We start from the raw sequence: 72,089 nt of genomic DNA, 5'->3' as shown, positions 1-72,089 counted from the left end.
TTTACATAAAGATGTCTTTGGTGTAGACTCTAGCAGCAGGAGATGGTAGCCAGGTCCCTTCTGAGCTGGAAATCATTGTTTTTGTCCTCAAAGCATGCGACCAGAGAGCTAATTTGTTTGTTGATTTTCTGTGCGTATACAAAGTTTTTGCATTTGAGCAGCACTGCACATTACACAGCTGTAGTTAATGTTTTGTACAGCCACAGGTGTTTAGAAATGCAAATTCCCTACAAAACAAAACTACCCTTAAAGGTTCCTAAGCATATAGCTTCTTGACAAACACCAGATTTGCATGAATAAGGGCACTACTCCATGAAATTAGGCTATGTTTGTACTTTGTTAACAACTAACACCCTAAGAAATCTGTTCTCTCTTACAGTGGTCACACAAAGAAGTGCATAAATCTTTTGCTACTACATGTCTTGATACCCCCCCGTATTTATACCTTAAACCATGGATCAGCACCATTCTACTATCACTGGATTCAGCCATGTAGAAATGGAGTCTTGAGTTAATGTATTAATTACCTCATGTTTTCTGACAGCCAATAAGTCTTAAACAATATGATGTTGTATTTGACAGATGTACTTATACCCTGTATCCGAAAGCAAAACCCTTACACACAGCCACTAGAAATATCAAACATGTCATCAGAAACTTCCTAAACTACACAATACCTGTCACACACTTTACAAGAAAAAGAACATAGGCATACACGTGCTGAGGCTCATAAAAGTAATCTACCAAATCCAAAGACCATCAAGAAACAGTATTTGCAATAAATAGCATCAGCCACCTCAAAATGACACTATCAAAGCAACACCAAGCATGGCACTTTCAGCCTCAACTCACAGTGTCTACAAGGCTAAGCTCATAAGGCAAAACCACCACACAGTGCAATGTTTTGGTCAAAGGAGACTCCAATATGAGGCAGACTGAAGCCCCACTCACCAGGCTGAGCAAGGAGAAGGTTACAGTCAGTTGCCTCCATCAGAACACACACACTCAGGTCAATGAACCACAAGTTGCAGCACAATTCATTCATCATCTCTGTGGGAGTAAATGATCTAAGAAATATGTCCCTGGACTATATGAAGATAGAAATTATAGAACGTTTGCACAATGTGTCCTAGTTTGGTATGATCAAGCACTGTGCAACATTCTATCTCCTCCAAAGTTGATGCCACAATTCTTCTACTTCTTCTTCTTCTTCTGGCTTTTTCCCAGTCAGGGGTTGCCACAGCAGATCATCTGTCCGCTCCTGAGTGGCAGTGGAGTTTTTACAGTGTCGAGTTGCCAGCCCGGCACCCAACTTTCCACAGAAGGCACACACACGCACACACACACACACCTAGGGCCAATTTAGAGTGTCCAATCCACCTACTGCATGTCTTTGGGATGTGGGAGGAAACCGGAGCACCCAGAGAAAACCCACGCAACAACAGGGAGGACATGCAGACTCCGCACAGAAGGCATCCAAGCTGAGAATCGAACCAGAGAACCTCTTGCTGTGAGGCGGCAACGCTAACTGCTGCACCACCGTGGCCGCCCTTGATGCCACAAGTATACAGAAGATAATTGACTTTAATAATTGGCTTAGTTTTTTCTGTCATTCAATGAGGGTATAGTATATGTCAACCTAGGAGCATATGGTTGACAGACCATGCTGTTTTGCCAGAGATGGTCTCCACCTCTCCCATTTAGGCTTGCAAATATTGTCTAAAACCTTGTCTACCCAAATAGAGCCTTTTGTAAGCATTACCAGTCTGTTAAACCTTCCAGCATAGCAAAAACAACCCAAGCAATTCTACTTGTGTTACTGCTCAATGCCATGATCCTAAAGAAGAAATTCTACTGACAGTAGGTTTTCCTCACCTTAGAGAATGTAAGCATCTATGCAGTTAATGAGACATGGTTTAAAGCTCCAGAGAGCACCGCAGCAATGCAAGGCTACAATGTGTTCCACACATTTGGACCAGTTTTTGCATTGGAAGAGAAACAAAAGTGGTTGTGTCTCAACATGTATCAAAAACAAACATACTTCAAGACTGCTAAAACAGTATTATATTGAGATTTTCCATATCCAAATTACCATAGACAAAGTCCCAGACCATAGCCTTGCAAGCTATAGGTCCCCCATATATAACCCAGGAAACCCATAGCACATACTTAAATATATTGCAGACACTCCTTATTCAACCTGACACCATACTCATGGGTGACTTTAACTACCCCACTATAAACTGGGAACCATACATGATTTCTGACATGCAATGCATGCTCAGAGAGTCCTGGACTTTGTAAACACAAATACCCTGGACCAGATAGTCCGTGCACCCACTAGGGGTGCTAACACTGTAGACCTAGTTTTCTCCAACATGGGGAAACAGTACACCCTCCAAGTGTACTGTCCTTACTAAACTAGTGAGACAACAAAGCTGCCTCCTTTAAAATAAAAAGAAAGTCTAAGACACCAGGTAACATTAGAACTTTTAGACATTATTCCAAGGCAAACTTCCTAATTATAAGTAACACGCTGGTAAAATCCCCCCCCCCCCAAACTCAGGGAACACAGCTGCCTACACTGAGTCATCCTCAAGAACCCTTTACTATAACATCTACAGCTGTATAGAGATTGTGGTACCTAATTGAAAAAAATCATGGCAAACTCAAAAAACAACCCACTATAGAAGAATCACAAGATCCATGGATATACCTGGTTCCATGGTGTAATGGTTAGCACTCTGGACTTTGAATCCAGTGATCTGAGTTTAAATCGCAGTAGAACCTAGTGTATTATTAATTATGTAAAATTGTATGTATTATGCATTATGTTCTATGTGGAGCTTTTCTCCCCAGACGTCCGCTGAAAAAGGACATGTGTCCAGCGAGACTTTCTCCGTAAATAAATGTAAAATAAATAAATATATAACAAAAAGGAAATAAATCCTGGCCAAAAATAGGAAGTGCAATACTCAGCTTGGTAAGAGCTCCCTCAACAAACTAAATAAACAATGCAGGGGACTAATTAAGTCAACCAAAGCCAAATATAAGGTAAAAGTAGCCTCCCGGGCTAAGGACAACCACAAGACATTCTTCAGCTATATACTAAACCTCTAAGGCAATGCACAAAAATGTGCCAAACTAATTGTAAATGGAGCCAACTATAGAGAGCAAACCTACTGGCCAATAAAGTCTTCTCTAATTTTACTCAACTTTCAGCCCCAGACACATTTCTGGAAGACCCCTCATCCATATCTTCCTTAACTATCTCCGCCAAACAGGTCTTCCATGCATGCTACAAAGCAAAAAAAAAAAAAAACACTGCATTGATGGGACCTGATAATATTCCAGTACACTTCCTTAATACCATGAAACATGACTTTCAAGGCCTCTAAATGCATTGTTCATTCATAGCCTCCAAATAGGCTACATGCCAAGTGTAGCTGTTATCACACAACCAGAGAGCAGGCCATCCATCCATGGCCCCAGGAAACTTCTGACCTATAAACCTGACTAGTCTCATATGGACGGCCATAGAAGAAAATGATCATGGACATGATAAATAACAGCATAGGAAATCCTCAGACACTGGATCCAACTCAGTTTAGTTTTGTGAAGGGAAGGTCATGCCTACTCAGCCTGGTAGACATTTACGAGAAGGTTGCCATAGTAATGGATGAGGGTAAAATGGTGCATTCTGCCTCTCAACCTGGCCAAAACATTCTACACAATTGTCCACTTAGGCATTGTAAACTAGCTCACTAAATTAGATAGCAACCCTTACATTACCCACTGGATAGCCAACTGGCTCACAGAAAGGACTGAAGAAGTAAAGATTGGGAAATCTATCTCCAAAAAAAGACCAGTCATTAGTGAATTCCCTAAGGGCTTGATGCTGGATCCACTCCCGTTTGGCAATTACTTCTCTGAGGTCAATGTTAATGTCAAAGGTTTCCGGCTGACCAAATTCACAGGGGATTGTAAATTAGGTACAGTGACTGAATCCCCCTAAGACAGTAATATCCTCCAAGAGGGCCTGACACAGACAAATAACTGGTGCTAGATTTACTGTATTAAACTTAATGCTAAGAAGTACATAATAGTATCCTTTGGTAAGATGGCCAGCCCTGCAAATTACTGCACTGATGATTCACCCTTAAGATTAGACTCAGTAGTCCAGCCTTAATGGACCTCTTCCATGTCTGCAAAACAAATAGCACCTATAAGACGTGAGTCAGCGACCTAAACCTTGCCTACAACATAAATAAGACAAGCTGCAAGGACAGGTATGTGTTTTAGGGGCTGCCCCTTCTCTGCAGCAGACTTCCCATCCATGTGGAGCAAATTTCTTCCCCGCACTTACTCAAGTGAAACTTGGATGAATGGATAGGGAATCACAAATTTCACCTTGGTCTGGCACTTATTTTTCTATTAAAGAGAACACGAAGACACTGGAAAACAGATGTGATGTAATACCTTTAATTAGCTCAACATAGTTTTTGCAGTTACTCAAGCTTTCAAGATAGCATGAGCCCTTCATCAGGAATTATTAAGTTACTAATGTTAAATATAGTGCTTAAATATCCACTTGTGCCTGGAAAGCTAAGTAAATTATTAATTTGCCTTAATAATTCCTGATGAAGGGCTCATGCCAGTTCAAAACATCAAGTAATTGCACAACCTATATTGGTCCAATAAAGGGTATTGCATTGCATCTGTGTCCCAGTGTCTTCCTGTTTTCTGTTAGTAGACCAACATGGAATTTCTTTCATTGTTCTCTATTGGAGAGAAGAGGTTTGTTAATGCTTGATCATTCATGCCCAATTTTATATATCCTCCTCATAGTATAAGGGAATAATACCTTTCTAATGCTTCTGGCAGTGTGGCTAGAGTTTAAAAGGCTCCTTAGGGATGTTAGCCACATATTCTCATATGATCCTATAAGAGCAGTCATTTTAGCCACATGGATTGTACTTTTCTTCACTTGAACTGGATTTTCTTTGTCAACTAATTCACAATGTTTTCACTGTGGAATGGCAGGCCACAGGTCAAAGTACCATACATACCACACTGTGGTATCCTCTTGTAACTATTGTGTCAGTAAGGGGACTTCTCCATTCGTTTATGATATAACATCAACAAGAGTTCATTTCAGTAATTCTTAATCTTATTCTCCTATATAAAATTAAAACTGCATAGCTGTTTATGTATACCTCAAAAAGCAAATGAAAACATAGCCAATAAATGATAGCATTCCCAAACAGTGGCTAGACACAATTTTTTTTGAAACACTTGATCTGTCGGCTGAATTTCAGCACCATAAACAAATCTGCCATGAGAATAAACATGTCCTGGAAAAGTGCTATTTTTAATATAAATCTTATAAAAGTGCACATACATTTCTCAAATGCAATATAATTGCTTCTAAACCTCTGCAAGACACCTATTAATCACTAACACAGTGAAATTACACGCATGACTGGTTAGCTGTAAGGTATGACATTGACGGAACAAGTACTGCTCTGTGTCACTAAGAAGTTCATTTGAATACCCTGTCATAATGTATTTAATGCTAACATTATTTTCCAATACTTTCTCAAAAGAAAAATGTAACCCCTAATGCTTTTCAGATCTTATTCATGAATTGTCTCAAACTGCTATGTGTATCATATTTAATAACTTTGCTGTAGTGTTAGTTCGCCTCCATTGATAACCAGGAAATTAATTGCCATGTCCACTATATTAAGTGTTAAAATGCAAAATAGAGATATAAAATAGATTTATTAGATGTTCATCCTGTAACAGCCTAAATGATGCATAACAATGTAGATGGCTAAACTGTCTTCAGTGTTCCCTTTTAAAAAGAAATTTCACAGGAGGTATCATATTCCTTCATTCCCACACATGCACACACACAAACATACACAACTCATATACACCTCATACACATAAAACACACACTCTGACATATGCACAAAGTCAGAAAAAAGAATATGCATAAAAGAACATGCAACTTGATTACCTAAACAATACAAAGGAGGTTGGATGGTTTAAAAATGGGAAAGCTGCTGTAATGTTAATAACTGTATATATATTTATTTTGATGACCAGGGTAGGCCAACTGGGCAAGTGCCACTTTTCAGCTGAGCACAGAAGAGAAAAGCCCCAGAGAATAACAGTAATGTCTAGTACAAATTTGAAACCATAGATAGAAGCGTTGTTATCTACTGCAAATCCTAAACATGTCAATATCTAATACAAAGCTTAAAACAGTATAGGAAGTCAATTAGATATAGTAAAAATTTAAGAATGCAGGGAGGAGTTCAAGTGGATAGATACACAAATTACGTATCAAAGTATTGGTTCACCTTTCGTACGCATACACAAATTACATATAAAAGGACTGATTCAGTTTTATTACATATCACCTATGAGACTAAACCTAAGTAGGTTTTGTCAGAAAAAAAATATTATTAAAATTTGTAAAGTAGACAAGGATGGTAGGTTAGGAAAGAGAACCAGAGGAATATGGCAGTACATAATTTATTCATTCAGTCATTAGTGTTATGTGATACAGACAGAATTTATTGAGGCAGCCACTGTTGGGTGAAAATATATAGTGTCTGGCAGTTACTAGAGCGGTGTGACTGTGCAGTATTATCCTGGTATTAAGCAAAAACATACCCAGGAGTTGATTAGATGTTGTTAAAGTTTAAATGGTTTCAGTTAGTCCATCAGTTTTAGCATCGAATGGTGTTCCAAATTCTTGAGACGTAGAATAGATTGTGTACCCTGCTGTATTGTTAGATTTCATAGCTACTAGTATGGATATTTCACTTGAGAATAAAACCCTCTTTGTTAAGCAATGTTATAAGGTATAAAAGAAGGACAGTTTGCAGGTTTATGGATTAGGTTGTGATCTTACCAGTGTTTTGTATGCCTTACTTTCCAACTTTTTTGGCATTCTTCTGTCACACACAACTTTTTAACACTATGCCAGTTGGCTGCAGTACCTCTGATTCTAGCCTTAACCTCCTCATTCAGACATCACTTCTCCTCAGCTAACCATCGCAGATATTTTAAGGTATTAACCCGGTTTCCCATCTATCTCAGTTTTCATCTTTTTTTTTTTTATTTCCTCCATTTACTGACATGACAACTGTCTTGTCTCTACTCAGTTTCATCCTAGGTGCCTTCAGTTTTGAGTTCAATTCCCTTATCATTTGCTGATGTTCAGAGTCTGTTTGTAATGTCACATTGTCTGCATTTTGTCCCTTTTTGCTAATGTAGTCCATCACCAGTATGAATAAAAGGGGATTCAGACCTGTACACCAATGAGCACCCATTCCCACTTAAATTCTTATGTGAGCCCAAACACTATTTGCACTTGTGCATTAGGTCCTTGTGCATAGCCTGCACTAATTCTTCTAATGTTTCTGGTCTTCACACCATTGTAGGACTACCCAAATCATATTTCTTCCAACCTTGTCATATGGTATCTCCAAGTCTAGTCATGGCCAGTTGAGCTCCTTCCTCATCTCAGCCTCTTCTCTACTATCTGTCTCAGCTTAAACATTAGGTTTATTGTGCTGTATATATCTCAGTTTGAATTTGAATTCCCTTCTTCAGCATTTTCATGCTGTGTGAAGGTGTTTGATACCACTGTGCTACTCACAGTTGTGAACATTCCCTTAGTTCTTGTACAGTGGTACTAAAATGCTTATTCTCCACCTATCTTGGATATGCCTAACTCTTTATACTGCTATGACTACTCTTAAAAGCAGTTTTTTTTACCCTAACTCATCCAATCTCATGATGGTATGTGCTGTAACATCATTTGAGCCTGCTGCTTTCCCTTACTTTATTCTCCTTTGTGCTATTCCTTCCTCTAGGATAGGTTATTTTTTACTCAAGCATTATAGACAGTGTATGGGGCAGTAAAGCTTTTGTGGGATTTTCTTCATCCAGATGCTACTGGAACTACTCCTTCCATCTTATAGGTTCATAGGTAGGTACTAGACTATTGGCCCTAAGGCCTATATAAGCCTAGCCAAAAAGGTACCCTGACTTTCGCCACCCAAGAAAATTATTTTCCTGTGCCTCTTGTCGAGCAGAGCCACAGAGCTGATCCACGGGGTGAATTTCCTATTTCCCATCCAATCATCAAGATTTTTTTTGAAGAATGCTAATGAGGAGCTTTGCTTGACTTAGATATGTAGTCTGTTCCAGAGTATGGAAAGTCTCTGGGACAGGAATCTATCCCTCCAGCATGTTCTGTTTATTGTGGTGACAAGGTTTAGGTCCCTAGAGCGTGTAGCTTGGAGGGATTGGAATTTCTTTAAGTGGAGCATCTGTCTTTAAAGTCCTGAGGACTGGTGAGCAGGTTGTTGCTAGCATCCCTTATGACTGTTGTCTGATGACTGTCATTATTTTCTTACCGGCCTTACCTTACGACTAGATATAATTTCTTTGTGTTATCTGCTTAGTCACTTTCCAGAAGCTGGTAGAGTGGCTTTAATCCTGTTTGCCATTGCAACTGCTCACTTAGCTTTGTTGTCAGTCTGCCATTTCTGTCTCCCACTTTTTCCTCCACTCTTTTCTTTTTTTCATAACTTCCTGGAATTCTGAATTTCACCACCAGATTTCCCAAAGTATCTTTATTTGAATACCTGGCTTGGAGGCATATCTTTTTTATAATTCTCACACATGCTGTTTTTAGATCATGACATTCTTATTCAGCACTTCATTTTTCCTCTTCTTACTGAGATGATAACATTCCTAATTATTTCCTTGACATTTTTGTGCTTTCATTCCAGTCAATAAACAGGTTACCAGCCTAGCCTCTGTTGACCTTTGAGTCTTCTCTAACCACGGATTGCTGTTGATTGTGGTCACCAGTGGTTTATGTTTGTAGGCTGTCAGTTTCACTGGGGATGACTTTCAATCTCTGATTCTAACCAATGTCCTATCCTTACTACAAGGAGATCTACTAGAGCTGCATGCTGGGCACTGTTATATGTGATACTGTGAACACCTGTTTCAGTGAGCCAACCATTTTCCAGACAAAAGTTTAGGATGGCATCTACTTTTTCATTCCAGCTGCCTGACTGATGTGACCAGGCAGACCTCAGATCTAGACTGGTCTCTCCTTTTCATTCTTCTTGCCCCACTGATGTGAACCCTGGCAGGCATCAAGTCTAGGGTAGCCTCTGCTTTTTTATTCCTGTTGCTCCACTGATGTCAACCCAGTCAGGATTTGTATCCCATGCTGTCTGCAGTGATATGAGCAAACTTGTCCCCCATTATCAATACCAGCTCATGTATCCTGCTTTATCTAGTAGGTCCCCAAAATGCTGCCTGAATATACTCTTTTTCTCACAATAACAGTCCTGTTGTGGGGAGTAGGCTGAAATTATAAATACTGCCCTAGCTTTATACTGGAGTCCGAGTGCCACTAATTTTGATTACATCCCTCACTATCATCAGAAGACTCACACTTACCACAAGTTCCATACCATTTCTAGCCTTACCCTAAGTAGTGGACTCTGAATCCCAATCCAAATGGCATTGCACATGTGCAGTTTCATCCATATCATCATGTTATCTACTTCCAAGTTGTCTCCTGTCAGCGGACATAAATTTGGTGTAACAATCTTTAATTCATTTTTGACAGTTTTACACCAACTTTCACTCAACAGACCTAATCCCAGATAAAACAGTCTGTGTACCTAGACACTGGCCAGCCAGTAGCTTATTGATCCAGCACTGGTGGACTTTATACACATACTAGCCAACAGGGACACATAGATTCCTACCCCATTTAGCATGGGCCAGTGGTATAGGTCAGAGAAGGCCTGAACCTTAACCCACATATCACCAACAAGTATCCATGCCCATTCACATGCAGTTCTCTTGCATGGTGTACCATATCTCACAAGTGGTTGGTTGCTTCATTTCCTATCATATCCATCTACTCCTCCCACTCTGGCTTCTTTTTGGGGTTTGTCCTCTCCTTCTACTAGGTATGAGTTTTCATTCTTGTGGAGGTCTTTTAGCTTATTTCATTGTTTTTTTCATTTATCTTCCTTTGCTTTCCTCATTCAAATCCATTTCTTCCATCCTCTTTCTTTGCCCAGAAGCCTTTTGTGGGTTTCATTCTCCTGTATTTTTTGTCCACTTCCAGTTTTGAGTGAGGATGGTTTTAACTTCAGTACTCACCAGTCTAATAATGTATTTTTCTCTTTCTTTCTGCACCATATTCAACATTCTGAGGTATTTTCTGCTTCTGTTAGAAATATGTCTCACCAAATCATCTTTACCTGCTTCCAGTCTTCTTGTACCCTCCTACAGTGCTATAATGTGTGCATCATTCCTACCTCTTTCTCATGACACCTCCAACATCTTTCTGCCTTCCTTTACCAATCTTGTGGCAGTCAGATACCATCTATACAGTATAGTAGGGTTTGAACCCCCGCTCTTTGTACTTTATACATGTGCCTTTCTACCTTAAATGTCCTCTGCCAGTATCCTGCACCTTCCTTCTAGCTTTCCTCAGTTTCTCACTTCTTTTTCATTCTCTAGTCATTGGCCATGTACCATTTTTCCCTTAGTGCTTCATAAATATGTTTGGTTCTTTCCTCTGTAATGTCTTTCATATTCTTCAGGGTGTTATCCTTTTACCTTTTGCCCTCCATTCCTGCCTATTCCTGTTTCCCATTACCCTCTCTGTATTCTTTTTTCCAGTTCTCCCCGAGTACCAAGTAGTCCCACTACTGGGCCTCTGGTATTTAGCATCTCTGGTAAACTACTCCATTGTTTTAAAACCGACTCCACCATCCCTTTCTCTGCATATCAAATATTCCTCTTGAGCTGATCCACTTCTTCTCCTCGAGATTTCTTCATTTTCCTTCTCTATTTTCTCCACACCCATCTGGTCCTCATAGTTTTTTTGAGACTCCATTTACAAGTCCTCATTCTTTACAGTTCTTTAATGCTGCTTTAATCATGTCCTTCAGAAAGCTTCTCCACATCTCTTTCACTCCTATACCCTCTTTTGTTTAACCTCCTTCTCTTGAATGATTTTAAATGTTGGTACATATCTAGGGATATGTGGGAGCTGCTAGCTCCCCTTTTCTTATTTATTGTCATTTTGCCTTGTTCATGTTTTCCCTCTTGCCTTTATTAACCCAATCTTCTATGATGTTTTGCATTGCATTTGTTGCAGCTATTTCTCCCTTGTATGTTGCAGAGTAGGCAGATGATAACTGGTAGAATTATACTCCTTGTTGCATTAATTCTTCCCAGCAATGAATGTATAAATCCTACCCCCTACACAGAAACAGTCTTTTACCTTTTCTCCCACTTCCTCAACATTTTCTCTTTTGTCTCCTTCATCTTGTTCCCAGGCTAGAGTTTCCAGTTACTTGGAAAACTCACTTAATTTATCTCATCTATTCCTCTTTCCCATTCCCTTTTCCTAATCTCATAATTTTTTTGTGAATGACATCATTTTCCTTAACCTCTTGAATGCCTCTTTTATAGTTTTCATTTCTGCAGCCTCAGCCTCTGACATTAAGATGCAGTCATCTGCATTTAAAAGAAACTGGGATTTGTTGCCTCTTTTTCCTGAAACTTTGGTAAATTTTGTCTGACTTTCACTGCCAGCTCCCTAAACACAAGCACAAATAGACTTGGGGATAGTGTGCACCCCTGTCTGATCCCTTTGTCTGTCCTTGTCTCCTCAGACCTGCCTTCAGTCATTAATTTTTCAGTTTCTGAATGTTGGTATATGGCCTGTATCCAATATATGAACGTTTCCCCTACCTGTCTTTGCTGCAGTGACATCCATAGAAATTCCTCTCTCACCTTTCAAAGGGCTTCTGCAGCTCAAAGAGCATGATCCTACCTTTCCCTTCCTGCTTCTGTTCCTTCCAGTGCATAAATTTCAGCAGGTCCCACCATTTTTGTTTCTGCCTTTCCTCCCTTCATACATTCATTTTGGCCTGCTTCTACTATTTTTGGCAATACTTCATTAAGCCTTCCTGCCAATATCTTTGCCAAAATATTGATGTCTTCTTTAATCAAATCAAAGAGATAGAGTTATACACCTCCCATCCTCCCTTTCTCCTCTCCCTTTAGGTATCATGGTTATCTTGGCCTTCCTCATACACTTAAATATTTTGTCCTAGTCATATATACTCTTGTTGTCCTCTCCTAGGACCTTCTTTATTCCCTTCCCATTTGTAGAATTCTAGGGAGAATTGTCTGACCCTCTAGCTTTCCTCTCCTTCATTTTGTATATGGCTTTCCTTATGTCATCCCTTGTTACATCTACATTAAGCATGCAAATTTGTTTGTTCCAGTTTACATACTTTCCCCAGTTTCCTTCTGTGAGACTGTTTTCTTTCCTGTTGTTTTTAAATCCTTCCATCCATTCCTCCATCCATGATTAATCCCATTCGCCCCATTTCTGCACATAGGGTAGCAGTGCCACATCAACAGGGACTATCACCTAGAGCCTGTGGTTCTAGAAGATGATGGTCTTGTTTTAAAATGTCCCTGTAGTATTGTATAAATGTTTTTCTTATTATTGCATCCTCTTGTAAATATTCTTCTTCTACTCCCCTTATCCTTTAAACTACAGTTTGTGTTTATTCTTCTTGTATCTCTTGACTACCTATTTCCCTCATGCCTACTCCACTGCCCACCAATAGTTCCTCCAGACTAGTATCATCACTGAATTCCTTGCACTGCAGTAATTATACTAGTTCCATTATTGCTTTTTCTCTGACCTGTAGTACTTCCCTACTACTTTAATCTCTTCTGAGTTCCTTCTGTACCACCTCTAACTCCTTAATCATCATTCGTCCTTTCCTTCTGCATTCACTGTTGCCTACTCTCTCTCGTGATTTAGATTTTCTTGATTTACTCCATCTTAAGTGATTTTCTGGATAATCCATCTTTTCCCACTGTCATTTTTATTATGTTTGTTAGCTCTTGTCTACTGTGAATTTTTTCCTGCAACTCAGATTTCATTTTTGCATTAGATATGCAGTCTTTCCATCTGTGTGGGTTCTAAATTTGGGCGTAGGCGACTGTTATGGCTGTGGTCTCTAGTACCCTCTACCAGAGCCATAGCTTCTCCAGTGTCAGGTGCCAATACCTGAAGTATTTCCCCTCTGCTCAGCTCTTCCAATGAAAAGCAACATAAAAAATTAATAATAAAATAATAAAAAAAAGAACTTCAGACTGTAGGAAGATAGTTTTCTACCAGACTGGGCTCTTACAGATACACACCCTCAGCGTGTAAAAAAAAAAAAAAAACTGTAGTAAGTCTAAATGCACCCCAAAGCAATCTGTGCCATGGGCAGCTGCCTCCTTTGCCCCATCCTTGCTATGCCACTGCCCTCTGCTCATTCACAGCCCAACCCAGTTCGGCTTTGTTAAGGGCAGATCTTGCCTCTTAAACCTGGTTGATTTCTTTGAAACAGTCACCAAGGCCATTGACGAGGGGAAGGTGGTCCACACAGCCTACCTGGACCTCGCAAAAGCCTTCGATACAATACCCCACTCGGGCATTATAGATAAGCTCACCAGCTTAAATATAAACCCCTATGTCACTAGATGGATTGCAAACTGGCTCAAGGACAGAACCCACATGGTTAGAATTGCTGGAGCCATGTCAGACTCCAAACCAGTTACAAGTGGTGTCCCACAAGGCTCAGTCCTGGGACCTCTTGTTCGGTATATATTTCTCGGAGGTACAGGCCAACACGGAAGGACTGTGGCTGACCAAGTTCGCAGATGACTGCAAACTGGGTGCCATAATCGACTCTCCAGCCGACACAAGCATCCTCCAAAAGGGCCTCATAGAAACAGACAACTGGTGCCAGAGCCATGGCCTTAAGCTAAATGCCAAAAGTGTATAGTCATCCCTTTGGCAAAACAAAGTGCCCACAAATTACCACATATTTGGAAATCCATTAAGTACAGAAGAAGTAATTAGGGACCTGGGGACCCAAGTTGATAGCAATCTCTCATTTGACAACCACGTGGCCAAAGTGGTTAGAAAAACATTTTATATAGCCCACCTAATCATGAAGGGATTCACATCTAGATCAGGGGAGGTCATCGTGCCTCTTTACTCATCCCTCATCAGGCCCATAATTGAGTACAATGCCCCTTTTGGGATGTACCTTACCAGACACCTGCAGCAACTGGAAAGACCCCAAAAGTACCTCACCAAGAGGATCAAAGGGCTCAAACAGATGCCATATGCTGCCCGGTTAAAGAAACTCCAGCTCTACTCAGTGGCATACCGCCTGTTCAGAGGAGATCTGTGCCTGACGTATAAAGCCATGTCCAACCCGGAATTAATGGACATGCTGCACCTCAGAAAATCCAAATCCCATCGAGCTACGCGCTCGAGAGACTTGAACCTCAGCACTGAAATAAATAGGACATGCTGGAGGGACAGATTCATAACCCAGAGGCTCCCTTCACTCTGGAATAAAATCCCAGTCCAGGTTAGGCAGAGTCCCTCATTGACTCTCTTCAAGAGGAATCTTGATGAGTGGATGGGAGATCGTAGGTTTACCCCGGGTATCACTTCTGTGTCACTGTTAGATAGAGGCATAGTATACTAACCTCGAAAAAGGGCATAGCAAAATAAATTTAAAATGGGTGGCGAAAGCCAAACACATTCTGGCTAGGCTTATAAATGCCCTAGGGCAGATAGCCTAGTATGAACCTATGAACCTATGAACCTATTCCTGATTTAGGTGACAGTAGTCAAATCAGAGCCAAATTTTATACTACCTGGTGACTAATCATGACACTCCTGCCTAGGGGATATCACATACAACAGACACTGCTTAAAACAGTTGGCCTACACAACTCTTCCCCAAATAGACATCTCCTGGAGTCTGTGCTGCTCCCCATGCTCCATTCACTTTTGTATGCACACTTGGTATAAATCGCAGAACTGAGGTGAAAACACCCAGAACATTTTTTTGGAGAAACCCCTCACAGACACAGGGGAAATATGCAGACTCAATACAAGCACTGAACAGAGAAGTCAGGCTTGAATCCTTGGGAGGTAAAGACCTCAGCCATTATGATATCCATTTCATTTTTATAGTGTCACAGTATGGATTTTTGTTTCTCACTAAGCTTTGTTAAACTTATGCAGTTCCAAACTGATCATGTAAGACATGCTGTACATGTAGTACTTCTACATATATATCTGCAATTAGATTGCAAAGCCTGTATATCAAAACTACCAGATTCCTATCCCAGATTTCCCTCTGCACCCGCAAGTGGACACCCCATTTAAATCTAATAACGTACTATTTTCCTCTCTGCTAAGATGTATTGCTACAAAGTCAAAAATCCTCCTAAAACCCTAAACATTAATTTCTTTGTAGAACATTTCCACAGCAAAATGTAAAAAAAAAAATAGCTGCTTATATTTCTATGCCTGTCACCCTGATATACAAAATTACTACAGCTAATGGCATTATCATAACTGTATATACAGATGGAGGAAGGAAGTTAAGATTTTGGTTCAAGAAGTAAATAAATAGAAGAATAAGGATTTGTTGCAGGACCAGAAAGGTCATCATGAGGTAGGCAGCTGGAAAAGGAAAGGAATGGTTGAGGAAATACTCTACACTGTTTTATAGTTCTAATGAGAATGGAAAAGAATTGATAGACGGATGCATACACAGAGGTTGGGGGAAGAATCATGATGGAAAGATTTTAATATGGTCATAGAACTGAAGAAGTAATGATTATTTGTTAAGACTGTGTTTCATAAGCGATGTCTGGCCACACTGAAAGGAGGCATGAAGAGAAGGAAGCTAGTGTATAAATGGTGGGTTTGAGGAAGGAGGAACATTTTACATTTTAAAGGAATTAGAGAAAGAAGATTATCAGAATGGCTAGAATACTGGCTGAATAATTGCAAGATAGGCTTTTACTGGAAAGGCTCACCCAGACTCTGCTACACTTTGCTGTGAAGAAAAGGTTAGTTTGCTTTTTATTTGTTGTATTTTGTTTTACTTTACTCCCTTTTTATATTTTGAATACTGTGATTTCTTTTCTTTACCTTGTGTTTTACTTGTATTCTGCTTTTAACTGCATATTAAAACTTCAAAAGAGATCACCGCTCTGTCTCTTGTGAGTCAGATAGAAGTTAGAACTGATCAATTAAGGACTCATACATAAGATAGAAGAGGTCACTTAAGGTTTATCATTTGTGAACTAAGGGGGTGGAGCTAGGAACTAAACCTTCTATTTAAGGGGTAAAATAAAACATTTCAGAGTTTTGCTGGAAAGGCTCACCCAGACTCTGCTGCACTTTGATGTGAAGGAAAGGTTGGTTTGCTTTTTATTTGCTGCATTTTGTATTGCTTTATTGCCTTTTTATATTTTGAGTGCTGTGATTTGTTTTCTTTGCCTTGTGTTTGTGTTCTGCTTTTAGCTGCATGTTGAAGCTTCAAGGGAGACCACAGCTCTGTCTCTTGTGAGTCAGGCAGAAATTAGAACTGATCAATTAAGGACTCATACATAAGATAGAAGAGGTCACTTAAGGTTAATCACTTGTGTACTGAGGGGGTGGAGCTAGGAACTAAACCTTCTATTTAAGGGGTAAAATAAAACATTTCAGAGCTTTACTAGAAAGGCTCACCAGACTCTGCTACACTTTGCTGTGAAGGAAAGGTTGGTTTTCTTTTTATTTGTTGTATTTTGTATTGCTTTATTCCCTTTTTGTATTTTGGATACTGTGATTTGTTTTCTTTACCTTGTGTTTTACTTGTGTTCTGCTTTTAACTGCATATTGAGACTTCGGGGGAGACCGCAGCTCTGTCTCTTGTGAGTCAGGCAGAGATTTTTTCCCCCAACCTCCCACCAGCTTGCTGTCATGTTCCTGAATACTGCTGTCTTTCTGGTTGCCTGCCTCTTGTGTTGGTGTGACCACGTATCTCATTTCCTCTCTGCTTTCACTGGCTTGTGTGAGTAAGTACAAAATTATCATTTTGTGAAATCACTCCCCTTCGGCTATTTGAATTTGTTGGCTGTCCTGCTGTGTTTCGTGGCACCGGAGTGCAGAGTTGGCTGCCCCCTTTCGGTCTATCTTGCTGTTGTAAAAGTGGTGACTCTCCACTAAAACTTAACTTTTTAGACAGGTAAAACTTAAGTTACCTACTTTCACATCTAACATATCTAGTGCACATTGCAATGTTTAGGATAAACCACGTTTTTTCATCTTACCTTTAAGCATCCCTGTGACTAGCACTTGCTCTAATACCTGCTGGAAAGCAATAGGAAGCCTTAAACTGATACAAGTACTCAACTCTCCTTGTTAATAAGGAGAAATTATAAGTAGGCACTAAACAGCTTATAATTGCAAAGTACCTTGCTAAGACAAGCGAAAAGAGCTCCTGTACTTTACAAAAAAGGCACAAAACCAGGCATGTCTAAGGGTCAGCTTCCGGTGATTTCTCCTGTCCACCTGGTGAATCTGGGCATACTGGGGCAATGCAGCAATTGCCTCATGTACACCAACAATTCTCTCCTGCTACCACCCAACACTACAACCTGTGAGAGATGCACTTACATAACAAAACTGGAAGCAAAGCTCTCTCCACCCAAGATTGTGCTAGACAGTCAAGAGGAGAAGGTTAACACCTGCACTACACCTCAAGCAACACATAGCCCTTCTAAACCGACACCACCAACACCCACACATAGCAACATTAAATCCACATATGCAGAGGCCCTTAACTGTAAACTGCCTAAGCAACAAGGACCTCCGCAGCTGAAAGGCAAACACCAATCACAACCAAAGTGTCATATAGCTCACAACACCAGTGTGCCACCCAGCAACAGCCCCTAAGGCAAGACAGCGTACCTAACACTTTAATGATAAGTGACTCTAAAGTCAGGCACACTGATGCCCTACTCACCAGGCTGAACAAGGAGAAAATTACAGTCAGCTGCTTGTCAGATGCTAGTATCCACCGCATAACACATGCACTCAAGTCACTCCACAACAAGTGCAAATACGACTCTTTCATTGTCCGTGTTGGAGTGAATGACTTGAGATGTACCTCCCTGGACTACATGAAAAGAGACATGGAAGAGCTCTCGGATCATGTGACCCAGGCAGGTATGACCCTAGCCCTGAGTAGCATCCTACCTTCATCCAGAATGATATCAAAATTTAAGGACAAAACAATTGACTTCAACAATTGGCTAAGCTTCTGGTTTCATTCAAAGGGGATCCAGTATATGTGTGCCTGGGATGACATGATCGACAGACCACAATGATTTGCCAGAGATGCTCTGCACTTCTCGCCCCTGGGATTCAGGTTACTGGCTAAGGCTCTTGCCACACCTATAGTGCCTTTTTTAGGCAAAGTTCAAATGACAAAACCACCACCATAACACGTACAAGCATGCAAATTCTGAAGGTGATGCTACTCAATGCTAGAAGTCTAAACCTCAAAATGCACTCTCTCGAGGCACTCCTACAAATGGAGAAAATCAATATCTGTGCAGTAACTGAGACATGGTTCAGGGCTCCACAGAGCACTCCTGCAATACCAGGCTACAAGTCTTACCACACTTTTCGGCCACCAAACCAGGACCAAAACACTAAAGGTGGAGAAGTGTCCATATCCACCAAGGATATTCACACCACCAGGCTAGTTGCCCAACACAATGTGCCTGAAATTCTCCAGGTGCAACTAACACTAGGTAAGACTGTAATCCAAATTGTAGCTTGCTACTGATCCCCCACCACGCCCCAAGATTCTCACTACACCTTTCTAAACATACTGGAAAATATTAAGATACAACCAAATGCCCTAGTACTGGGTAATTTCAACTACTCTGCCATTAACTGGGAAAACTACTTGTGTACCAACACCTTTGCCCAACGGTTCTTGGAATTCATAAATTCCAACACCATGTATCAACTAATCCATAGTCCTACCAGGGGCTCCAATATCCTAGACCTGGTCATTACCAATATGAGAAATTGATGCTCCACACCTATGGTCATCCCCTCGTTGGTCAGGTCTGACCATAAGCTGATCACCCTTAACATACACATCCCACCCCCACCCCCCACCCCCAGTAAGGAAACCTCCATAAAAAACTTCTCCAAAGCCAACTTCATGCTACTCAAGTCAGAAGTGACAAACTTCATGACACCCATGCAGAAGGGAACTGAAAGTTCGACTGCTGAATCCTACACTAAGGCACTGTATCAGCACATCCACTCATGCATGAATCATGTCATCCCAAACAGAACCAAGATGCTCTCCTCCAAAAAAGGGAAGCCAATCTGGTGGTCCCCTATCATAAACAAACTTTACAACAAAAGGAAGAAACTGTTGCAGAAAAGAGGAAAATCCCAGGATGCAAAAAACTCCCTTACCAGCCTCAGTAAGAAGCTGAGATCCCTCACAAAATCCTTGAAAGCTAGTTACAAAAATAAAATTGCCAAAGATTTCAAAAGACAACCACAAGGCATTCTATAACTATGCCAAGAATCTAAATGGCAATACTCAGATATGCTCTGTGCTACAACAGAATGGCATTAAATATACTGATCCCAAGGATATTCACAATATCCTGGCAGATCAATTCAGTGCCGACTTCACCTCCCTCTCACTCCTTAAACGGCCCATCTCAATACTGCAAGATTGCCAAATTCTGGTAATAATGGCCACACAGGTAAAAAATGCACTCTCCAAAGCTAAGAATACAGTATCCATGGGACCAGATGACATACCGGGCTGTGTACTACATGAACTACAAAATGAATTGACACCTCACCTAAGTGTCATCTTTAATAATAGCCTCACCTCAGGCTTCATGCCCACTGAGTGGCACACAGCTACAGATATCCCACTCCATAACGGGGATCCACCTTGGATCCCAGGAACTACCACCCCATAAGTCTGACGAACCTGATCTGCAAGGCCATGGAACGTATTATCATGAAACTTATAAACAAAGACATTGGCGACCTTCAAACACTGGACTCCACTCAGTTTGGGTTCATGAAAGGCCAATCTTGTCTCCTGAACCTAATTGACTTCTTCAAATCTGTCTCCAGAGCCATGGATGAGGGTAAGTCAATCCACACAGCCTATCTGGACCTCGCCAAGGCCTTTGACACCATCTCCCACTCTGGAATCATAGATAGACTTACTAAGCTGGGCATTAATCCCTACGCCACTCGATGGGTTGCCAACTGGCTTACTGATAGAACCCACACTGTAAAAGTAGCCGACTCCAAATCCAGCTCCAGACAAGTGACAAGTGGAGTACCTCAGGGTTCAGTCCTGGGACCGCTGTTTTTTGGCATCTACTTCTCTGAAGTACAGGCCAACACTAAGGGACTCTGGCTAAAACAAAGTTTGCAGATGACTGCAAACTGGGAGCCATTACTGAATCCCCAAATGATGCAGATAGTCTACAAAAGGGCCTTACAGAAACAGATGCTTGGTGCCAGAGCCATGGGCTCAAGATCAATGCCAAGAAATGTATAGTTATCCCCTTTGGTAAAAAACATGTACCCGTGAATTACCACATAGGTGGCAGTACACTAAACACTGAAAGTTTGATAAGAGACTTAGGGACACAGGTGGACAGTGATCTCACCTTCGATAACCACATTGCTACAACAGTCAGGAAATCCTTCTATGTGGCACACCTCATCACTAAGGGCTTTTCATCCAGAAAAAAGGAGGTCATTGTCCCATTGTACTCATCCCTCATTAGACCCATTATAGAATACAATGCCCCGTTTGATATGTACCTCTCAAGACATCTGCAACAACTGGAAAGGCCGCAGAAATACCTCACTAAAAGAATCACAGACCTAAAGCAGATGCCCTACACTGACCACCTTAAAAAACTCCAGCTATACTCTGTCACATATTGTCTACTCAGGCAATCTCTGCTTAACATACAAGGTCATGCCAAACCCAGAGCTGTTGGATATGCTACACTTAAAGAAATCCCAATCCCTCAGAGCCACATGCTCCAGGGATCTAAACCTTGTTATTACAATAAACAAAACATGTTGGAGGGATAGGTTCCTGACCCAGAGACTCCTCAGACTCTGGAATAGACTGTCCATACATGTCAAGCAGAGCGCCTCTTTGGCCCTCTTCAAAAGGAACCTTGACGATTGGATGGGAGAAAGAAAATTTACCCTGGGGATCATGTCAGTCACCCTGCTAGACAGGGGTCCAGGGAAGTAAATAGTTTGGGAAGAAATAGCCAGGGAATTGTTATGGCTATGCTTGTATAGGCCCTAGGGCCAATAGCCTAGTACCACCCTATGAACCTATGAACAATTTTAACAACTTCAGTTTATTAACTGTAACAAGCAGTCCTGAAAAATATCACTTGTAGGGAAAAATATACATTGAGCTGCAACAACTTTAAAAGCCCCCCCCCCCGCAAGAGAGGATTCTATTAGCCAGACACTTCTTATGCTAAACGTTTACATCCTATTATGATTTTAGTTTTACAGCTACACTTCTGCTTCATAATGCATTTCTTTGTCTTTCATCTTGCAAATTACATATGGTCATAGCATGGTTTTCTTTGACAGAATATAATCCCTTGTCATCTTGATGATCTGTGGTTGTCTGCTTTTACTGATTATTGCTTGTTGGTATGTTGCAATCTTCCCAAGATCTTTTGCCCTTACTAGCTTCCACTCCACTTATTTACTAGCAATGATGTGTTCTAACCATCCTAATTTAAATACCATGCTTTAAATTTGGACGCAAATGTTTGTATTTGTCCCTCATACCTAACCTCAGTGACTGTTGATAGTCTATGTTCACCACATAGCTATGGAAATTAAAGTGCCTCCTTAGTGGATCCAACTATTTCCTGCATTTGTATAAAGCAGATAGGTAGTTGTTCACAAATGTTAGAGTAAACCTATTTCGTGCATAAGCCACTTTTTTATATAAAGGACTGCATCACTGTTTCAGCATGTCTTGAATGAGAAGGATTATGTGGCATCTTGCCCACTTAATGCATTTTGATGATTTTTGTTGGCGAGTACAATGGAAAATGCATGATTTCTCTGATTACTTTCAGTACAGTATTTCATATCCCAGTTATCAGGACTAATTCCAGTATATTGCTTATGTGGGCATTACAGTACCTTGACTTTTTTGCATGCTTTCTGTTTTGATTACATCTGTTAAAGTTGTTTTTCCATTTTTTTCTAAACACCTTTATTGAATTATTACTTGTGACATAGGCAAATTTACATTCATACAAACGTAATAATACTATAATTAACATAACTAACATTTTGCTTCTTATATACTACTACATATATACTATAACCTAAGCAATGTTACATAGATTATTCAATTTGTCTTTTTTAACAAGCAACATCTTTATTAAACCATCACTTACTACATAGACAATCATACATTTATACATATGAAAACAAACCATACCCACACAATCCTAGTTGCAAACATTTTTCATCACAAACCATACTAACACACTCCCAGCTGCAAACATTAGACATCACGTATAATCTACCCAATCTTTTTTCAGTTAAACATTACATAGCTCATTTAAGTCCTACCGCATTTAAATCTTATTCCTCCTTTGTATGTATTGTTCTCATAATTACCATTTTTTCCTATGTAGTTTGCTCCTACCCCTTTCTAAAGACTTCATTTCCAGTTGTTTTTTTCTCTGTTACAATATTCACTGCTTCTAGTACAGTTAATACCTCTCAGCAACCTTTTAGAGTAAGAAATCTGGTCAAAGCCATTAATAAAAGTGGGACAAAGGTCCCAACATAGGGACAATTTTTAAATATTGCTTTTACAAACTTAGAAAGTTGATAGAATAATAGATTTTGCCTTAGCGTGAATTTTCTGAAGGGTATGAAGTCTGAAACTCAAATGTCTGCCATTATTTTCTTAATTCACTCTTCAATGATTTGCCACTAAATTGCTAGAAAACCACACTTTTCTGAAAAATTGACCTAAAATATGAGGCAAAAATCTGGGCATTCTGCAAAAAATCTGTACAGTTGAGAGATTGGTGTAGATTTATATTTCATTTTTCTAGTAATTGCTTTTTGGCAGCCACCATTACTTGTCACAGAAAGGCCTTACTATGCCTAGGCAATTCTGATTCTGTATCATGACTCAGAAAAATCCTCTTCCTCATCAGAACAATATGCCCACCCAGCATCTCCAGCAGTGCATCCCACAGGAAATCCTTAAAGTCTGCCAATCCACCACACTCCCACAAAATACGTTCCCAATTATCTCTTTCTTCCTTGTCACACCTCTAACATTTGCTGTCTGCCTGAGGAAAAATTATCTGGAGTCTACTTGGGGTATATAAATATCTATTCAAAACATTTCCAGACAAAAATCCTAATTTTGTTGCATATTTGGAAGTGGGAGGCATGCATATATCCTGTTTCTTTGTGAATTGCTTATCCAATCTCTCTTCCCAATCCTTTCTAACCTCCTCTGATTGATTCTTATAGTTGTTATGCAATATTTTATATGCTCTACTGGTTATTCCTTTTCAATGGCAGCTTCTGTTCTAGATTCTACTAAAAACTCTACCAGTGTCGGTCTCTCATTTAGGACCCCCCCTATATTTTTCTCTTTGCCTATACTCTGATATCAATCCCCGATAGGGAAGGTAATCCCTAACCTGCAGTCCAAATAAAGTCTTGGTGTCTTCCCATTCTATTACATTTCCCTCTCTAGTTATTTTCTCCCAATACCTTAGTTCCTTTGCCAGTTTTCTCCAATAAATTCCAGTCCCCTCTTGCCTTTTGTCTATACCCCTAATTGACTCATCCCTATCAGAAGAATTTCCTTTCTCTAATCCCGTGTTGGCTTAGTTCTTATAATACTTTCTGCTACTTTATGGATATAATATTCTGTGTGATTATTGTTAATCTCCTTAAAGGCCTGCATCCAAAATCCCAGTCTCTCTTTGTTTTATGAGCTTCACCCCCCTCATTCCATCATCCCTTTCCACTTTGAAATATAGTTTTCTGCTTGTGCTATGTATAGGAGTCTTAACTGTGTAACTCTAAAATACCTCTTCAAATTGGGTAAAATCAATCCGCTCTGTTCTACTGGAAGAATCAGCTTATCCCACTTTACTCTTGCAGTCTTCCCCTCCCAGACGAAGTCCTTCAGCTATTTATTAATTGCTGTCCACAACTTCTCCACTGTTTGATAAAAATATCCCTGACCTGTGTATAAGACTAAAGGGACTAACAACATTTTAACTGCTTGTATCTTATTATCCATATCCATGCAATGAAACTTCCATTTTCTCAGTTTTTGTATGATCTTTTGTTTAGTCTCTTCCCACATATCCTTAGCTGCCACACTAGAATAATTTTAATCCATAATCCCAAATACTTCATTTTATCATGTCCCCATAAATTTGGATATTCCTGAACCAATTTGTGTGTGGGCACATAATTTACTGCTACTGCCTTTGTTTTAGTGTCATTAATTTTGAATCCCAAAAAGATCTGAAACTGTCGCAAAATGTTCCACAACACTGTGATGTCTCTTTCTGGTTTTGATTGTTTCTCCAGTTTTATCACTAGATCCAATTCCTTATGTACTAAATAGCAGAGGTCCCAAGACAGATCCCCGTGGGAGCTCCACTGTTCACTTTCATGCTCTTAGAGGATGCACCTGTATTCTTACTGTGTAGTCTTGTCCCTAAGCCAGGTAGCTATCCACCTAAACACATGCAGATCAATATGAAACTTCTTCAGCTTGTTTATCATATTTGCATGTGGTATGGTATCAAATGCCTTGGCATGGTCAAGGTACACTGTGTTGGCAGCTTGCCTATAGCAATGGCTTGAGTAACCCTCTCAAATAAGTTCATAAGATTCATTAGACAGGATTGTCAGGGCTATTGTTTTTGTTTATTTTTTGGAGTTCTACTTAAACTTCATCACTTTGTAATGTCTTTTGATTGTGAATAACTGTTGATTCATGACATAAAGGCGCACCATGCAATAAACAGAGGCTCTCAAATATAATTAACATCTCTTCAGCTTTTCATGCTTTAAACATCTTTAAAAGAAATTTGTCTGACTTCTCAATCATTTTAGCAAAAAATCTTTCCATTTCAGCAAAACATTTCTGCTCCAAAAATTTAAACAAATAACTTTATAACAGATCAGTGGCTCCCAGGACAATATTAAGTATGCATCTTCTTTTTGATATGAAGATACATTTTGATGACATAAACAGGTTAATAATACATTTTCCCCAACATTCAGAAACTTTCATAGAGCAACTCTGCTGAGGAGGCCATGGGAAACTGACATAGAACAAACAATGCAGCTTGAAGCCAATTTTCAGTTAACTAACTGGAATTTTGTTGTCCTAGCCATCACTATTTAGAAAACCTACCTGTGAAAATGGCAGGTCTAGTGCACCAGTGTAAAAGGAGAGAGATCCCCACAACTGTGGCTAAGATGGATGCAAGGAAAACTACTAATCAAATATCATGCAGACATCTATGCATTTTTGCATACTCTACTAAGCGGTACTGCAAGAACGTTTCCAAGCACATTAAAGGGCCTAGGATACAGGACAAGGGATGTAGCAAGCAGAGCAACATGTACAAGGAAATATAAGAGGTAATAATGGGACTGGGGAGGAGGAGAAAGGGTGTAACTTTTTTTTCAGGGAGAAGTGCCCTTTTTGAGAATGAAGGGAGGTAATGTATGAGTAAGACAAGGAATGGAAAGAGGGTGAGCTTAAGAAGCAGAGGCACTCAAACAAACATAAAACAGAGACAAAGACTGAAAGAGGAGTTGCTGAAAGTCTTGCAGAGTAAATGTGAAATTATAGTTATGCAGAAAAAAGGGAACATTGGTGATAAGGAGGACTGGCACCACTCATGCTATACCGGAGATTGTCAACCTGCTATTTGACAGATTTAGCAAAAGGTTTACCCCCCTGTCCCCACCAGCTATACCCCAAAGCATACCTGACACCAGTCCTCTGCCAAATATCTCTAGAGATCAAGTAATATCTGCACTGTCCAAGGCCAAAAACATGGCCTCAATGGGACCAGATAACATCCCAGTTTGCTTATTAAAAAATCTAAAACAGGACCTAGTGGACTCACTTGGCATTTTCTTTGATCATAGCCTGAGCACTGGCTTTATTCCAGCAGAGTGGAGAACAGCAACAGTAATCTCCTTGCATTAAAGAGGGGTCATCAGCCAACCCTGGGAACTATAGACCTATAGGTCAGACCAGCCACATTTACAAGGCCATGGAAAGAATCATCATGGACCTTCTCAGCAAGGACATAGGCAGCCTTCAAACTCTAGACCCAACCATGCGTATTAAACCTAGCAGACTTCTTCAAGAAAGTCACGAAAGCCCTGGATGAAGGTAGGAGAGTGCATACCACCTATCTTGACTTAACCAAGGCTTTTGACACAATCCACTACTCGGGTATCATTGAGAAACTCTCTCAGCTGGGGATCAACCTTTATGTTATTAGATGGGTAGCCAATTTTTTTCACGATCAAAAACATACTGTCAGAGTTGGTGACTCCACCTCTACCAGTAGACCCATCACCAGTGGCATACCACAAAGATCTTCACTGGGCCCTTTACTATTTTTAATATATTTCTTGAAAGCCCAGGCTAAAGTAGACAACCTTTGGCTTACCAAGTTCATTGTTGATTGCAAATTGGGTGCAATCATTAAGTCCCGCAATGACGTTAACATTTTGCAGGAGGGGCTAACACTGTCTAAATAAAACTAAATGCAAAAGAGTGCATTATTATCTCCTTTGGCAAAGCGGAATTCCCTGCTAATTAAATACTGACAGCACCAAGTTTAACACCAGTGGTATGAGATCTGGGAACAAAGGGTAATACCAATCTGAACTTCAACCACCAAATTTCCATGATAGTAAGGAAAGCCTTCTATGTTGTGCATCTCATAAGTAAGGGCATCGCATCCAGGTCTAAGGATATTATAACTCCACTGCACTTGATCCTCATCAGAGAATTAATAGAGTACAATGCTCTTTTTTGCATGTACCTCATCAGACTCCTACAGCAGCTGGATAGACCACATAGGTTTCTCACCAAGAAAATACAGGGCCTCCAAACCATGACCTTCATGAATAGACTGAAAGCTGAGTCACTGTACTCTGTATCTTATGGGCTGCTGATAGGTGACTTGTGTATGGCCTACAAGGCAAACGTTGACACTGCCCTGAAAGAAATGCTGCACATCTTCAAGTCAAATGGCACACGAGTCACTCACTCTAGTGATCTTAACCCAGCCTGTGATGTAAACAGAACATGTTGGAGAGACAAGCTATATCTCCCAGAAATTGCAACTCCTCTGGAATAAACTTCTAATTTAAGTGATGCAGAGCTCCTCACTGACCCTATGCAAGTGCAACCTAGACGAATGGATGGGAAACAGCAAATTTATCCTGGGGAGTGGCACCCATATCCCTCCCGGACAGGTGTAGTGGGTATTGATCATAGACTCACTATGCAAATTATGTCCATCAAATAAAGGAAAATTGGGGCAACTCAGATTAACATGGCTAGGCTTGTAAGGGCTCTAGGGCCTCTAGCCTAGTAACCTCCTATGAACCTCTGAACAGAAGAGAGAGGCAACACACAAGAAAGTGGAAAAACAGGATTGTAGAAAGGGATGATAATACCCTTACTTAACTGCATTGCTTGGGCTAAACCCTGGGACAGGTCAGTTAACACCAATACTATCCTTCCCATTGGACCCCACCTGATGTGGTGAAGGCAGAGGCAGGCTGTGGTGTGGCTGTGTAAGCCATGCAATGACCTTTTCCAGGTGGTGGATGCAGACTTCCAGCTGTTAGTCAACCAACAGCGCCACCATATCCAGCAATTCCCTTGCATCACAAACTATACACTCCTGGCAGTAGCATCAAATAGGGCAATGGTTTCACCCAATGACCAACTGGCAGTGGATACAAACAAGGCAACCTGCTTGTTTCCCATGGCAACCAATATGCTGGCAAATTTGGGGCCAGGTGAAGTAGCTAGAGGAGAAAGCTAGAAGCGGTGGTGGGGTGATGGCCTGAGGCAGAGGACTGGTGTCAGGTATGCTTTGGGGTATGACTTGTGGGGACAGAGGGTAAAGTTTGCACTAAATCTGTCAACTAACAGGTTGGCAATCTCCTCCGGTATAGCATGAGTGGTGCCAGTCCTACTTATCACCAATATTATCCTTTTTTCTGCATAACTGTAATTTCACATTTACTCTCCAAGACTTTCAGCAACTCCAGTTTCAGTCCTTGTCTCTGTTTTATGTTTGGTTGAGTGCCTCTGCTTCTTACTCTCACCTACTTTCCATTCCTTGTCTTACTCTTACATTATACCCCTTCATTCTCAAAAAAAGGCACCTCTCCCTGAAAAAAAATGCCATTTTCACAGGTAGGTTTTCTAAATAGTGGTGGCTAGGACCACAAAATTCCAGGTAGTTAACTGAAAAGTGGCTTCAGGCTGCATTGTTTTCTGTGAGTTTCCCATGGCATCTTCAGCATAATTGCTCTATGAATGTTTCTGAATATTGGGGAAATGTATTATTAACCTGTTTGTCATCAAAATGTATCTTCATATCAAAAATAACAGATTAAAAAAAGGATAGTGACAAAGAAAAAGAGAGAAAACAATGATTACTACTACTTATACAACATATAACATATTAAAGCTGAACTAAGCAAGCAATAAATAAGCCTGTATGACAGATCACAAACTCCTGCCTACTTTCCTTATAACCTAGCCCTGCAGTATGATGTACAGACATGTGTACAGGATCATAGTCCCCACTATCTGGAGTTTGTGGTTTGTGTGCAGGTGCATAGGATGATGTATATGCAATATAGCCTTCTGCAGAGTGGTTGTGTCCTCTGAGTGCACTACCATGCATAGGGTATATGCAATATAGCCTTCTGCAGAGTGATTGTAGTCTCTGAGTGCACTACCAGGCCTGTAGCCCCTCTACAAGCAACAGAGAAGCAAGCAGTACTTAACACCACACACTACATTGCAAGATATCAGTGCAATCATGTGTACGTTTGGAGAAACAGTTACAAACAGTTACATCTGCAGAACTGAAGCATTTGAAACTTGTTGCCCATGAGATTACATCCAATAATTAAAATGGGGCCATAAAATAGCAAAAAGGAAAAACTGCAAACCTTCCTAGCTGCAAAACACATAGGGTTGCCAGGTTTCTTTGCGGCTAAAACTGGACTAAAGTCACGCCCCTCGCATCACACATAACTCCACCCATTCCCACCCCCTCTCCCGCCCATGCCCCACCTATTGTGTGACATCACAATGACATCAGCTGATGGGACCACCCACTTTGATGACTTAAGCCGTATAAAGGGGAGAAAAGAACACAGGTGGCACTAATTGCACTGCTAGGCTGCTGCAGATGTAAGTACCAGTATTGATGAAAAGTGTCAATATAGTGCATTTTTCTCCAGTTATTTATTTTCTATGTTCCTAAACCTAATTATGGATGATCCATGGAGATAAAAGGTCAAGAGCTAGCAGCCTGTGCACATGGTGGTAAATCTGATTAAAAAAATCCAAAAAAAATGTAAGCAGTTATCTTTGCTATTAAAAAATTGTAAGTTTTGATTTACCCCATAAGATCATTTAAGTCAATAACATCACTTTACTGCTCATTCAGAAATGATGATCTTAACATTCCCTTGCATTTTGAAAGTTCTGTCAAATACTGTTTGTACTGGGGCGTGGGACAGGTACTCAGTTGTTAAGATGTAACATATTTTCCGTTTCGTACTTGGATTAGGAAGTTTCAGTCCTTGGCTGCACCTGTATTGGGTGGGGGTCAATTGAGCTAAGTGTTACTGCCCCTAGTGTGATATTTCAGATGCTAGTACTTAAGATCTTGTACTGGGTCCGACTGACCTCCCACTCTTTTTCTTTACATGTCACATATGCAAAAAATGGGATAAAGGGGTTGTGGATGAATGGATTTCTAACAGGTGACATGTTTAATGTAACTTTCAAAGTATACATCATAATCTCAGAAAAGCACACATACTTTAAAGAGTTTCATTAATGTTTTTCTATATCACGCCAAAGGTGCGGGTTAAAACAGGTAACTTCCTACAACAATGCGCTCTAATACAAGTTTACGAAGATGCAGACTGGACTGCCGCTATGCAGTTGTAAAATGGCAATAAGACTGAATGAAAGATGACTCAAGCCTCTAGATCTAAGAAAGATGCACGTAGGAAAAGAAATCACATGCAGCTAGCACACTTGCCATTTTCTGAACATGGCAAAGAGATAGTTTTATTTTTCAATGTGGTCCCTTGCGACAGAATCAAGTAAAAGCAAAATAATGTTGGGTAACTGCAAGTGCCCAAAAAGCAAGATGCACAATTTGTTTCATGGAATACAGTTCAACATAGTAGATGAGGATAATACAAATCAGGGCGTGTTAATTGCTAGCAGTATTACACTGCATGGTGAAGTTCTAAAATCAGTCTGAGTGTACTACAATGCAACACTGGGCAATGTTGGCAGAGTGCTTAAGCATTTTAAATCTTGCTATAAGATTTCTTTTGTCACTGCTTGGTAGTTGGTAGGATAATGATAGCTAGAAAAATACCGTTTTCCCACCGTGGAGTACTGCCTTCCAGTGATATCTCTACAATCCGTATAGCAGAAAATAAAATTTGTCCATTTGTATTACATCACTGCCACTTAAGTTAATGTATGTACTGTCTAAACTTTTAGTTATGTACTTACCATAACTTTGGATGTATGGGATCCATCTCGCCTACATTCATGACAGATGGGTTCGGAGCCGATCCATCGGCTCCGACTCGGCAACTAATACACTAGCACAAAGTCTCTCATTGGCTGGGCTACTCCCTATCCCAGGATGCACTACACCTGCTTCCCCAGATCTTGTTTGTTCGCTTTCATACACCCATGCAAACACAGAAAAAACTAGTAGTCACTATAACCAACTAAAGTTCTTCAAGAAAGAACGCCAAGAAAAAGGTGACTACAGCTCCTCTAAATCCAAATGGAAGGGGGAAGGAGGGTGGGTACTTATGAATGTAGGCGAGATGGATCCCATACATCCAAAGTTATGGTAAGTACATAACTAAAAGATGTAATGGGATCCTATCTCTACATTCATGACAGATGGGACAGCGTCCCTAGCACCTACATCCCGGGTGGCTCATTGGAAAACACTCCTGAGAACTGTGGAACCAAAGGAAGCTCTGCCTCGAGAAACCACATCCAATTTGTAATGAGAAATGAAAGTGTGCGGAGAAGTCCAGGTTGCTGCAGCACAAATATCATCTATTGATAACTTGGAGTGAAAAGCTACGGAAGTAGCCATTGCCCTGGTAGAATGAGCCTTGACTGGAAAGGGAAGGTCTTTATTGGCCTGTGAATAAATAAAAATGATACAATCTTTAATCCATTTAGATATGGAGGCTTTTGTTACTGGTTGACCCAATTTGTTCACTGCAAAGGAAACAAACAATTGATTTGATTTCCGCGTTTGAGCGGTTCTATTCAAATAAAAACGTAGTTGTCTATGTACATCCAATTGATGCAAAGTATATTCTGCGTTATTGGAGAATTCTGGGAAAAAGACAGGGAGTTCTATAGTTTGTTGCATACAGAAAGAGGAGGCCACTTTTGGTATAAATGCAGGGTTTAATTTCAATGAAACTCTATGCTTGTGAAAAATCAAATAGGGAGGATCAGAACTAAGAGCTTGAAGTTCTGAAACTCGCCTAGCAGATGTTATGGCTACAAAAAAGGCCGTTTTCCAAGACAGAAATTTTAAATCACAAGTAGCAGCTGGTTCGAAAGGACGGGCAGTTAGGGCAGCAAGAACCATATTCAAATCCCAAGGGGGGACAGGCTGAGATAAAGGAGGCCTAAGGAGCCAAGCCCCTTTAAGGAAAGCCTTACAAAGTTTGTGAGACATCAATGAAGGTTCAAAGGAAGCATGAAAATTAGAGATCGCTGCTAACTGAACCTTAATGGTAGAAACTGAAGAGCCCGACTGAAAAAGGGAGGCCAGAAAATTCAGAACCTCCGATACAGGTGCAGTGAGAGGATCCATACCCCGTTCTTGAGCCCAAAAGGCAAACCTTTTTTTACTGGAATAAAGTTTGATGGTGGAAGGTTTATGAGAAGAAGACAGTATGTGGACCATGTCCGGCGAAAGAGCATTGTCTCGGACTAAGGATGGAAGTGGAATAACCATGCTGCCAACTTCAAGGACCTGAGAGACGGATGACGCCGTCCTGACTGATGAGTCAACAGGTCTGGCACCGGATCCAGAAACCATGGACCTTCTATCGCATGCCTCAGTAGGAAGGGAAACCAAACTTGACGAGGCCAGTGCGGGGCAATCAAAATCATCTCGCTCTCCAAGTAAATGGCCTTCTGTATCACCCTCGGTAGGAGGGGGAACGGAGGGAAGGCGTAGAAGACCGGGGGGCCAAATGTGAGTCAGAGCGTCCCTGGGAATCTGTCCCTGAGAAGGAAACAGTGTGAAGAACTCTCTGCATTTCGTATTGTGAGGGCTGGCAAACAGGTCGCAGCAAGGAAGACCCCATCTGTCGAAGATCTTCACAGCTATACTCTGTTTGAGGGACCACTCGTGGGGTAAAAGAATGGTCCTGCTTAATCTGTCCGCAATCACATTGGACTTCCCCGGTATGTGCGTTGCCATTAGAAAGCGGTTGGTAGCTACCGCCCAGTGCCAAAGTCTCATGGCTTCTCTGCATAGTGGGTAAGACCTGGTTCCACCTTGCTTGTTTATGTACCACACCACCGACATGTTGTCGGATAGGATAGTAATCGGGCCCTGTGGGAGAGCGTGATGGAGAGCTTGGAGTACCAATAGTACCGCTCTCATCTCCAGGACATTGATATGCAAATCGTTTCCTGGATCTGCCATGTGCCTTGGACCGACCTGTCCAGGTAATGACCCCCCCCACCCTACCTGGGAGGCGTCCGTAGTCACAGTGGCAATGGGACGTTGAGGTATAAAGGGTCGCCCCTGGTCGAGATTTGATTGGAGAAGCCACCAATGTAGATCTCGACGGCAACTTTCCGTGATTATGATTAAGTGGTTCAAGGGAAGTTCCTGATAGGACCATTGAACCGACAGTAGCCATTGTAAAATTCGCATGTGAAGACTGGCCAAGGGAACTAAAAGTATGGTCGACGCCATCGAGCCCAACAGTTGTAGGATACGATGGGCCGGGGCTCTTTGTAGGGGGAGACAGGATTTGACCTGATCTTGTAAGACCTGAATTCTTGCTGCGGTAAATAGGCGCATTCTTTTGTGTCTAAGTCTGCGCCTATGAAAATAATACGCTGAGATGGCTGTAGTACAGATTTTTGCAAATTGAGCGTAATCCCCAAGAAACGGCCCAAGGTGAACGTGGCTCTGAGCGCTTGGAGTAGTAGATGCTCGGAGGTGGCAGTAAGGAGCCAGTCGTCTAGATAAGGAAACACCTGGAATCCCAGACTTCTCAGGTGAGCAGTTACCACTGCCAGACATTTGGTGAACACCCTGGGGCTGTGGTGAGACCAAAGGGCAGTGCTCGGAATTGAAAATGACTGGCTCCGAGGCGGAAGCGTAAATGTCTCCTGGACTCTTGAGCTATGGGAATGTGATAGTAAGCGTCCTGGAGATCTATGGAGCACATCCATGCATCTTTTTCCAGCAAAGGAAGAATAGATTGAAGAGTGACCATTCGGAATTTGAACTTCTTTACGTAACGATTCAATGAACTGAGCTCCAAAATGGGCCTGAAGTCCCCTGTCTTTTTTGGTACCAAAAAGAATTTTCAGTAAGTTCCTGATCCGATCTGGTCGATGGGGACAGGCTGGCTGGCTCTTTTTTCTAGCAGCTTTGAAACCTCTAACGCTGCCTGATCCCGCTGACTGGGTGGTACGTCCGGGATTTCCCTCAAAGAAAGGGGGGGTTTGTTGAAGGGGATGATATATCCTCCGGTAATAATGCGAAGCACCCACCGATCGCTTGTTATGGATTCCCAAGCTTGTGGATGCGCCGCAAAGCGACCCCCGACTGGCTCCGGAGTTGCACAGTCGGGCAACAACTCAGGAACGCTGGTTGTATGAAGAACCACGAAAGGAATCGCGGTCTCCAGAGTTACGGGGGCCTCTGCCACCTCTAGGGCGGCGTCTTCCAAAATTCCCCCCCCCTGCCTCTGGAGGGGGAATCACTGGGTGGAGTAGAGAAAAACTTTTGGGATTTTTTAAACCACATTTTCCCTCCTCTCCCAGCCTTGGGATAAGGCCTGGAAGGAGCGGAAAAACGGGCCCCAACGGCAGTCAAAGTCTTGCCCTCCTGCTCGCACCGAGTTAGTGTGTCCTTCACCTTGGGTCCAAACAAAGATGACCCATCAAAGGGGGCGTCGGCGAAGGAAGACTTGAAGGCCTCCGTAAACGAACACAAGCGTAACCAGGCTTGCCTCCTAAGGGCAACGCCTGTTCCCGCTGCTCTACTCGCCCCTTCGGCCGCATACAAAATGAGCCTCATGGACGAGTTAACAATAGAAAAGAGGGTAGTCATCTGTGCGCCAACAGTCGGGGCCAGCGCCTCATGTAGATTACCAACAAGAGAGTCATTTAGCTCTTTGAGAAGATCCCTTTGGAGCCTCGTAAAATGACATAAGTCGTTCAGCGACCAAAAGGTAAAGGCCGCTGAGGACAGGGTACACTTCCCGTACCTATCCATACTCCTAGAATCCTTATTAGGAGGATGAATAGACGTTGAAGCCTCTGCCACGTCCTGCTGTGTGGCAGAAGCCACCACCAAAGCATCTACAGGCACACCCTTTGTGAGAAATTCTTTCTGGGGGGGGGGCTGACAAGAATTTATTGGGCCTCGCAGGCACCGGTTCCACAGAATCAGGGTGTTCCCACACCCTTCGAGAAACCAAATCAAGGAGTTCATCGAAGGGCGGAGACACCCAGGAGGCGGAGGGCTGGGCCCCAAAGGCCTTGAGGAAGACTGACTCCTCAGCTGAAGGGGTTTTGGCTTGCCAGTCACCTCTCTGTCTCAGAATCTCCAAGATATCTGAGAAGGAGATATCATCCGAAGATGATTTGGGGGACCCTTCTGCATCATCGAGGTCAGTATCCGATGTAATAGACTCATCTTGGGAGTCTACGTGCTTCCTCTTACACAATTTCTTCCGTGGGGGTTCGTCCGAAGCAGTCTCGGACGGACCACCCGGAAGAAGGGAACCCCCGATGGGGGTATCCTCAGGCCCTGGGGCCCCACTGCCGGGGGGCTGCAACACAACAGAGGCACCAGTCTCCAAATCTAGGGACGGTGAGGTAGAATCTAGTTGAACCGGCAAAGGCATGGCCAGCACGCTCCTCATGGCCTCAAAGGCCGGACCACCAGAATCCAAGGAAGTCACTGGTCTAGAGGCCACGATGGCACTGGGAATTCCAGCAGCCGATGCTCCGAGAGGAAGACTAGGCACCGAAGCACCTAATCCCAAAGTATTCCCCTCGGGCCCGGCTGAAGAGGTCGCAGTACCAAACCCTGAACCGGAGGACAGGGTAGGAAGCATAGTCGGAGCCGAAAGGCCTGTAAGGGGTCTCTGCTCTGACCGTATGGCTCCACATTGCTCCACCACCACCGGCTCCAACGGCTCCGAAGAGGTTGGAGGAGGAATCAAATGCGTTGGAGGGGGGATCGGCTCCGAAGCAAACTGTGCTGGAGCCGAGACCATTTTAGTAAACACTGGAGACTGGAAAAGCCTCTGTAAAACCCTATCCAGGTCCGAATCTGACAGTCTCGAGGATTTAGAGGAGGTAGACACTCGAGAAGATTTTCTTCTCGGCTCCAAGAGAGAAGGGGACCGGCTCCGATACGGCTCCAAAACTATCGGCGCCGACTCCACCACATCATGGACCACCATCGGCACCGAAGGAGCCTTCTTCGGAGCTGAGGGGGAAGAGTCTGAGCTGCACACTTCCACCGGCTCCGAAGCCATTGGAACCGATGGAGGTGATTCACCTCTCGATACTCCAACTTGCGGCTCGAAGGCAATGGAGCCAAGTAGGAGGTATCGAGGCAGACCTCGACCCTCGGCCCGAAGTCAGTGGAGCCGAGGAAGAAGAGGTCAATTTAGTCTTTTGAAGTCGGCTCCGACGGACTTGTCGGTGCCGACGATCTTTCTTTGGAAGCAACAGGAGGATTTAAAGCTTCCTCAAAGGAGGGTTTAATAAGCCCTTTCAAAATCAGCTTGTTCTTGCGTTCTTGAAGAACCCTAGCGGAGAAAGCATGACAGACACTACATGTCTCCTGCAGATGTTTCGGCCCCAAACAATAAACGCAAACTGAATGGCTGTCTGTGATGGACATTTTGTAACTGCACCGAGTGCATTTTTTAAAGCCTGACTGCTGCTCCTTTGACATAATACAGGCACTCAACAAGCAATAAGACTAACACAAAAAAGCGCCAATAAAGAGCGCGAGACACAATGGCGCGAGTACTGAGGAAATTTTACCTCAAAAAAGAACACAGTGAACTGACACAGACAATACAACTTCAACGACCCTAAGCCCTCTAATTTAAACGGGCCTAGCCCGAAGAACAACTAACCACAACTTAAGTAGCAGTTAAACAGCAGTCAAAGGTAGGGCAAAGGCCCTCTAACTTAAACGGGCCTTGCCCAACTGAAAAATATAAAGTACTAGAAATCACTCAACACAGACACAAGATATACAAATTACAAAGAATAGCTGTTAAAACAGCTGTTTGGTTAATATATAGAGAAAAACCCCAAGGTCAAAGACCAGTAAAAGGTAAAAAAAGAACCACTTAGCTCCAGCCAAGTCGAGACCACGTCCAGCTTGTAAAGTGGCAAACGAGATCTGGGGAAGCAGGTGTAGTGCATCCTGGGATAGGGAGTAGCCCAGCCAATGAGAGACTTCATGCTAGTGTATTAGTTGCCGAGTCGGAGCCGATGGATCGGCTCCGAACCCATCTGTCATGAATGTAGGCGAGATAGGATCCCATTACATCTATGTAGCTACCAGGAATACTGAAGTTAAAAGCATTTCATTGTTGTGTAGTAGCTAGTAGTGTATCGTACCGCTCCCGTTCGAGCTGGATACATTTACTTTCTCCTCTCCTCTGGCGGCACAAAAAAAAAACGGACTTCATGAGTTTAAATTTTTTAACTGGACAATTTGTCTGAAAACCGGACAGTTCGGTCAAAAAACGGACAGCTGGCAACCCTAAAAACACATACAAAAAAATGATACCCAGGAGAACTGTGCATCCATGATAAACACATACACCTGCTTTCCCCTTACACAAATACCCTCCCCCCTCCAAAAATACTCCTTGTGTTAAGCAGTGTACTCAGACAGCAGCCTGGCAAATGAAGTTGCATGCTACAGCTGACTCACAAGCAGAGCTCATCAGGTAGGTTCACATAATGAACTGAGTGCACTACCAGGCCTGTAGCCCCTCTACAAGCAACAGAGAAGCAAGCAGTACTTAACACCACACACTACATTGCAAGATATCAGTGCAATCATGTGTACGTTTGGAGAAACAGTTACAAACAGTTACATCTGCAGAACTGAAGCATTTGAAACTTGTTGCCCATGAGATTACATCCAATAATTAAAATGGGGCCATAAAATAGCAAAAAGGAAAAACTGCAAACCTTCCTAGCTGCAAAAAGAGAGTTGAGTTTGTGATCTGTCATACAGGCTTATTTATTGCTTGCTTAGTTCAGCTTTAATATGTTATATGTTGTATAAGTAGTAGTAATCATTGTTTTCTCTCTCTAACTCCTTCTTTACTGAAACCATTAACTCTCTAGCCTCTCACCTCTCCATAGATAAATCATCCATCCCTGACCCCACTTCTACTAATCTCCCTACCTTTAAACTACAACCTATCTCCACCTCCTTTATCCAAAAATGTCTCCAAAAACTCAAACCTTGTACCCCCTCTGCCGACAAACTTCCTGCCGAATACCTTCAAAAAGCAGCATCCATAATAGCCTACCCTGTATCCATCCTTATAAACAGAACTATCAGCGAAGAGTCCATTCCTGATATCTGGAAAATCTCATACATCATCCCCCTACATAAAGGTGGCAACTCCAATGAGTACTCCAATTATAGACCCATAGCCCTCTTATCACCAATAGCAAAGATTATGGAAAAATGTATACACCATCAACTAATGAATCACCTCACTAAACATAATATTCTGTCCAATTGCCAACATGGTTTTAGGCCTTTTCACAGTACTACCACTGCCCTCCTTTCCTTCACTGATCTTATCTTTAAAAATCGCAACAATAACAACCTATCTTCAGCCCTCTTTATAGACCTTTCCAAAGCTTTTGACATGGTCAACCATCCCCTACTCCTACAAATCCTGGAATCTATCTCTCTTGAACCCAAGGCTATCCACTGGTTTGCCTCTTACCTCAGCAATAGAAAGCAGGCCGTCCTCTGGGGTAACAATCTCTCATCTCTGCTACCTATCACTCTTGGTGTTCCACAGGGCTCTATTCTAGGCCCTCTCCTTTTCACTCTATTCATAAATGACCTTCAATTAGCCTTACCCCAAGCAACTTGCATTCAATATGCAGATGACTCCACACTTATCTGCTCTGCAAAAACTTCCTCTGAGTTACGAACCCTTACTCAAAACGTCTTCAACACAGTTGAGACATGGTTCTTAAAACGCTGTTTACTTTTGAATGCTAAAAAAACCAAACTCCTCCTATTTAAGCCTACTTCTAGGTCCCCCCCACTAGAATTCTCCATCTCTTCTAACAATGGTACTGTTATATCCCCTGATTCTACCACTAAGCTGCTAGGTGTGACTATAGACAACTGCCTTACTTTTGATACTCATATTAACAATACCATTAAAATAGTCAATCGAAAACTGGGCTCCCTCTACAGAATTAAAACATTCTTAACTCCCAATGCTAAAGCTACACTTGCCCACTCTCATCTTATTTCTACTCTCCTCTATGCTTCACCCATTTACACTAACCTCAAGAAGAACAATCTCTCTAAATTAGCTAACACTCTCAATAACATAGCTAGATTTGTCACGGAAACAAATATAGAACCCATCACTGTCTGAATCTACAACAACTTCACTGGCTAGAATTTCACAACATGCTATTACTCTCTCAACTTACCTTTGTCCATAGAATATTCTACCAACCTAACAATACACCTATCCTCTCTAATCTCTTTACCCTTATACAAACCTAAATTCCTTGGTCCTCTAACAAACCTCTAGTTACTATATGTAAATCTAATAACTCAGCTGGTGATTCCCTTTTCTCCAACACCATTGGTAAGTCTTGGAATCAGCTTCCCACTGAACTCACTTCCATCACATCTCCTATTCTCTTTAAACAAAAACTAAAAACACACTTAATAAAACACTGGCTGTGCCCCTGTCTCAATCCTGACTAGCCATGGCTCAGCAGTCTCTCACCTTTCTATCCTCCCTACTCTAAACCTGCTCTCTACTATTGCAGTCTCATACTTATACACTTTCCTCTCTCTTTTCTTATCTATCATGTTCTTTTTTTTTTTCTCTTACCTCCTACCATATTTTAGTCCAAAACTGATAATTTTAAGTATTACTAAACCAGGACTTAATTTTTATGTTGAGCACAATACTTATCCTATCAAACTTTGTTCCCTTCATTTTGTTTTGTATTGACTGTCTGTACAATTTGTGGAGCTTTTCTCCCCGGGCCTCTGCTGAAAATGGAGTTGTCTCCAGTTAGACTAGCCCGGTTAACAAATGTTAAATAAAATAAAAATAAATAAAATAATCCTGGGAAACTGCCAGTGTATAGTATGCGTGTACCATGTGTCCTACAAATGGTTGTGCGAAGAACACTGCCTACATGTGTAAAGCTGGGCTTTCCTGCCTTAGCAGACATCAATTCTTTAATTTGCTATATCTATAATAGTATCATGTCAATTGTCACTGCACAATTCTATTTATATTTGTATGAAATGCATACCTTAAGAGAATATGTGCAATAACTTACACTTGCAATATGTAGCAGGCATTGATGTAACTAAATATTAGTATGTGAAGAGATTATACTGCAGCAGTATGCACACATAACTGGAAACTGTATTATCTATTAGAGCAAAGGATGTAACAAAACATCATATTCATCCTTCAAATCTACTCAATTCTTCTCCAGCAAAGGAGGGTAGGCTCCTGAGCTGAAAAAGGATAAAAAAAGTAGAGAAATCATAAATTACACATGTAATGCTATCAAATATGAATTACAAAATAATTAAATGACAGTCAGCTATTAGAAATAATTACAATGCATCTGAGGAGCCCTTGGTCAGGTCTCATCTTTTTACCAAGTAAGAAGGTCAGGATGGAGGCTCCAGAAGTTGCTGTAATGGAGCCAGGACTGCTCACAAAAATGGAGTATACCACTGGCATCAAACACCATCTTGACAAGATAGTGCCAGGCAGCCATTATATATTCTGGACCAACATAATACTTCCCTGTCAGGCACTGCTGGTTGTCCTCTACAGCAAAATAGAAAGGTTTTGTTCTCATTGCTGCACTGCCTATGGGTCCTGCCAGGATAAGTGCTCTTTGAATCCATAGCAATTCACCAGTTCCTATTTCAAAGAACTATAGTAGCCATCTTGTGGTCATGCAAATTTATTTTGTTGGCATGTGCTGCACAACATTAGGCAGCTAGTTAGGGTGACTAGTTGTGGTGCCACAACTACTTAGCGCATGAAAGGACAGAGTGGAACCATGGTATTAAGGTGTGAACACCGACATGGAAAGTGGCTACTAGCATCATTCAGCTTAACTGTGTTAGTAGTGCTCCTTAGCATTTATGTGAGAAACACAAATAAAATACACAGTGCCATTCTCATCAACGTCAGTGTCCTACCCACCACATCTATTAATGGTACAGAGTTTCCCAGAAATTCCAGATTTTTGCCTATATATTTTTTTCCATTCCTCATAAAACTTGTGATTTTCTGGCAACTCACTGAGCACTGAAGTATTAAATAATGGCACACATTTATAAGTTTCAGACGTACATCCTTCAGAAAATGTATCCTAATACAAATTGTGTTATTGTAGCAACTTTCTAAAGTTTATAAGAGCAATATTTAAATACTGTCCCTACTTTTGGGCCTTTGCCCCCCTCCATTATTTTATGCTTTGTCTGGATTTCTTGCACAAAGAAGTTGAGAGGCATCCCACCTACACATGTTCATTGCACTTTGTCAGATGCACTTGCAAGAACATGTAGGTAACTGAATGTCTTAGTGTGGCATTGATCGTAGCTGCAATAAGGAAAAACATGTGATTCAGAGGCATTAATTAGCTGATGCCTCACTATCATGACTGCTATTCTAGAAGCTTTAAAATGTGTTTATTTATTTATTTTCCTGTTTAGGGCATTGATCTTCATGGACCATTTTTAGACTCAGCCCAGGAGCGACTTGCACAGACTCACACAGTTAGGCAATGGAGGCTGAGAGAATCAAACCTTCTACAACTGGACCACAGAAAATAGCTTGTTAACAGCTCCTCAATCCTGTAAGCCAACTGCCAGACATGATATAAGTTCACATGTCCACCATGGACTTCATTGTGCTGCAACTGAGTGCAAAGAGGCAACAATCAAAGTGGGTTGAAGGGTTGCAAGCCAGTTATTTTAAGTGCAGCTTTTGTTGTGGATTGTATTTGCAAAGAGATGATATGACATGCTATTTTGCCTCTATCTCTGCATCAGAATTTTCCTGAAAATGTGCACTTGTGCAGATTGTTTGTTATTGTTTAATGGTACAGTCATGCTGCCAGTGTAAGGGAGTGCTTTACAGTGATTGTTTCTGTACTGCCAGGGAAAGGTAAATAGGAGGATTGTATAAGGTAATTTATTATCGCTGCATGTGTTAATATAATCCATACATAGATTATTTATTTATCCTTTGTTGACTGGGTTAGTCCAACTAGGCTAGCAGCCTCTTTTCAGGGGAGACCCAAGGTGGTATTTATACTACTATGAAACATTTGTCCAGGGCATCAAGGAACTTCCCCTACTCTTTCACATATGGGGACTCTTTGTGGTGTGGTGCTTCCTATCTTCCATTCCAGGTGTGAAAACGGACCAGAAAAGCTGGAAGCTAGTGAAGTGAAAATGGAGTGAGAAAAGAAGTTTGAGTATGATATTGGTGTTTCTGGTGCTGTCAGTTGGGCAGTAGATGTAGTTTTTGTGTCGGAGAGTGAGAAGGTAGTCGAGAAAAACAACTGAGCAACAGTGATGATAGAAAAAGATGTAGAGCCTTTGCAAAAGCAGATGCAGGAGATGGGTGCATCCTTTGTGGATTCAGAAAATGTGTTTCAGCAGAAACTCTTTGAGTCTGATAGTACAACACAAACGTGTGTTGTTACGACCCTCCAGTCAGGAGAGTTGCAGGATAATATATTGCTAGACATGGTCAATGAAAGTGAGTCAGAAGATGGTAAGGACATGTTGTGGGGAGAAGATGATGGACAGACTAAAGAATGAAGAAATGCAGACGAAAGAAGGCATGGAGGTTGAAAAGAAATCTTGTGGAAAAACAGTAAAAGAGGGGATACATGGAAAAAAAAAGAAGAGAGAAAAGTAAGTTTGAAGAAAGAGATTTTTTGAAGTACGGATTGAACAGAAGGAAGATACAGAAATGAACAGATATAATGTATGGGATGAAGTTATTAAGATGCTCGGCGTTAAAACTAATGAGGTAAGAGCATTTATTCATATCAATAAAGAGACGTTTTGTGACATTATTTTCATGACTGGGCAGATAATGGAAAGATTTATAGAAGAAAATGAAAAAAAGAGAAGCTGTGCTCCATGGAGCTTATATGTATTTGAGCCCTCTTTTAGGAAAACTAAGAAAAAAATAATATTAAATTTAGAACTGAAGTGGAAAAAGAGACTGAAAAAGCAATTATTATATTTATGTAATGATGTATTGAATTTATCAAAAGTGTTGAAAAAGCAATTATTATATTTATGTCATGATGTACTGAATTTATCAAAAGTGTATGAGAATAGAGGTTTATGGACTGAAGCATGGGATTGCAATGTGATATTGAAACTAGAAAATTATAGTATTGTGCATATTCCAAGTATTATAAATGTCAAAGGTGATAGAGGCCTGGTTAGATATTAGGGACAGCCAAAAATGTGCTTTTTGTGTGGAAAAACAGATCATTTAATTAACAAATGTTTAAAAATATGATGTTTTTCATGCAGGGGCATATGCAAATCACCCCATTTGCAGGTGAAATCCATGCAAATGAGATGATTTTGCAATCCAGGAAGCTTGCAACAGTCCGTGCAAGACTAGTGCTATCTGCAGAAATGTACTCTGTTAGTAACCTAGTACATTTCTGCAAAATCCAAAATGGAGCTATGACAGCTCCAAATAAAGGGTGAATATCATTGAGGAAGCATGCCAATAGTCAAGTATAAGGCCATTGGCAGCGCAAACAATTCAAAAAATAAAAAAATCAACTTTAATTTTTTTTAGTCACTCTCTGCTGTTTAAGCATAGGGCAGTAGTGCATAAACGGGATGGGGGGGGTAAGAAAATAAACCTAAAATAAGCATTCTAACTAAAATCAGTATTCTGCCATGCAAGTCAATGGCAGGCAGAAGACAACCTGGCCAGTGAGTAGTGGTTGTTAAGGGGGGAGGCTCAGTGTGACACATGTAACTATGCATTAGCAGGCAATCCTATGAAAATGAGGGGAAGGATAGTGAATCCCAGTGTAGGAGTAGGAATAGCTTGGTGCAAGCCTGGGAGGTAGGTGACATCATGGGGTTATTATGCATACTGTAAGTGGATTGGAGCCCTATGGCTGAGGTTTGCTCCTAGCTTAGCACAACTAAGCTAGGGTGTGTGTCTAAACCTGCCTGGCACACTTTACAAAGTGTAAGTGGGTGTGCGTACCGCGCACCGAGTTTTACAGGAAGAAAAAAGAAGTTAAACCAGGAAATAGCAGCAGTGTGCACATTTGAGTACTCTGTTTGTGCGGCGTGCCCCAGGGGTTAAATAGAAGGGCAATGGGAAGGGAAAACAGCAGTAGGAAGGTAATTAAGGAGTACTAGCTCAGCTGCCAGGTGAAACGTATCAGAACCAGCCAATTACACAGGCAATAGAACAGCCCAGCCCACTACTATAAACTATGCAAACACCTACCCCTCTGGTTTTTCCCACACTCAACACCACCAGTGTAAACAAGTGGGTAACTTTTAACACTCACAACAGCAAAAAGTTAGGGGCTGCAATAGCTATCATACAACTGGTGAAAGAGGCTGAGGGTGGTGAGGATGTGAATGCTGCTGAGCAACCCACAGTGAGGAGACGGAGAAGAGTGTACAGACCCAGGGTAACCTACCAAGGGCTACATGAGCTGGAGATAGTGGAGCACTATAGGATGGACAGGGACCACCTACAACAAATTGTTTAGCTGTGCCGGCCAAACCTCACACACAGGACTAACAGAGGGGAACCCATCCCAGTGGATACCAAGGTATGTGTAGGCCTAAGAATACTAGCTACAGGTATCTTCCAAAGGCCAACTGGGGATATGATGGGGATTTCACAGGCATCAGCATCCAGGCTTCTCCACCAGTTCCTGGATGCCATGTCAGCACATGTCGGTGAGCACATATATTTCCCCAACACCCATGAGGTGATGGCCAGCAATATGCATCTCTTCTACCAAATAGCAAAATACCCTGAGGTAGAGGGTGCAGTAGACTGCACGCACATATGCATCAAAGCACCACTCGGTGAGTGGGGTAGGGTCTTCAACAACCACAAGGATTTCTCCTCCATCAACTGCCAGGTTGTGTGAGATGCCCAGGGCATAATAATGAACGTGTGTGCTGACTGCCCTGGAAGCTATCACGATTCCCACATCAGGCATCTGACGCAGCTGTACCAAAGATTTGTCAGTGGGGACATCCCGCACCGTCACCTAGTGGGCGATGCTGGATATGCACTGGAGCAATGGCTGATGACACCCATCAGAAATGCATACACACCTGAACAAGAACTCCATAATGAGGCACATGCACAAACAAGAATGATAATAGAACATGTGATAGGGATGCTCAAATCACAGTTCCAGTGCCTGGACACATCCGGTGGAGCCTTGCAGTACTCACCAACTACATGTACCCAAATTGCCCTTGTATGTGCTATGCTCCACAATATGATCCTGCAGAAACAGCTGCAGCAGGAACAGCATGGGGCAGGGCCACACGCCCCCCCCCCCACCATTGCCAAGACCTGCACAGGCACAGAGTGACTCAGAGGAGGAACAACCTGACCCTGTCCCAGTAGGCAGAAGGAGGCATGCCCAGTATGCCCTGGCCTTGGCAAAGAGTGAACACATAGCACATACACTAACATGAGAGGGACCCAGTGAATAACACCTTTCTGACTCTCACATAAAGTAAAAGGGATGCCAAACATTACACTACCTGTGCCTAACCATGTGTAGGAAGTGTACTATGTGCATCTGACATAGGCAGCCCTGCAGCACCACCCTCAATACTGGGACACCCACAAGGTAAGTGACTCACACATGCCAGTCAGGGGGAGGGTCACATACCCAACAACAATCACAACCCAACCAGCAGGACAGGTGTAGACAAACACAAATAAATGCTGTACTATGGCTTCTGAATGATGCCTATGGGTACCCCCCCCCAGGCCTACACAGACAGACTATAGCAGGCAATGCAGTGGGGTGACAGTTGTGAAGGGTAGGAAGTCAGAAACTAATGTGTAGGTAATTAAAAGCTACAAACTGTAGTACACTGGTATGCCTCTAGCCAGCACGATAGGTAAGACTACAGACTGAAATGGAGTACCTGACATACCAGTACAGTCCTAGCAAATATGTACAAGTGTCAGGTGTGCCCCCCCATCCTATGTAGACATATAGTAACAGTCAGGTGTGCCCTCCCCCAATCCTGTGTAGAAATGTAGAAATAGTCAGGTGTGCCCTCCTCCCATCCTACATAGAAATATATTAACAGTCAGGTGTTCACTCCCCTGCTATGCAGAAATGTAGCAACAGTCAATGCAAAATGATTGATGGATACCCTGCAGACACAGCATGCTACCTGTCGGTGTACAACACAAAGGTCAGCACTGCAGTACAAACTACCTGGACTTGATCCACACATGCAATATAGACGGCCATACTGGGCATGCTCACACACGTAGAGAAATGAAGGCAATGCCAGTCAACAACATACTGAAAGGTCATACTGGGCATGCTCACACACTTAAACACATGAAAGCCATTTCTGCAAACACCAGTGGACCAGACATATCTGGCAGTTGCAGTTGTTAGTGCAAACACTTGTCAGTATGTACCACTCATGCCTTGCACACACACTGGATATGAATACATACATATATGTAAGAACAAAACACTATAATAAGCCAAAGGTAGATGGACATAGATATGTGGAAGATGGTGACCATGACAAGGAGCTGTCCAGACCTGTCTCACCCAGCACACAGCCAAAGGCCCCCAAACACATGAGGTGCAGATTTCACTCACTGCAAATACTAGCCACCAGTACCTGTCAGCATTACAGACTATGTGGTGCCCATGCCAGCTGTGCAACCTGACTACAAGGAAGTAGTCATCTAGTAACTGTATACATGTGCCTGTGACATATGACTCCATGTGTGGCCACATGTGGAGTATCAATCCCTAAATGAATGGGTTATGGCCCATGCACACACTACCCTCCCCATAGCCCTACTACAACAAGCCTGCTGAGGTCATCCAGTGTGAAATACACCTTTGGGAAAGTTGTAGTCCAGTAATCTCCATGGTGCTTCCCATAACTTCGTACTGCTGTAGTGTGATAAACTAGTTAGGTAGGAGTTCTAACCCCAAACTTGGCAACTGTGGGTGTGTCTGACTGTGTAGAGAGCAATGGCTTTTTAGGATCCTTACAATTCATATACTCAACTTTGGCAAGGCTGCTGATGTCACCCTCCTAGAAATACACCTCTGGGAAGGCTGCAGCCCTGTAATCTCCATAGCACATTCTGTAACTGCGTACTGCTGCAGTGTTATAAAGTAGTTGGATAGGAGTTCAAACCCCAGACTTGGCAACTGTGTGTGTTTGGGTGTGTGTCTGACTGTGTAGAGAGCAATACTTTTTAGAGTACTCACACTCCTTACAATTCATATACTCAACTTTGACAAGGCTGCTGATGTCACCCACCTAGAAATACACCTCTGGAAAGGGTGCCGTCCAATGATCTCTGTAGCACACCCTGTAACTGTACACTGCTGTAGTGCGGTAAAATTGTTAGGTAGGTGTTCTAATCACAAACATGACAACCATGTGTGCATCTGTCAGACCCTCTCTGTATAGAGAGCAATGCTTTTTAGGATACTCGCACACCTTGCAATTCATATACCAACTTTGGCAAGGCTACTGATGTCACCCACCTAGAAATACACCTCTGGGAAATTTGTAGTGTATCCTGTAACTGGGTACTGCTGTAGTGTGATTTAGAACCGAGGTAGGGTTCCATCCCCACTCATGGCAGTTTTGGATGTTTTGTGTTTGTCACTGTCTGTGTAGGGAGCAATGAATTTTAGGCTAGTCACACACAGTACATTACAAATGCCCTACTTTGGCAATCCTGCTGATGTCATTCATTGTGAAATACACCTTTGGGGAAGGCATTCTCTAGTAACCCCCATGGTGTGTCTTATAACAGCTCCATGTTGTAGTGTGATATAGACCTCTGTTAGTGGCTCTATACCCACACATGTCGGTTGTGGATGTTTTGTGTGTGTGTGTCACTGTCTATATAGGGAGCAATGCATTTTATGCTAGTCACTCACATTACATTTCAAATGCCCTACTTGGCAATCCTGCTGATGTCATTCATTGTGAAATACACCTTTGGGGAAGGAGTTCTCTAGTAATCCTCATGGTGCGGCCTATAACAGCTCCCTGCTGTAGTGTGATATAGACCTCTGTTAGGAGTTCTATACCCACACATGTCGGCTGTGCATGTTTTGTGTGTGTGTCACTGTCTGTGTAGGGAACAATGCATTTTAGGCTAGTCACTCACAATACATTTCAAATGCCCTACTTTGGCAATCCTGTTGATGTCATTCATTGTGAAATACACCCTTGGAGAAACAGTACTCCAGTAATATCCATGGTGCATTCTATAACTGCATAGTGCTGTAGTGTAATAAACTAGTTAGATAGGGGTTCTACTCCCAGACATGACAGGTGTAAGGGTGTATGTGTGTTTGTAACTCGTATCCTGTGTAGAGGTGGGTGACACATGTGGCCAATGTGGAATGGGTTTTGCATATTTAATATATGGTGGCCCTACTATATATCACAATGTCCTCTGTACAAGGATAACAGATGTGAAATGGCTGGGATGCAAAGCCATACCCACACATGTGACATCAAGGCCAGGCAATCACAGTTAGCAACCCCAGTATTACGAAGTGCACGCTCTCAACCCATGTCTCATACACACACACATGCCTAGGCAACAGCCAATATGTGGGTAGTACACTGCATATTGGCCACTGATAGTAACTATGGAGTGATAGCAGTGGGCTACAGAGGACATGTCCATCTGTCCAGTATGCACGTACATGCAGACAGTGCTCCTCCCTCATGTTCCCCAATGGACACCTGCACCACCTGTGGTGCCATCACGTGACCCACAATGGACATACCATGCCTGACAACATGCCCTGTATGGACAGATGTCACTGACACCAGGGAATGCTGCTAGCATGCTATCAATATAGGTGTAAACCTGCTGGCCATTACCAGTGCTCGCCACAGGTGGGCAAGACTGGCACATCTGATGATAATCTGTCTTCACAAACATGGGCCAGACACCCTTGGTACAGTTCCACATGTCACTGTACATGCATGTGGGAGGTGTTCACATCCCAGACATCGTCCATGTCATGAACTAAGGAACACATACATGGCAAGCGATGCACAGCATTGGCCACACACAATAGTCACCCAGGTGACTGGATGGGGAATACAATACACACCTGTGTGGGCAAATGCAGAAACTACAGCCCTGAGCCACAATGCAGACCATTATCATGTGGCTTGATGCCAAGGTATACCCATCACCTACCCTTGTATAGCCTGCTGGTACAGTCGACCACCACACACCCGTGCAGATATGCACCCATGCATGTCAGTACTGTCACCCTGTGTGTTTGTGTGTGTGTGTTGTATGGTGTGTATGTTCACATCCACACTCACTACAACACTCATGGGCATATTGAAGCATGCTGTCTGATGTCAGACACCTCCTCATACCCTTTGCCCATACAACTTCCGTATGATCCATGTGGTGCATGGGATACCTGCACAGTGATGTGTTGTGGCAATCCCACTACTGATGAGTTGTACTTCTGACCCTGCCAAGTGTGTCAATGTGTGTGTGTCCCTGTGAGAGTGTGGCTGTGTTGACGTTGGAACCTGTTCATGCAGACAGGCACGTGTACGTCACCTACCATATAGCTACCGTATCTCTGTTGCAGATGTCACTCACCATCACGTATATGTTCTGAGTGCTCCACAATAGTTAACCCGTGTGGTGCATCTAAAAACTGCATCGAACTGTGATACCACTACATAGTTGTCAGGGGTTTGATACCCTGTGCTGCTAGGTGTGTGACACAAACATGCTTCAGTTTTACTCTCCCACCTCTTCCTGACATGTCTTTGCCTCTAGCTGCCTCTCCCACCCCTTCTCTGATGGATGTGGAGACCTACACCTGCTTTGCTTGGCAGCAGCATGCATATTTTAAGTGATGCTCATGATCAGCTGATGGCCTCTGCATAAATTGCAGCCCTCCCCTAGCTGATTGCATGTGAAACAGCTGTGGTAATATTCCCATAGCCAATTGCATGGAAATGCGCTCTAATATCTAGGAACATCATAGTGGTGTTGGCCCTTTTCATTCACTGTGAGCAAGAACTAGATCTGTCAATTGGCAAACAGCATCTGAGATGGATTGGGGATTTACTTCTGACAACATACACTGTGGAAAGAGGGCAACAAACAGGAGGGGGATGTGCCTGACCTGACTATAGACTGTAAGTGCTGCTATACTGCATTTGGTGTAATGTTGGTTTACCAGTGTTTGTGTGGATAGGGCTATCGTACATGTCTCAATACCTGCCATGTCAGTTCCATGTTTATGAGGAATCCCCATCAGCAGGGTCATCTGCAGACTCGGCAGTGTTGTGTCTTTGGTTTCATGTATTACCTGTGGAGCATCTATATGTGGACCGCAGAAGGTAGTGTGAGGATTGCAGTCTGTAGATGGTGAAAGCCATGATAATTACTGATGTCATATCCCTCATAGGAAATATGTTGCAACAAACCCTGGTACAACAGTAAATGTATGAGGTTATCACAGCAACATGTCAATATTGTCCCTGTGCATGTGCTTCCAGCCACACCTCTGTTAACCTTTGTACATATGTCGTGCATGCAGTGGTGCATATGTGCTGTACACTATAATTAGTGCCATCACATCTGATAAGCCAGTGATATATCCGACTGCTACACATGTTATGTACAGTAGGGGTTATATTTCATGACATAACCTGGACATTCTGTTGATGTTTGTACAGTACTGAGGTCTGTGCACTTAAGGTGAATGTTGACAGTGTGTGTATTGTTAATATGTACTTTATCCTGTGTACAGACTGTGGTAGATGTCATTGTTCTATTTCCCCTCCTATCTGATGTTACATGCTGCTCCACTGTATGGTACTGTATTGTACCATGTCTGTAGGGCCATACACACACGTGTCCCATACCACAGATAGCCATCAGATCAAACTGTGTAGCAGCCCAGTATATATAGGATCAGTCTGTGAGTGGCACATATGAGAATGGTGTAGAACAGATAGTCCATATACTGTAATATTATGCTAGGTTACCAGCTGTGGCTGTGTTCACATTGGTTGTGGTTATGCACTTTCACACAGGTGTATCTTACCAAGTTCTGCAACATGCCTGCTGAGCCTGCTATATATGCAGGTACATGTGCATGCCACCATAGGAGATGTAGGCCTGTGTTGAGCCAGTCTGCCTGCAGCCTGCACAGTGCATTTTTACATGCCTAGCAGCATAGTGTACTTACACAGTGAGATGTCATGCGCAAATACTTGCCAGATGTACTTCTGTTGGTCCTCCCTTAACAGTCATGTATGTCAAGGCAGAGCAGTGGGATGCTGTACAGATGTATGTCAATATCTAGTGGGTAGTATGTGACCATGGCACTCCTGTACCAGCGGTCATTATGTGTCAGGCCAGACAGGGGTGTGTGAATGCATAACCTATGGTGGCAAATGTATACCAGTCATGATGTGGTATCCCCATCTACATGGCTGTCTACATCCATATTGTCAGGCATGGTACATATGATTTGCACAAAGGACTTATGTGTATACCTTTGAACTATAAAGAGTGTCAGAATTTCCACATATATTGGCCAATATCACTGCTGCAGTCCACAGCAGCATTACATGCTAGCAGCAGTACTGTACAATGATGTCCTTAGAATGTCAGTAGCCAATGGCACACATGTTATAAGCAGATGTGACCTCCAACACACACCATGTCTGTGCAGACAATCCCAATGACAGTAGCAATAGTCTACTAATATACCTGCTATACATACCTGACATCCCCTTGCTCTATGACTTTGGGACTATAGGGGCTGGGGTAGGGCTACACTCCATGTCCAGGACATATGGTGGAAATATATGTAAATATACTTATCCAGATAGCCATATATATATATATATATATATATATATATATATATATATGATTACACATGTGTCATAATGGCAACCACCCACTAAAAATCCCTACATCATGTGGGGGCGGTCCCTTTACATTTCCTGTGTGATGGACATCCTTCCTGTGTGTGGGCATCAGTGTTACCGACAGCAGGTAGCAATACCTCTTACAGGAGAACCAGCACACTCAGGGCAGCCACATATTTGCAGGAGGATCAGGAACTGCAGACAGACTGCGAGTAGAGTTGTGTCATGCTTTGTATAGTACTGGTGTTACAGGGTGTGTGCGTACATACTAGTTTACCTTGTAATGCAGTCTGTCTGCATAGCTCACAACTGTGGGCCTATCCTCTTGCTGGCCAGAGGTATGCCTACCATGTTTTGTCTGTCCACCACACAGATCCTGTGTCAGATATTACACTGGCAGTGAATGTTTTGAGTGCTATCGGTGCATAGCTACATCCATTTCTGTTTTGAACCTCAATTCCCTGACTAAGTGTATGTTGCAGACTATCCTGTTACACCAGGAACTTGCTTAGTGTATGGCAACAGTTGTCCACATATGTGCCTGTGTTCCAGCCTCTGTCCTCCACCTACATAACAGGCTTTGCACATATGTCATGCTGTTGGTGATTATTCTGTAGTGGGCTGTGAGTATATCACATTGCCATTGCTGCCATCAGTACACTGCTGTTGTATCCTCCACACACATGGTGGGGCTGAGGCCATATATGTGTGGGCATCACCTACACAATACATGTGTGCCCTTATGCACTCCAGAGGCCAGTGTATGTAACAGTGGTATATGGCCCTGTATTATTGAGTCTAGCACGGGCAGCACCATAAATGACATAAGCTGTTACAAAATGTGGGGGTATCAGGGGTGAGCTGCCTCAAGGTATCTAGATGTACAGTATCATATACTTCACCTATATTTACATTACTTAAATGAATTGGGTTAATACAAGCCTACTGCCCCCTGCCATACAGACTGTTCTGTTTGTTGGTGTGCTCTTGATGGTGTCAATTATGCCTTGTTATGTAACAGTTATAACCCATGTGGTCACATGACATCTTTACCACCTACTGAGTTTGTACAGAGTGTAGATAGAGGCTGCTGAACTATACACCTGCATTATATACTGTTGATTGTTTGGTATTCTGTGGCCAAGGTTGTCTTCACTATTGTACAATTTGAAGGGCTTGGCCTGGACAGCAACAGTTGTGAACCTTTCCAGACTGCTGTATTAGTGTAACTGTTTCACAGTTGCATTACTCTGTTTATATGATTGTCAGTGTTTGAACAGCTATATGACATGGCATATAGAACTGTAATAGTACATGATTAAAGGTTTTCCATTTCTGCAAACCTGTGTGTGGTGTTTTTCGTATGACCTCTCTATGTGTATATGTTGCAGGCAATGATTGTCATTTGTATGGGTGGTCCATACAGTGTCCAGTCATTCATGGGTTAACTGTAGGCATAGTGGCTGTTCCATATTGTGTACACCTTCTACATATGTATCTTACTGTACATACATCTGGCGGTGTTTGTGTAGTCACATGTATATCTCTATATATGAATATATATATATATATATATATATATATATATATATATATATATATATCTGTATCTGCATATATCTGTGTTTGTGTATCTGTATCCTGGGGATGTTGATGGCTTCCACATATTACATTTCCTATGGGAGGCAGACTGTACTGCATGATATGTTACTGATACCAGCCTGACATCATACAGGTGGGATGTAGTATTGGTAACATCTTGTGCCCATGTTGTGTCAGGTCCTGGTTGTGGGATCTGCAACACTTGGTAGTGTATTACAGGCCAGACGTGTTTGGCTGTGGGGGGGGGTGCCTATTCATATAAGATGTATAGTGTGTGGGGCCTCTCAACCACATTAACGGTGCATGTGGACATATGTGTGTGTTTGTTAATCTGCCATTGCTATCTACAGATGAATGGCCATATATACCTATATAGATACATATATCTGCTAACATATATATATAACTATGTCCGTATATACCTACATAGATATATATCTGCGTACACATATGTAACTTGCTGCGTATATGTAGACATATAGGTGTAGACACATGCATGTGTCGATGTAGGCATTTTCATGTATATATGTTCATATATATTGATATATATGCATATAGTTTTAGAAAGATATATAGCTACATATATAGATGTATTGTATCTGTTTAGATATTAATATATTTACACAGACATACATCTAGATGTTGGTATACATTCTCTGTACTGTTGCATGACTGGACTGGATGATATGTTTCTGAAAACATCAGATTTATTTGTATCTGGCATGGCTTAGTGGCAAATCACTTTGTTTATGGTGTGCAAGGTCCTGGGGTTGAACCTTGCAGGAGCTGTTTATTTTGTTGCTGAGCAGAACATGGCCCATTGGATACAGAATGATTAAGGCAATTTTGAGCAGTTGTAAGTGGGTCTGTGTGGGGGTAAGCATTGCCTACACAGGTTAAGCAATATATAAGCCAACTGAGTGTAAGACACTGTAACCGGAAGTTAGCAGTGCTTAGCTCTGCGCAAACCCATGCAAACCCATTTACAACTGTTTTAAAGTGCCTTAATCACTCTGTAGCCAACGGTCTGTGTTCTGCCCAGAAACAAAATAAACAGCCTTTCTTGGCTTAAACCCAGAACCCTACATACCATAGACAACATAAATTGCCACTAAGCCATGACAGATAAACATAAATCTGATAGTTTCAGAAACATTTCATCCAGCACAATCATTCAATAGTAACATCTAGATGTGTGTGTGTGTGTGTGTGTGTGTGTGTGTGTGTGTGTGTGTGTGTGTGTGTGTGTGTGTGTGTGTGTGTGTGTGTGTGTATGTAGATATCCCCCTGCAATACAACACCAAGTGTTGCAAATGCCATAACCAGGACCTGACAATACATGGCCACAAGATGTTAACAGTAAGCCATCCCACCTGTATTATGCCAGGCAGGTATTGATATCATATCATGCAGTACAGTCTGGCTACCATAGTGAATGTACAATGTGTAAGCAATAAACAGTCCTATGATACCTATACGCAGACACATGTATGCAGATACTCATATATGCAGAAATATATATATATATATATATATATATATATATATATATAGAGAGAGAGAGAGAGAGATATGTGTATACACACATATATGTGTATACACACATATATGTGACTACACGTACGCACACAGAGGTATGTCTAGGAAGATACATAATCAGAGGATGCACACCATATTGAACAGCCAGTATCACTTCACTTGCAACCTCATCTGATGGACATTGTATGAGTCACCCATACCACAGACAATTGTTGCCTGACTCGTATACCTATAGAGAAGTCAAAGGATGTAACACAACACACAGGTTTGTATACATAGGAAAGGTTCAGTTGTGTACTATTACAGTTGTATTTGCCATGTCATATAGCTGATTTTGCTTTGGCATACATACAAACAGAGTAATGCAACACTCAAACAGATAATTTATTACAGTAATGCAAAAACATCACTTCTGTTGGTGTCCATGCCAAGGCTTTCAAGTAATACAGCAGGAAAGACAGATGTGGCCTCAGCATAACAAACTATCCACAGTATATAATGCAGATGTATAGCCCAGCGGCCTCTAAATACACTCTACATGCAATCCTTCAGGGGAAAATACCTGGGTTGACACTATGGGTGGTATCTGTCACATAACAATGCATAACTGAAATCATCACACTCACCCTGATGGCAGTAAGTAGTAGGCCAGCAATGTTCACAAGGTGAAATGTATGGTAATGTACATCTGCATACCTTAAGACAGATTACTACTGGTCGTCTTCACATGTTGTAACACCCTGGGATACTTATAGTGCATACCGCCTCATACACTGACTTATAGGGGCATAGCACACTCTTACATACACTGACCTCTGGACTACAGAGGTGCACACATGTGTTGTGCAAATGAAGCCCACATATATATGGCACATCCTAAGAGCCATTCCTGACCCCTCACCCACCGAACTAATTTCATCGGGAGGCACAGTAGCTATCTGACTCCTACATTGAAGATAGCAGAGCATATATGGTTTCATATGTAGTTATACAAAATATAATATAACTAAGTGTATAAGAACAATACCTAACATATGTCCATAATTGTTTTCCTGTGTTATGATTGCTTGATCTGTGTGTGTGTGTGTGTGTGTGTGTGTGTGTGTGTGTGTGTGTGTGTGTGTGTGTGTGTGTGTATGTGTGTGTGTGTGTGTGTGTGTGTGTGTGTGTGTGTGTGTGTATGTTGTGTGGTAGAGTGTCCATTAATCCTCAGAGGTACAAGGAGCCACTACAGCAGGGTTGAAATGACACATGTGGATCCAGATCTGTGGGGTGCAGACCCCTGAGTTAGGATGATTGACGTCTGTATGTGTATTGCACTTACGAACCATGGGCTCTGTACAGACTGTAGTAGACGCCATTGTCCTCTGTCCTGTTCTATCTGATGTTACATGCTGCTCCAGTGTTAAGCATGTGTATCATATGTGGCTGTGGCTGCATTGACATTGGATGTGGGTAGGCATTTTCTCACAGGTGTCTGCTATGCTGTGCTGTGATCTACGTGTTGAGCCTGCTATAATCACAGGTACATGTGTATTCCCCCATACAATATGTATTCCAGTGTTGTGGCAGTCTGCCTGTAGTTTGCCCAGTGCTTTGTGACATCCCTAGCAGCCTACTGTAAATACCTAGTGTGCTGCTATGTCCAGTTATTTGCAAGACATACTGCTGCCAGGCCAGCATAACTGCTGTGTATTTCTGACAAAGCAGTGGTATGCTGTACAGATGTATGTCATTATATACTGGGTAGTATATGGCCATGTGAACTCAGCAGCACCAGGTGTTATGTGTTTGGACAGACTGGCATGTGTGCGTGCATACACTGTGTGGGCATATGTACCCCAGTATTGTCGTGATATACCCTTGCACATGGCTAGTAACATCCACATTGGGAGGTGTGGTCCACATGTCTCTCATGAAGGGGACATGTGTACACTTCTAGACTGACCACAGAGTGCCAGACTGTCCACATATAGTGGTCATATCCCTGCTTTAGTCCACAGGATCATTACTGTGCTAGCAGTGAGTCTGTACTATGCTGCCCCTAGGATGTCTGTCCATGGGCAATGGTGCACATGTCTACAGCAGATGTGAACTCCCACACCCAACATGTCTGTTAAGACACCCCTATGACAGTGGCAACAGTCTACATATACACCCGCAATACATCAGTGACATCCCCTTGCACTACGGGGTTGGGACTATTGGTACTGAGGTAGGACTCTATTCCATGTTCTGGACATATGGTAAACATATATGTGTACACATATATCCACATATCTATGTAGATATATACACATATACATATCCACATACATATATGGACATATACATATCCACATACATATATGGAGATATATATGTACATATATACATATAAATACTCACACATATAAATATACACAGCAATGACTCCAACAAGTGGCTAAGCATCTGATGTCATTCAAAGGGGATCCAGTATCTGTCTGCCTGGGATGACATGATGTACAGACCACGATGGTCTGGCACAGATGGTCTGCATGTGTTGCCCCTGGGATTCAGGTTATTGGCTACAGCTCTTGGTACCCCCATAGTGCCTTATCTAGGCAAGGTTCAAAGGACAAAACCACCACTGTAACAGATACAAGCATGCAAAACTGACGGAATGCAACTCAATGCTAGAAGTCTAAACCTAAAATGGCACTCTCTTGAGCCACACCTACAAATGGGGAACATCGATATCTGTATAGTAACTGGGACCTGGTTCAACGCTCCAGAGAGCGCACCTGTAATACCTGCCTACAACCCTTATTACACATGTTGGGCAACAAACCAAGACCAAAACACTGCAGGTGGAGAAGTGTCCATATTCACCAAGGTCATTACACCTCCAGCCTAGTGCCCAACACAATGCATTTGAGAATCCCCATATGCAACTAACACTAGGCAAGACTGCAATCCAAATTGTAGCTTGCTACAGATCCCCCTCCATGGGCCAATGTTCTCACTACACCATTATAAACATACTGGACAATATTAAGATACAACCAAACACCATAATACTGGGTGATTCCAAATACTCTGCCATTAACTGGGAAAACAACCTGTGTACCACCACCCTTTACCAAGAGTTCCTGGAAGTCATACATTCCAACCCCCTGTATCAACTAATCCATTGTCCAACCAGGGTCTCCAATATCCTAGACTTGGTCATTACCAACATGGGAGTAAGATGCTTCACACCAGTGCTCAACCCCTCATATGCCAGGTCTGACTACAAGGTAATCACCATTGACATCCACATCCCACCCCCACCCGCCAGTAAGGAACCTCCATAAATACCCTCTGCAAAGCCAACGCCATGCTACTCAAGTTAGAAGTGACAAATCTCATGACACCTATGGAGATAGGAGCTGAAAGTGCAACTGATGAATCCTACACTAAGGCACTGCATGGACACAACCACTCATGCATGAATTGTGCCATCGCAAATAGAACTGAAACACTGCCCTCCAAAAAATGAAGCCAATCTTGTGCTACACTGCCATGAACAAACTATACAACAGAAGAAAGACACTGTTGCAGAAAAAAGGATAATTCCAAAATGCAAACTGCTCCCTTACCAGCCTCAGTAAAAGTTGATATCCCTCAAAATCCACCACAGCTTGTTACATAAATATAATTGCCATAGATTCCAAAGACAACCACATGGCATTCTATAGTAATGTGCAGGATCTAAACGACAATGCTCAGAACTGCTCTGAGCTACAACAGAATGGCATTAAATATACTGATTCAAAGGTTCATAGGTTCATAGGTTCATACTAGGCTATCTGCCCGAGGGCATTTACAAGCCTAGCCCATAGTTTTGTGGCTTACGCCACCCCTTTGTTATGGGGAACTATACCCATTATTTTGCTGTGCCTCTGTTGAGCAGTGACACTGAGGTAATCCCTGGGGTATATCTGTGATCTCCCATCCATTGGTCAAGATTTCTCTTGAACAAGGCCAGCGAGGTGCTCTGCCTCACATATACCGGGATTTTATTCCACAGCATAGGGAGTCTTTGGGTGATGAATCTATCCCTCCAGCACGTCCTATTAATAGCCGTGTCGAGGTTTAAGTCTCCCGCCCTTGTGGCTCTGACGGATCTAGATTTTTTGAGGTGAAGCATATTCATCAAATCTGGGTTTGACATGGCCTTGTATGTTAGGCAAAGGTCACCTCTGAGCAAGCGGTAAGCGACTGAATAGAGCTGGAGTTCTTTCAGTCGGGCAGCATAGGACAGATGTTTGAGACCCTTTATCCTTTTGTTTGGAGTTTGCCAATATCCGGGCAGACCGATTTAGTGCCACATCCAGCCTTCTCTCACCCCCTAAAGGGCCCATCTTAGTAACAAAAGGTTGCCAAATTCCAGTAATCATGGCTACACAGGTGGATACCACCATATCCATTGCTATTAATAGAGCATCCATGGGACCAGATGACATTCCGGGCTGTGTACTACATGAACTAAAAAATAACCCTGCATCTCACCTAAGTGCCATGTTTAATCATAGCCTCACCTCAGGCTTCTATCCCACTGAGTGGTGCACAGCTACAGTTATCATACTCCACAAGGGGGAATCCACCTTGGATCCCAGGAACTACCATCCCATCAATCTGATGAGCCTGAGTTGCATGGGCATGGAATGCATTATCATGCAACTTATAAACAAAGACATTGGCAACCAGCACTCACTGGATCCCACCCAGTTTGGGCTTTTGAAGGACTGATCTTGTCTCCTGAACCTGATTGACTACTTTGATTCCATCTCCAGAGCTGTGGAAGAGGGAAAGGTGGTCCACACAGCCTATCTGGACTTGGCCAAGGCCTTCAATAACATCCCCCACTCTAGAGACATAGTTAAACTTATGAAGCTGACCATAAACACCTGCATCACTTGATGGGTTGCCAACTGACTTACCGACAGAACCCAGACAGTAAATATAGCCATGCCCAATCCCTGCTCCAGACAAGTGACAATTGGAGTACCTCAGGGTCGGTCCTGGGACAGCTCTTGTTTGGCATCTACTTCCATGAAATACAGACCAACACTACAGAACTCTGGCTAACAACGTTCACAGATTACTGCAAACTGGGAGCCATTATTGCATCCCCAAATGTTGTGGATATTCTACAACATGGCTTTACAGAAACAGATGCTTGGTGTCAGAGCCATGGACTCAAAGTTAATGCAAGTAATGTATAGTTATCCCCTTTGGAAATACCATGTACCCATGAATTACCACATAGGTGGCAGTACACTAAACACAAAGTGTGCTGACAGACATAGGGACGCAAGTGGACAGTGGTCAGACCGGGTCTATATTATAACATTGAATCTTATAAAGATTGAATGTTATAATATCAAACCCATAATGTCGAACGCTGAAAACAGCGAAGGTGCAGGACACTGAATTCTTTCCCAGGGAAAGAATTCAGTGGGCTGTTGCTGTGGCTTCGCTGTTTTCAGCATTCGATATGTTGGAGCATTATGGGTCGGGTTCAGGTAAGTGTACGATTGTGTGTAGATTAGGGTTAGGGGGCAGGTTAGGTGAATTAGGGTTAGGGAGTGGGTCAGGTAAGGGTGCGGTTGTGTGTAGGTTAGGGTTAGGGGTGGGTTAGGTGAGTTAGGGTTAGGGCGCGGGTGAGGTGAGTGTGCGATAGTAATGGACCTTAGGGTTAGGGTCGGGTTAAGGTAAGTGGATAGCTAGTAGTGTATGTAAAGTTTAGTTTAGGTTTTGGTGTAGGATTTTAAGTGTATGTGTGTGGATGGCTGTTTTTTGTGTGTGTTTGTGCTGTGTGTATGTTTCTCAGAATAGCGAATTTTTTCCATGGGAAACAATTCGCTATTCTGACTGTTCAATGTTTTCAGACTTCGGTGTTTAGGGTTCGATATAATAACATTTTATGTTAGAGAACTTCGATGTTATGATATAGACCCAGTCTCAACTTCATTAACCACATTGCCACAAGAGTAAGGAAATTTTTCTATGTGGCACACCTCATCACTGAGGGCTTTACATCCAGAAAAAAGGGGGTAATTGTCCCACTGTACTCATCCCTCATTACACCCTGTATAGAATACACTGCCCCATTTGGTATGTACCTCGCAAGACAGCTGTGACAGCTGGGAAGGCAGTGGAAATACCTCACTATAAGAATCACAGTGATAAAACAGATGGCCTATGCTGACCATCTAGAAATCCTCCAGCTATACTCTGTGGCATATCGTCCACACAGAGGCTATCTCTGCATAACATACAAGGCTATGTCAAACCATGGGAAATGACATCTGTAATATGTGTATGTACTGCCATCTACAGTACATGTGTCTATGTGCTGTCATTACAGTAGCAAAGGGTATTGAGTGTCATGTCTGGGACACACAAGTATATGAGACCTGCACAGCACTGTTATCGGTGTGAATGTGTGACATGCAGGGGTAGCAAACCAGGGTACGTGCTGTCACACTGGCATGTCATGTAACATGGCATCACTACTGACGACAGTGCTGTCCCAGGGAAGGGTAGAGTGCTAATATTACTACTGACAGCAAGCACACCTGCGGGCATAGCTGCACTCTGAGGGCTCACTGTCATGTTCCTGGTGTGTGGGCTGTGTCACCATATATATCCTGTACTGGATAATAATCAGATATGTGGAATGTAGCTGTAGAGTACCATCTGTACAGCACATGTTAGTGAGGGCTTACAACATGTAGTAATGGCATACATATTGTTGTCAAACATCCATCTGTTGATACATTCATCCTACTGCATAGCTACTTGCCAAACTGATGTCTGTCAGTCCCTCTAGAGATGTGCAGTTGGCAGGTATCCAGCTAGGATATGTACAGACAACCTATGCTTGATTGACATTGACATGTGTGGCCAATGGTGTACTACCTGTCACATATAGGAGATATTACCCTGTATGGACCACATGCCGTGGGTACCCACACTACACTACCACAGTCAACTGAACATTCTTGGGTACAGGTCTCCATCACAGACACTAACCATGTGTTGTTATACATGTTGCATACATGTCAACTGGATCACCTCAGTGGCCATGTGCAGAAGGCACCCAGAGGATTGGCTGATGCATGTCACTCTCACCCTGCCAGTCACTAACATGGTGTCTGTTGATAGATTACCTGCTGGCACATGGCAGGTAGCATGATACCAATGTACACACACTCCCTACACATCTGATCCCTCCATGGACAATAGCCAGGTACACAGCTATGACCACCTGTAGCAATGCACCACAGTATTGACAAGTGTACGTGTGCATTACTGAGGATAGCATTGTTTGTGTGTTAGTGTTAGCATTATTTGTGTGCTGTATACAACTCAGCAAGCTTCTGCCTGGTGCCCTGCAGAGTTCTACAGCAGCAGAGAGACAAAAGAGAGACTTTTGAGTGATTAAGTATCATTTTTTTCTGCATTTTCTTGCTGCCTTTAGATAATTCCACCTAAAATGTGGATTTTATAGAGTTTCTGTGATTTAAAAAGCTTGTTTCAGCTACATATTGTACTTATTTTACTGCTTGCACTTTAAAAAAGTCATTTTTGTTTTTAAATTACCTGGTTAACTGTTGTAGGCTACACACTCAAGTGTGATAGCCATTTCTGTGCATTTAAATTGTTTTTTTGATTGTGTCTGCTTTATTTTCTGAAAAAAACAATATATATATATATATATACATATATATATATATATATATATATATACTTGTTTTCCCACCATTCTAAGCTAGTATAGTCCAGTTTTCAGGTTAGTGCTGAAATCAGGGCTGTGTTACAAGTTTCTGTGTTTGCCCATACCTTACTTGGATAGAAGGAAGTTTCTCTGTTCACTGTGAAAGAGGGAGCTTTGAGCAGTCTATCTGTCCCTGGAGGAGTGGTTTCAGCCCAGAAATTAGCAGTTTATTGGCCATGTTGGGCTAATTTCTATCTCTTTCATTTCCTTGCTACAAAACCAGCATTTGCAACGTTTTTGCATTAGTATACAGGTCAGCAAGCTCCTGCCTGGTGCCCTGCAGAATTCTACAGCAGCAGAAAGACAAAAAAGAGACTTTGGAGTGATCAAGTATCATTTTTCTGCATTTCCTTGCTGCCTTTAGCTAATTCTTCCAAAAATGCTGATTTTTCTAGAGTTTCTGGGATTTAAAAAGCTTGTTTCAGCTACATATTGCACTTATTTTACTTCCTGCACTTTAACAAAGTCATTTTAGTGTTTAAATTACCAGTTTAACTGTTGTAGGCTACACACTCAAATGTGATAGCCATTTCTGTGCATTTAAAGTGTTTTTTTGATTGTGTCTGCTTTATTTTCTGAAAAAAAAAATACTTGTTTTCCCACCTTTCTAAGCTAGTACAGTCCAGTTTTCAGGTTAGTGCTGTGTTACAAGTTTCTGTGTTTGCCCATACCTTACTTGGATAAAAGGAAGTTTCTCTGTTCACTGTGTGAGAGGGAGCTTCGAGCATTCTATCTGTCCCTGGGGGAGTGGTTTCAGCCCAGAAATTAGCAGTTTATTGGCCATTTTGGGCTAATTTCTATCTCTTTCATTTCCCTGCTATAAAACCAGCATTTGCAATGTTTTTGCGCTAGTATACAGATCAGCAAGCTCCTGCCTGGTGCCCTGCAGAATTCTACAGCAGCAGAAAGACAAAAGAGAGACGTTGGAGTGATTAAGTATCATTCTTCTGCATTTTCTTGCTGCCTTTAGCTAATTCTGCCAAAAATGCTGATTTTCTAGAGTTTCTGGGATTTAAAAAGCTTGTTTCAGCTACATATTGTACTTATTTTACTGCCTGCACTTTAACAAAGTCATTTTAGTGTTTAAATTACCTGTTTAACTGTTGTAGGCTACACATTCAAGTGGGATAGCCATTTCTGTGCATTTAAAGTGTTTTTTTGATTGTGTCTGCTTTATTTTCTGAAAAAAAAAAATACTTGTTTTCCCGCCTTTTTAAGCTAGTATAGTCCAGTTTTCAGGTTAGTGCTGAATTCAGGGCTGTGTTAAAAGTTTCTGTGTTTGCCCATACCTTACTTGGATAGAAGGAAGTTTCTCTGTTCACTATGAGAGAGGGAGCTTTGAGCAGCCTATCTGTCTCTGGGGGAGTGGTTTCAGCCCAGAAATTAATAGTTTATTGGCCATTTTGGGCTAATTTCTATCTCTTTCATTTCCCTGCTATAAAACCCGCATTTGCGCGGTTTTGCATGCCGGGCAGCGCCAGTTAGCTAGGATATAACTATTCCCAGCTCCACAAAGTCTACTCTTCAATTTTTCCCTTGGAACTAGACAAACTTTCAACTTAATCACTCAAACCATTCAGTTCTCATCCCGACACTTGCTCAAAACTCATAGCAAGCACTAACAAACCTTAGCACTAGACCCCCTATACTGTAGAGAAGGACAAGGCTCCCTATTCGACCTTACTGGCCAATCAGTAAAACAGTTCACTGTACCTATCCAGGCATGTCCAAAGGACAGTTTCAGGTGTACTCTCTGGTCCAACTGGTGAATCTGGGCATTTTGAGGCAATGTTACAATTGCCTCATGTACACAGACAACCCTCTCCTCCTTCCACCAAACACTAATACATGAAAGAGATTCAATTATACAGCCAAACTAGAGGCTAAGCTGTCTCAACCCAAGACTGGACCAGGCTGTCAAGAGGAGAAGGGAATTACTTGCATCACACCACCAGTCTCACATAGACCTATGAAACCAGCACTGGCAAAAACCACACATAAATACACGAAAACATACTCGGAGGCTTTAAATAAAAATCTGCAAAAGAAACAGAGACCTCCAGTGCAGACATCCAAGCAACCTCAACCCCCCAACACAAACCATGAAATACATACTTCACAAAACCAGTGTGTCACGCAATCACAGCCCTAACATACCCAACACACTAGTATATATACTCTATAGTCAGGCACACTGATGTCCCACTCACTAGGCTGAACACGGAGAAGGTTACTGTTAGCTGCCTATCAGGTGCCAGGATCCGCCACATAACACAAACACTCAAGTCACTCCAGAACAAGTATAAATATGACTCTATTATTGTCCATGTTGGTGTGAATGACCTGAGCTGTACCTCCCTGGACTAAATGAAAAGAGACACGGAGGATACACGGAGGAGTTTTCTGATCATGTAGCCCAGGCCGGTATGACCTTGACCCTGAGTAGCATCCTGCCCTCACCAAGAATGATACCAAGGTATAGAGAAAAAATTATCAGTTTCAGCAATTGGCTAATCTTCTGGTGTCATTCAAAGGGGATCCAGTGTCTGTCAGCCTGGGATGACATGCTCGACAAGCCATGCTGCTTCGCTAGAGACGGCTTGCACCTGTCACCCTTAGGCTTTCAAATACTGGCCAAGGCTCTTGCCACTCCCATAGTGCATTTTTTAGGCAAGGCTCAAAAGACAAACTCACCGCCTTAAATAGCACAAGTAACAAAAAACTGAGAGTAATGCTATTCAATGCCAGAAGTCTAAACCTCAAAATGCATGCACTCGAGGCACTTCTCAATATGGAGAAAATTGATATATGTACAGTAAATGAAACCTGGTTTAAGGCTCCAGATAGCACCCCAACTTTACCAGGCTACAACTTATGCCATACATTTCAGCCACAAAACCCAGACCGAAATACAAAAGGCAGGGGAGTACCCATATTCATCAAGGATACCCACACCTCCAGATTAGTGGCACAGCACGATGCTTCAGAGATAATCCACGTGCAACTAACAATGGGCAAAACTGCTATTCAAATTATAGCCTGCTACAGATCATCCACCATGTCCCAGAACCCCCACTCCGCATTCCTGGAAACACTGGGAAACATAAAGGTCCTACCAAACACCCTGATAGTGGGTGATTTCAATTACCCAAACATTAACTGGGAGAACTACTCAAGTACAAACTCCATTGTCCAACATTTCCTAGAATTTATAAACTCAAGCACCCTGGATCAACTGGTCAACACCCCCACCAGAGGTGATGACATATTGGACCTGGTCATCACCAACATAGGCGACCGGTGTTCCACACCGGACATCAACCCTTCGTTGGTTAGGTCTGACCATAAATTAATCACTATGGATATTCACATTCCGCCACCACCCCCGGTCAAAGAAGCCACTGTGAAAAACTTTTCAAAACAAACTTTACGTTACTTAAGACCGAGGTGGGAAATTTCAAAGCCCCCATGCTAAAGGATAATGCTGTCCAAGCTGCAAAATCCTTTACCAACGCACTCTATGGGCACCTACAAGAATGCATGGATTGTGCTATCCCAAACAAAACCAAGATACACTTTTCCAAGAAAAGGAAACCAATCTCGTGGACCCCTGCCATCAGCAAGCTATACAATAGAAGGAGGAAACTAGTACAGAAAAGAGTAAAATCCCAAGAAGGGAAGACATCCCTGATCAGTATCAACAGGAAACTACATTCCCTCATAAAATCATCCAAGGCTAGCTTTGAAAGAAAAATTGCCATCTCAGAGACTTCCCATACTCTGGAACAAACTACCTATCTATATCAAACAAAGCTCCTCATTAGCACTCTTCAAGAAAAATCTTGATGATTGGAAGGGAGATAGTAAATTCACCCCGGGGATCACTTCTGTGGCTCTGTTTGACAGGGGCACCGGAAAATAATTTTCTTGGGTGGCAAAAGCTAGGGTACTGTTTGGCTAGGCTTATATAGGCCATAGGGCCAATAGCCTAGTACCTGCCTATGAACCATGGATTCCAAAGATAATCACAAGGCATTCTTTAGCTATGTCAAGAATCTAAGTGGCAATTCTCAGACCTGCTAGAAGTTAGTGCAGAATGGCACAAAATACACTGAACTGACCGATATAGCCAACATCCTGGCAGACAGGTTCAGTGCAAACTTCACCCCCTCTCTCACCCCCAAAAGGGCCCATAACTATACCAGAAGAATTTAGTGCCCCTGAAATCACAGACACTCAGGTTAAAACAGCCCTCTCCAAAGGCAAAAACATAGAATCACTGGTACAGGACGATGTACCAGGCTGCGTCCTACATGAGCTCAAGGATGAACTAACCCCTCACCTAAACACACTGTTTAAACTCAGCATCTCCACAGACTATGTGCCCACAGAGTGGCACACAGCAATGGTTATTCCACTCCACAAAGGTGGAGCCACAACTGACCCTGGACACTATCACCCTATAAGCCTGACTAGCTTAGTCTGCAAAGCTATGGAGCGCATCATCATGGATCTCATTAACAGAGACATTGGGAACCTCCAAACACTGGCCCCTACCCAGTTCGGCTTTGTTAAGGGCAGATCATGCCTCCTAAACCTGGTGGACTTCTTTGAGACAGTTACCAATGCTATAGATGAGGGAAAGGTGGTCTACACAGCCTACCTAGACCTTGCAAAGGCCTTTGATGCCATTCCCCACTCAGGTATTATAGACAAGCTCTCCACTCTCCAGCCTGAACATAAACCTCCTACCTCACGAGATGGGTTGCCAACTGGCTCATGGACAGAACCCACATGGTAAGAGTTGTGGGGGCTAGGTCTGACTCTAAACTGGTTGCAAGTGGTATTCCCCAGGGCTCAGTCTCAGGACCCCTCCTGTTCAGCATATACTTCTCAGAGGTACAGGCAAGCACAGGAGGACTATGGCTGAGCAAGTTCATAGACTACTGCAAACTAGGGGCTATAATTGACCCTCCAGCTGACACAGACACCCTCCAAAAGGGTCTCACTAAGATAGATACCTGGTGTCAAAACCTTGGCCTCAAGTTAAATGCCAAACAGTGCATAGTAATCCCCTTTGGAAAAAACAAAGTACCCACAAACTATCACATAGGTGGTAGCCCCCTAAATACGGAAGATGTAATAAGTGATCTGGGGACCCAAGTAGATAGTAACCTCTCCTGTCCTAATCACATTGCCAAAGTGATTAGAAAATCCTTCTATGTGGCCCACCTTATCACAAAAGAGTTTGCATCCAGATCGAAAAAGGTCATTGGGCCCCTGTACACATCACTCATCAGACCCATCATAGAGTACAATGCCCCATTTGGGATGTACCTTACAAGATACCTGCAACAACTGGAAAGACCACAGAAGTACCTCACCAATAGGTTCACTGGCCTCAAGCAGATGCCTTATGCAGCTTGACTGAAGAAACTCCAGATCTACTTGGTTGCATACCGCCTACTCAGAGGTGATCTCTGCCTGACATACAAGGCCATGTCCAACCCAGAATTGATGGACATGCTCCACCTAAAGAAAACCATATCCCCTCAAGCCACATGCTCCAGGGATCTAAACCTCACCACAACAATAAATAGGACATGCTAGAGGGATATATTCCTGTCCCAGAGACTTCCCATGCTCTGGAACAAGATTCCAATCTACATTAGGCAGAGCTCCTCACTAACCCTCTTCAAGCGAAACCTTGACGAGTGGATGGGAAACAAAGTTTACCCCAGGGATCACTTCAATGGATCTGATGGACAGAGGCACAAGGAACGGATATAAGGGGGTGGCAAAAGCCAACACATTCTGGCTAGGCTGATAAATGCCTTTGGGCAGATAGCCTAGTACCTACCTATGAAAATATGAACTAAAGTGCACCTGTAGTTGGAAATTCCATGACAGCCTTCACAACCACCTCCACTCCCATTGCCATAGTCAGATGTGGACACTGCTATATTGGATATGACATGTACCCTGTTACACTCCTCTCCCTAACAGTTACATGTGCCTTGCAGTATCAGCACAACAGTGTTGTACAAATGGGTCAATAGGCATTGGAATCCCATTGAGGTCTGCCAAGTGTGTGTGTATGTGTGCATGTCTGCATATCTGTAAATACACCATTCCAAGGCCACATACTCCTATTACACTACACATTGCCATACAGGAGGACAGAGAGTGTTGTCATTGCCCATACATGTGACATCACAATGTAACACCCTACTATTCCTGTGGCATGTGCATTACATGCATATCCCTGTGGTACCTCTGTTGTGATATGCAATGGGTTGTATTGCCGTTGTGGGCAATGTGTGATAGTGGGTATGTCAGAGTATCATGATGGGTTCCAGTGTGTACAATATCCATTGGGGGATGTGGGTGCTGTGTACACTGTCATTACACTATTGTACACCCGGTATATGTCCCACGTACCACTTTCTGATGACCACTGTCACCATCACACATACAGGCAACTGATAACAGGATACAGCCAAGTTACACATGTGCTGTGTGCAGCCTACCTGTAACACATTGGACACATGGACTAGCTAGTTAGCAACAATACACCCAGGTCTCTAAGATGTGTGTCTGCCTATGTGTCAGTCAATGTGTATATGATGGTATGACACACTATGTATTCTCCATATACAAACATTAAATCCCCCATTACCATATTGTACATGTCTGTGGATGTTCTGCATGTAACATATAACCTGGTATACACCTCAACCTAAATGAGGTGTGGTGTGTGCAATGAAAGCCACACAGTTCAGTAGCACTACATACCTAGGTAGGGGTCTAGTCACAGTGTTGCCAAGTAAGGATGTGGATGCATTGACATAAGGGTGCAGATTATACATGTACCAGCAGGTCACGTGTCAATGTGGCACAGGCAATAACTGTTATAAAAACCTGTGACATGTGTGCAACTGTACACCAGATATGTCACGGCCATGGTGTCACCACAGTGCCATAACCCTTGTGGAATATGACTGCAGACCATCCTCCTGCTGACACATGTATATCTACAACACAGATGGATAAAATTATGGAGATAATCAATCAGTGTTACTAACAGCTGAAATGTATCATAGCTGCATGGCTACACTACCTGACATGTATGCATTACACATTACCCCTGATAACATCTTTCACTGCAGTACATTGCAGCACTCTATTACAGTCTCCGTGTGCATCAGAACCATATTAGCCTGTCCCTGCATCAATGTTATGGATGACAGGGATGTGGCACGGAATCATCATATGCACAGGGTGTGCTGCTGGTTTGCCAGAGGCTGAGGCTGGTCCATACATTTTCACCATGTCTGTGAGTGACGGGTTTAGTTCATTGATTGGGGCGTGGTGATGTGATGTGTGTCAGTATGGGGTTGCCCTAGGTGTGGTTGCATAGTGTGTGGATATGCATGCATACAGTTCTGCCATGTGGCTGCCCTATACAGTAGTTTTTGGACAGCTGCAGACCATACCTGACAGGATGTGCAGTTCACCGCCTCTAGCCATGGACATGCTGACTGTGCCTGCCAGGGGTTCCATGGGCATGTGCAGATACAGACCTTGAGGTGCTACTCTCCCCTGATGATGACAGATGTCCGCTGGAACCATGTCCCACCTGGGACTGGCCAGGGCCATGTGCATGAGGCCTGCTGTGGTGTGGTGTGGACAACACTTCCAGTGGTGTGCTGGGGCTGGTACTGCTACTACAGGAGCAGCTTGGCATCCTGGCACATCCACATTGACCACCAGCTGCTGGTATTTCTGGCCTACATCCATGCCACCATCGCACCACTCCCAACACATGTTCAAGCATGGACATACCACAGTCAAGGGGCCCACCATCTCACCTCACCGTCTATCCATGACCTCTGTCTGTTCACAGAGGGCAGCAGCAAGTTCATGGATGTTGCCACTTACAGATGAGAAAGCAGCCCCCTGCAGCCTCAGGCCCTGTCTGGTGTACATTTCCATATGTGCCTCTGCCTCCATTATGGCCTGAAACATGCTCCTGGTGGTACCAGTTGTGGTGCCTCTGCCAGGGGCATGATGACCTGTAGCCCTCCCTGAGCACCAAGGTACATATGCTGATGTGGTGCCCTGCCGGACATCCAGCTATGCTGACTGTAACCCAACACAGTTGGCATGGACACCAAACTTCCCTCTGCTATGGCCACTTGTGATTGGGTTTGTAGGGGCACTGTAACTCTGTGCAAGCTTGGGGTGGCTAGGAGGGTGATGACAAATGATGGCACAGTGTCAGCCTCTGACAATCCCTCCTCTGCCTCAACTGTACCATCACCATTATCATCGGTGTCTGTACAGACACCTACCTCAGACTGCATGCAAGATGGACCCTGACCCACCTCGCCACCTGTGGGGGGAAACAAACACAAACTTTAAGACCTGTGCAGCATTGCATAACAGTACACACATTCTCACACACACACACACACACACACACACACACACACACACACACACACACACACACACACACACACACACACACATGTACACACACACACTGAAAGTCCACCTTACTACCTCCCCATCCCTGAGTTTACAGACAGTCCCACATTCAGTTACATATGTTCCCCATCCTGCATGGCACTTGCTAACATACATTAATACTACCCATTAACATATCATTCCTCTCCATGCCTACACGTGTGATCACAACACATGACCTGTTACTCCATCACCTCCCTGACCTGAGTGGAGTAGGTTGTACATGGCCTCACTGCTGTCATCCAGTATTACCCTGTGCATGTCCAGTCATGGTGTACATGGCCCTATATGGTTGGGGCTACTACATTCACTACATGTGTCACACACCGGAGTCTCATACTACAGTTTTGATCAGTCCATGCCACATCTGCTGCACAATTAACCCATCATGTGGACAACAGTAATATCTGGATACACTCAATGATGTGCTCTGGTAATTCACCATTGCATTAGTAGTGATGCATATGTGGGTAGCCAGTTATCTATCTGC

This window comes from Protopterus annectens, chromosome 2.part1 (assembly GCF_019279795.1).
Source record: "Protopterus annectens isolate FY-2018-M chromosome 2.part1, PAN1.0, whole genome shotgun sequence".
NCBI classification, from domain to species: domain Eukaryota; kingdom Metazoa; phylum Chordata; order Ceratodontiformes; family Protopteridae; genus Protopterus; species Protopterus annectens.
The sequence above is the reverse complement of the archived record's forward strand: the minus strand, read 5'-3'. Positions refer to the sequence as shown.